Raw genomic sequence first — 72,089 nt, forward strand, 5'->3', positions numbered from 1 at the left:
TTTATTAGCCCTCGAAGTAAAGTACTACTACACATATATTCCAAAGTAATTCTCCGTTAATTTTTATCGCGTTTGGACTTCCTTTGATATGGATTTTCTGCGAAACAAAAAACATGCAAAAAACAGGAACTCGCACTAGGCAATGAATCAATAGGTTAGTCCAATAAATCAAAATGTTGCCAAAAATATGTATTATTGGCATGAAACAATCAAAAATTATAGATACGACAGAGACGTATCAGCATCCCCAAGCTTAATTCATGCTCGTCCTCGGGTAGGTAAATGATAAAAAAGATATTTTTTGATGTGGAATGCTACCTAGCATAATCTTGATCATATATCTAATCGTGGCATGAATGTTAAGACATGAGTGATTCAAACCAATAGTCTATAATTTGACATAAAGACATCAATACTCAAGCATCCCAACAAACAATCGTGTCTTCCAAATATCAACGCTAAAGAAAGCTATCCCTACAAAATCATATAGTCTTGTCATGCTCTATCTTCTTAACACAAAGTATCTATTATGCACAACCCCGATGACAAGTCGAGCAATTGGTTCATACTTTTTAACGCGCTTCAGCTTTTTCAACCCTCACGCAATACATGAGCACGAGCCATGGATATAGCACTACGGGTGGAATAGAGTATGATGATAGCGGTAAATATAGAGAAGACAAAAATTAAGGAAGTCTCACATCGACGCGGCTAACCAACGAGCTATGGAGATGCCCATCAATTGATATCAACGTGAGGAGTAAGGATTGCAATGCAACGGATGCACTGAGAGCTATAAGTGTATGATAGCTCAATATGAAAACTAAATGGGTGTGCATCCAACTTGATTGCTCATGATGACCTCGGGTATTTGAGGAAGCCCGTCATCGGTATGTATAAGCCAAGTTCTATAATGGAAAATTCACACTAGTATATGAAAGTGACTAAATAGGAGACTCTCTATATGAAAAACATGGTGCTACTTTGAAGCACAAGTGTGGTAAAGGATAGTAACAATTCCCCTTCAATCTTTGTTTTTTTTCACTTTTTTTTCTTTTTTTTCTTTTTTCTTTCTTCTTTTTTTTCTCTTTTTTCTCTCATTGTCTGGAGTCTCATCCCGACTTGTGGGGGAATCATAGTCTACATCATCCTTTCCTCACTGGGGCAATGCTATAAAAATGAATAATGATGATTATCACACTTCTATTTACTAATAACTCAAAAGAAATAAAAATTACAACTCGATACCTATGACAAAATATGACTCTATATTAATGCCCCTGGTACTGTACCAGGATGTGCAATGATCTAGCATAACAATGATATGAAAATAGGACAAGCCATGGAAATATCATGCTAGCTATCTTACAATAATGCAAAGCAATATGACAATGAATGCTCAAGTCATCAAAACGGAAGCAGTGGAAGTTGCATCGCAATATATCTCAGAATGGCTATGGAAGGGCCCTAATAGGTAGGTATGGTGGCTGTTTTGAGGAAGATATAATAAGGCTTATGTGTGATAGAGTGTATCATATCACGGGGTTTGGATGCACTTGCGAAGTTTGCACCACATCTCGAGGTGAGAAAGGGCAATGCGCGGTAACGTAGAGGCTAGCAAATTGCGGAAAGGTAAGAGTGCGTATAATCCATGGACTCACATTAGTCATAAAGAACTCATATACTTATTACAAAATTTTATTATCCCTCGAAGCAAAGTACTACTACACATATATTCCAAAATAATTCTCCGTTAATTTTTATTGCGTTTGGACTTCGTTTGATATGGATTTTCTGCGAAACAAAAAACATGCAAAAAAACAGGAACTCGCACTATGCACTGAATCAATAGGTTAGTCCAATAAATCATATAAAATGTTGCCAAAAATATGTGATATTGGCATGAAAAAATCAAAAATTATAGATACGATAGAGACGTATCAGCATCCCCAAGCTTAATTCGTGCTCGTCCTCGGGTAGGTAAATGATAAAAAAGATAATTTTTGATGTGGAATGCTATACCTACCATAATCTTGATCATATATCTAATCATGGCATGAATGTTAAGACATGAGTGATTCAAACCAATAGTCTATAATTTGACATAAAGACATCAATACTCAAGCATCCCAACAAGTCTTCCAAATATCAACGCTAAAGAAAGCTATCCCTACGAGATCATATAGTCTTGTCATGCTCTATCTTCTTAACACAAAGTATCTATCATGCATAACCCCGATGACAAGTTCAGCAATTGGTTCATACTTTTTAACGCGCTTCAGCTTTTTCAACCCTCACGCAATACATGAGCGCAAGCCCTGGATATAGCACTATGGGTGGAATAGAGTATGATGATAGCGGTAAATATAGAGAAGACAAAAATTAATAAAGTCTCACATCAACGCGGCTAACCAACAAGCTATGGAGATGCCCATCAATTGATATCAATGTGAGGAGTAGGGATTGCAATGCAACGGATGCACTGAGAGCTATAAGTGTATGATAGCTCAATATGAAAACTAAATGGGTGTGCATCCAACTTGATTGCTCATGAAGACCTCGGGCATTTGAGGAAGCCCGTCATCGGTATGTACAAGCCAAGTTCTATAATGGAAAATTCCCACTAGTATATGAAAGTGACTAAATAGGAGACTCTCTATATGAAAAACATGGTGCTACTTTGAAGCACAAGTGTGGTAAAGGATAGTAACAATTCCCCTTCTCTCTCTTTTTTCTCTTTTTTTATTTTTTTTATTTTTTCTTTCTTCTTTTTTTTATTTTTCTCTTTTTTTCTCTCATTGTCTGGAGTCTCATCCCGACTTGTGGGGAATCATAGTCTCCATCATCCTTTCCTCACTAGGGAAATGCTCTAAAAATGAATAATGATGATTATCACACTTCTATTTACTAATAACTCAAAAGAAATAAAAATTACAACTCGATACCTATGACAACATATGACTCTATATTAATGCCCCTGGTAGTGTACCAGGATGTGCAATGATCTAGCATAACAATGATATGAAAAAAGGACAAGCCATGGAAATATCATGCTAGCTATCTTACAATCATGCAAAGCAATATGACAATGAATGCTCAAGTCATCAAAACTGCAGCGGTGGAAGTTGCATGGCAATATATCTCAGAATGGCTACGGAAGGGCCGTAATAGGTAGGTATGGTGGTTGTTTTGAGGAAGATATAATAAGGCTTATGTGTTATAGAGTGTATCATATCACGGGGTTTGGATGCACCTGCGAAGTTTGCACCACATCTCGTGGTGAGAAAGGGCAATGCACGGTACCGTAGAGGCTAGCAAATTGCGGAAAGGTAAGAGTGCGTATAATCCATGGACTCACATTAGTCATAAAGAACTCATATACTTATTGCAAAAGTTTATTAGCCCTCGAAGCAAAGTACTACTACACATGCCCCTAGGGGGGTAGATTGGTAGGAAAAGACCATCGCTCGTCCCCGACCGCCACTCATAAGGAAGACAATCAGTAATAAATCATGCTCCCAGTTCATAGCATAACGAGAGCCTATACGTGCATGCTTCGGGAATCACAAACCTTAACACCAATATTCTTCCTAACCACAACCGTTTACTAGTACCTCCCACATATTCCATCTCTATATCGCAAAACTACAGCAAGGAATCAAACATATCATATTCAATGATCCACAAGTTTTATGTAGGATTTTATCACTAACCATGCAAATGACCAATTCCTATTGACTCTATAAATAGATATAAGTGATGCACGAGAGTTTAATTCTTTCTACAAAAGATCATGCTCTAATAAGTATAAGTGAAGAAAAGGAGCACTCTACAAATAACGGTTTTCTATGTGAAGAGAAATAGGCAATCCAAACATCAAATGATATAAGTGAAGCCCATGAAGCATTCTATAAAGCCATACTCAAAATATATAAGTTAAGTGCAATGAGAATTCTATAAATCAACCATGGACTATCTCATACCAGCATGGTGCATAAATAAAAATGAAAACTAAACACAAAAGACGCTCCAAGATTTGCACATATCACATGAACGAGACAAAAATGAAAACATACCGATACTTGTTGAAGAAAGATGGGATGCCTTCTGGGTAATCCCCAAGCTTAGACACTTGGGTATCCTTGGATATTTACTTGGGGTACCTTGGTCATCCCCAAGCTTGAGCTCTTGACTCTCCTCCTTCTCCTCATATTGATACCTCCTCGATCTTTGATCACTTCATCCACACAAAACTCAACAGAAACCTCGTGGGATTCATTAGTATAATAAAGCAAATCACTACTTTAAGTACTATTGAAAACCCATTCATATTTTTTTGCATTGTATCTACTTTATTATAACTTTTCCATGGCTCATACCACTTATAGAATCGATAGTTTCATCAAAACAAGCAAAACAATGCATCAAAAATAGAATATGTCTTAAACAGGACAGTTTGTACCAATCTGAACATCTACCATACTTATGTAACTCCAAAAATTCTGAAAAATTAGGAAACAATAAAAAATTTGCATAGCAATAATGTGTAAACAATCCAGAAACTTTTGATGTTCTAGTAAAAAATGTAAATTCACGCACTACAGCCAAAGTTTTTGTTTTTACACCACACTTACCAACAAGCAATCTAATCATCCTAAAGGAAAATCTTGGCACATTATTTTTATAATACAATGGATTTGTACAAGGGGATAATTATTTTTGTGGTAATCTTCATGAAAAACTCTACATTGTTTGCATGAGCATGAACACAAGTGTTCAAGGTTGACCCTCACTTCTCCAATGCATCACCTTTCAATCGCTTCTCTTTTGAAAAAGTTTTTAGGTTCCCCTCTATATTTTTTGTTTTTAAAATTTATAAAAGCACTCAACATAAATAAATTACTCTCTAAAACTTCTGGGTTGTCTCCCTGGCAGCCCTTTCTTTAAAGCCATTAAGCTAGGCATAAAGTGCTCAAGTAATTGATCCACCCGGATCCCAAGGTATATCAAAGCCAATTTTAATTAGCAATGATGTAGCATTTAGTAGTGAGCACAAAGAAACATATATCATGCCATGACTAAGTCTAACTCTCTTCCTATGTATTGGCATGTCATACAAGAACAATTCATGCACATCTAGTAAAGGCCAATACATAGCATAAGCAGTTTCTTGCAATTTTATCGTGTTGGAAACATAGAGATGTGGAGATATAGTTCCTCTCTCATAATAATTGTAAGTAGGAGTAGCAAGCACATGAATATTATATTCATCAAAATCATCATGTGTAATGGTAAAAGGCAACCCATCAACATAATCCTGAATAAGTGCAAACTTCTCCGATATAGTGTAGTTGGGAGAATTCAAAAGGATAATAGGACTATCATGTGTGGGTGCAATAGCAAAAATTTCATTCTTAACATAAGGAATTATAGAAAGTTCATCTCCATAAGCATAATTCATATTGGCATCTTTGCCACAAGCATAGCAAGCATCAAGTTCATCAAAAGGGATATTTCAAATGAATCAACGGGATCATAGCAATTATCGTAGCATTCATCCTTCGGTAAGCATGAAGGGAAATTAAACAATGTATGAGTGGAAGAGTTAATCTCATTAGAAGGTGGGCGCGGGTGATCAATCCGCTCTTCATCCTTTTGTTCTTCGCTCTCCTCATCATCCTTTTCATCCAATGAGCTCACAGTTTCATCAATTCCTTCTTCCATAGACTCCTGCAAAATATTAGTCTCTTCTTGGACAGCGGAGACTTTCTCAATAAACGCATCAATGTCGGAATTGTATTTATAATTCTCATAGCAATATTTAAGTATAGAAAAATTTACGGGTCTATAAACATCATCAGCAAAAGCTTCATACTTTTCAAACAAAGATTCAATTTCATAAGCACCCTTAAAAGCAACAAATTCTTCTATTCGTTCCACATCATAGTAATCATCTCTACATTAGCATAAGAAGCTAAGGTTTCACAATCATTAAATTTTCATGAAAAGGGAAGGTTTGGAGCATTCATCCTAGAGCAACAAGTAAAATCATATCTCTCTGACATAAATTCCAAGCATACCAATGCAACATATCAATTTGATCCCATAACAGTTTCCTTTTTTGTGTCAAGCGATAATCCCTAAAGTATTCACGTTGATCCAACGTGTCTCCCATTATCATGTTGAATGGGGTTTTCTCCGGATTATCAAAGTATTGATTAATATTTTTCACATAACAAGCATCGAGGGTATTATGAGGTTCCCCATCTCCATGAGTAGCAAGTACAACTAATTTTTTTGGTGTTTCGTGTTCCATATCCATAACTAAAGATAGAGAACAACTTAGAACACGAAATAAAATCTAAGTAGTGATAAAGCACACAAGCACACACGAGAATATTCACCCCACGCTATTGCTCCCCGGCAACTGTGTTAGAAAAAGGTCTTGATGACCCACAAGTATGGGGGATCGTTTGTAGCCTTCTTCGATAAATAAGAGTGTCAAACCCAACGAGGAGCTAAAGGTATAACAAATATTCCCTCAAGTTCTATCAACCACTGATACAACTCTATGCACACTTACCATTTGCTTTACCTAAAACAAGTATGAAACTATTTTGCAAGAATAAAACGATGAGTAGTTTGCGAGAATAAACTAGACCTCTAGCAAGTATCTGCAACTACTAAAGATCATTAAGGTCATGAAACCCAACCATAGCATGAAGTATCAAGTCCTCTTTACTCCCATATGCAACAACCCACTTAATCGGGTATGCGCTTCTGTCACTCACGCCACCCACCATAAGCGAATCATGAACATATTGCAACACCCTACAGCGGGGATCCCTCCATTTGCGCGACAAGGAGGGCAGCATAGGACACACCATAAATAAAATATACACTCATACCAACCAAGATCACGATTAACCCATAGGACAAAACGGATCTACTTAAACATTATAGGATAGCCAAATATCATTGGGAAATAATATATGGAGTTGAGCACCATGTTTAAGTAGATATTACAGTAGGGGGAGAGGTGTTACAGGCTGCATAGAGGGGGAGAAAGTTGGTGTTGACGGTAGAAAGTTTGTTGATGTAGGTCGCCATCACGATCCTTGCCCCAGTGGCGTTTTGGCGCCACTGGGAGAGAGGGGGAGAGACCCCCCCCCCTCCTTCTTATTCCTTGGCCTCCCCCTAGATGGGAGGAGAGTTCCCCCTATGGTCCGTGGCCTCCATGGTGGTGGAGGGGCGGGAGCCCCTTTGAGATTGGATCTCCCTTTCTGTTCTCTTTTGTTTCGCGTTCCCCGGATCTGGACAAAAACCGTTTCTTATATTCCAGGAGATCCGTAACTCCGATTGCGGTGAAATTTTAACACGATTTATTTCCGGATATACGCTTCCTTGCTCCCGAACTAGAGACCCAACCAACATCTGAGGAGGGCACAACCCACCAGGGCCCACCCTAGTGTCTTGTGGGTGATGTGGTCCACTGTTTGTGTTGATTCCAAGTCCCAAAAATCACATATTTCCAAAATAATTCTCCGTAAATTATGTCGTGTTTGGAATTCGTTTGATATGGATTTTCTACGACACAAAAAGCATGCAAAAAACAGGAACTGGCACTGGGCACTAGATCAATAGGTTATTCCAATAAATCATATAAAATGTTACCAAAAATATGTGAAAGTTGTATAATATTGGCTTGAAACAATCAAAAATTATGGATACGACAGAGACGTATCACCCACGCCTAGGGTCAGCGCTACGCACGGCCTCCAACACATATCCTACAAACACCAGAAACTAGTTGCACTTCCTGGACAGAGATCAAGGCGATTAATAAGTCGAGAGGGTCCAGGTGTTTCGGGCCCAATGTATGGTAGTAGTTGTTCTTTGATCACAAACACAGAACTCGGTTCTTGAGGACGATTTCAATGAGACAACCCACCATGTACTCCTACATGGCCTCTTAGTGCTACCTTTACCAAAGCGTGTTCACACACTTAGCTCTCAATAGTAGGACATGTTCACCACCATCCCAATCCATCCCAGATGAATGAGGCCCGACACAACTCTAAGCATAGCAGGCATAACAAGCAAGCATGAATGAGTAGGCACATCATGGCTCAAACAACTCCTACTCATACTAGTGGGATTTTATGAATTATTGTGGCAAAGACAAGTCATGCAGAGGAATGGGTTCAACTACCGCGACATGTAACGGCTGAATTGTTGTTGTCCTAATGCGGTAAAAGAGAGCAAGAGCGAGAGAGTGGGATTGTATCGGAATGCTCAAAGGGGTTTTCTTACCTGGTGAGGGAGTCCTAGATTATGGGGTCCTCTGGTGTCCGGGCTACGTGACGTGGGCTGGACAGATGGGTCGTGAAGATACAAGATAGAAGGCCCTCCCTCGTGTCTGGATGGGACTCTCCTTGGCGTGGAAGGCAAGCTTAGCGTGCGGATATGAATATTCCTTTCTCTGTAAACCGACTTTGTACAACCCCCTCCGGTGTCTATATAAACCAGAGGGTTTAGTTCGTAAAGACAATCATAATCATACAGGCTAGACATCTAGGGTTTAGCCATTACAATCTCGTGGTAGATCAACTCTTGTAACCCCTATATTCATCAAAGCCAATCAAGCAGAACCTGGGTAAACATCGTGTCCCTTTTCTCCTGTTACCTTAGACGCACAGTTCGGGACCCCCTACCCGAGATCTGCCGGTTTTGACACCGACATTGGTGCTTTCATTGAGAGTTCCACTGTTCCGTCATCTAAAGGCTCGATGGCTCCATCAATCATCTACAACAACGCTGCCACGGAGGAGATTTTCCTCCCCGGCCAGATCTTTGTATTCGGCGCCTTCGCACTGTGGGCTAACTCGGTTGGCCATCTGGAGCAGATCGACAGCTGCACCCCTGGTCACCAGATCAGTTTTGGAAATCTGAACTATGTCGCTGATATCCGAGGAGACTTGATCTTCCAAGGGTTCGTGGCCTCAACCACCGCTCCGGCCGTAGATCCGGAGCACGTCGTCAGGTCCGAAGACGGGAGTCTAGAGCCCGTCGGACTCTCTACATCCTTAGAGCTCAACACTGAGAGAATCGCGTCTCCGGCAATCATTGCAAGGCCGGACTCTTCTCCGGATACTACTTACAAACACTGGAGGCCTGCGTCATGCGAGCTCGGTTCAGAAACTTCCGACCCTGTCCAAACCCCGCTCTTAAATGAGCTCGGTTCAGGAACCGCTTCTGAATCACGCCCAGCCCGGACTAGGGGATGGAAATAGGGAATTTTACTTCCCACCCACCACCCACTTCATAGCCACTATCGAGGACCTAACCGACATGCTTGATTACGCCTCCAAAGACATCGACGGTATGGACGACGATGCCGGAGAGGAGCAGGCCCAAAACTCACCGGTCACCGGATGTTGGACGGCCACCTCCTAGTATGACATATACATGGTGGATACACCTAAAAACGGCGATGGCGATGATGAGAAAACCCCAATCGAGGACGAACCTCCTGAGATACCGCCGAAACATCGACGTCAGCACCACCGCTCTAAATCGCGTCACGGCAAAAACAACAATACCGGCACCGAATACCATGATACTCCAAAGAACGTCGAAGACCAAGAAGACCCCATCGAACCAACATCCGAACCAGATGATCGGGAGGACGGGCAAGTTGACCCTGACGAACAAACAGGGAACAACGACTCGGAGGACAGCAACTATCTGCCACTCTCCGAAGACGACGTAAGCCTCGGCGACGAAGATTTTATCGTGCCAGAGGAACCCCTCGAACAAGAGCGCTTCAAGCGCCGGCTAATAGCCACGGCTAGAAGCCTAAAAAGAAACAACAGAAGCTTCAAGCTGACCAAGACCTGCTCAACGACAGATGGACTAATGTCCTGGGAGCCGAAGAATACGGCCTCGAGCGACCAAAAAAGAGTTACCCGAAGCGCAAGCTGCTACCCCAATTCGACGATGAGGCATTGGAGCCCATACCACCCGTGCGTAATGCGGATGGCGGACCTGATAGACCACCACATGGCCGGGACAGAGCGGCAACTCAAGCCGAACACCAGCCCGCACCACCTCGCCGTAAAAGTAGAGAAACAATAGCTTGGGGATACACATACGACCTACGATAGGACCTGGAAAATAGAGCAGGTCAGACCAGGTCAATCTATGGATCGCGGGGGCATGCTCCGGCATGAGAGGCGGGCTATCAAGCCTGGTGCGATAAACACAATCAACCCCGGGCTGAAAACCGTATACGGACTCCATCCAAACTGTGTCGTCACATGGCCCGATACAGAGGCACCGCACACCCCCTATGCTTCACCGATGAGGTAATGGAGCACGTGTTCCCTGAAGGGTTTAAACCCATGAACATCGAATCATACGACGACACAACAGATCCCGCGGTGTGGATTGAAGATTTTCTTCTCCACATTCACATGGCTCATTGTGATGATCTACACGCCATCAAATACCTTCCCCTAAAACTTAGGGGGTCAGCTAGGCACTGGTTAAACAGCCTCCCAGAAAACTCTATTGGAAGCTAGGATTACTTGGAAGATGCCTTTAGAGACAACTTCGAAGGCACTTATGTCCTGCCGATGACCTCAGTCATATAGTCCAATAGCCCGGAGAGCCAGCCAGGAAATTCTGGACCAGGTTCCTAATTAAAAAGAACCAGATTGTCGACTGTCCGGACACCGAAGCCCTAGCGGCTTTCAAACGTAGCATCCGCGATGAATGGCTCGCCCGACACCTCGGCCAAGAAAAGCCGAAGTCCATGGAAGCCCTTATAGCACTAATGACCCGCTTCTGTACGGGCTAGGATAGCTGGCTAGACCGTAGCGGTAACAGTACCAGCGACCCTGGCACTTTCGAAGCCCGAAACGGCAACGGAAGGCCCCACCGCAACAAACATCAGCGTCAGAACAACAATGACACTGAAGCCCTAGTCCGGACTCGTTTGACAGTGTCCGAGGACTTTGCCGCTGACGCAACAGTTGGCTTGATGAGGCCACCCTCTACTTTCGCTGCCAGGGCCACGGTGTGCTCCTCAGTGCGGAGGGAGCGTTCCATGTTTCCATTCACTTTTATGACTCCACGTGGTCTGGGCATCTTGAGTTTGAGATAGGCATAGTGCGGGACTGCGTTGAAGCGAGCGAACGTGGTTCGTCCGAACAGTGCATGGTAGCCACTGCGGAAGGGGACGATATCGAAGATCAAGTCTTCAATGCGGAAGTTGCATACACATCGTCATTGAAGACTAGTTCAGGGGCTACTGAGGGAGTCCTAGATTATGGGGTCCTCGAGTGTCCAGGCTACGTGACATGGGCCGGACAGATGGGCCGTGAAGATACAAGATAGAAGGCCTTCCCTCGTGTCCGGATGGGACTCTCCTTGGCGTGGAAGGCAAGCTTAGCATGCGGATATGAATATTCCTTTCTCTGTAAAACTGACTCTGTACAACCCCCTCCGGTGTCTATATGAACCGGAGGGTTTAGTCCGTAGAGACAATCATAATCATATAGGCTAGACATCTAGGGTTTAGCCATTATGATATCGTGGTAGATCAACTCTTGTAACCCCTATATTCATCAAAGTCAATCAAGAAGGACGTAGGGTATTACGTCCATCAAGAGGTCCCAAACCTGGGTAAACATCGTGTCCCTTGTCTCATGTTGCCTTCGATCCTTAGACGCATAGTTCGGGACCCCCTACCCGAGATCTGCCGATTTTAACACTGTAAGTGCATCTAGTGCCCCTTAGTGATTTTGGTGTATTGAAGACTTATAGGTTAAGGGACAAATACATTTGTGAGTGTACACGGTTCTATAACTCTATGAGGAGTTTGATATTTACAGAGAAAGTCGACCCCTAAAAATGAATGTCTTCAACTGAAGACTTTGGATTTCTGAAGACTTTCTGAAGACGTCGAAAGTGAAGAAATTGGTGTGACCATGAAGACTTGATATTCATGCGAGGAACATGAAGCGTGAAGACTTTTGTTTTCATAGTTTCATTTTCTCTTTCTTGAGTCATAGGAAACACCGTATTGTTAAAGGGGGTCGAGGTAAAACTAAGGAAAAGTTTCCAAGTGATGCTCAACTCAAAATCCCACACCTACTAATAACTTCAACTGAAGCCATTGGAAATCTCATACAGTTCAGTCAATTTCTTCAGTGACAGAGACGAAGTTCTTCTGATCTCTGAGGAATTTGTCCTAACTGAGGAGTTAGGAGTTCACCGGTGCGGATTGCCTACAAGTGAGAAACGTGATAGCCCTGAGGAATTTGAACCTCAAATTTCCGACCGTTGATGTGCTATATGCCAGCTTTCCTAAAATATCTACCCACCTAATGGTCATATCATTGAAGTGCATTTATGTCTTATCATGTCGGGCTGCTCCCTAGGCTATAAATAGTCGTCCCCTACAACCACTAGCTGGTTGGCTACTCCGCGAGAAACTGACACTTGTCATTGAGAGCATCCCATCCTCCGAGGACTTTGAGCGAAAATCATCAAGTGAGGAAAAACCCAAAACCCCAAACCAAACACCTACAAACCCAAAGTGATTGAGCATCACTGAAGAGATTGTTCCTGTGTGGAACCGACGCTTGTTACCATTGAGGATTGTGCATCCTCCAGACGGTTAGGCGTCATGGTCTAGAGCATCCAAGAGGAAATTGTGGATCGCCGGGTGACCGAGTTTGTGAAGGTTTGGAAGTCACCTAAAGACTTACCATGAGTGATTGGGCGAAGTCTGTGTGACCTTAGCTCAAGGAGAATACTGTGAGGACTGTGTGTCCTCAGGTTTAAATACCTAGCCGCTCCAACCAGACGTACAACTGTCACAGCAGTTGGAACTAGTCTACCAAATCATTGTCTTCATCGAGCTAACTGGTTCTATTTCCTCAACCCCTTCATTTACTCATTACTATGTTGTGTACCTGATCGTTAATGTTTGAAGACTTTGACTGAAGATTTTCTCAATTTGCTCGGTTCAATTTCTTCAGTCAGTTTTTCTTTAGCCTGCTTATCATGTGTTTACACTTTCGGTACTCTGTGCTTTATTTCATACCATCATGATGATTGTGTTTTTATTCTGTTATGTTTGCATCTGAGTACTTATTCCGCTGCAAGTACTTCTTCGCTTAGGAATTTCCTCACCCTGAAATTTTGCAGTGAAGATTTCATAAAAAATCGCCTATTCACCCCCCCCCTCTAGTCGACTTAACGCACTTTCAATTGGTATCAAAGCAAGGTACTCCCTTGTTCTGCGTGATTTTGGTTTAACCACCTGGAGTTTTAGTTATGTTGACTGGAGGAATGAAGACAGTGACATGCCCCATCTTTGACGGCCATGATTATCCCAAGTGGAAGGCCATGATGAAGAAGCGCCTCATGGCGATGAACAGCGAACTGTGGACCGTCACTGAGGTTGGTCTCACCGATCTCAGCAAGATGGTGGAGGTTGATGATATTCGCAAGTACACTCTACTTAACCTCACGGTGAAGGACATCATCTGCTCCGGCTTGTCTCAAAATCAGTTCAGGAACATTATGCATCTCAGCCATGTGAAGCTCATCTAGGACCGACTATCTGAGGTCTATGAAGGTCATCGAACTCATCATGATCCCTGGTTAGGGGATTTCATGGAATTGCGCAAGGCTATGACCTTCAATTCAGAATCATCATCCTCTTCACTATGCCTTATGGCAAAAGGTGCCAAGGTAACTGAATGCTACCTATCTGAGTCCAGTGATGATGAATCTGGTGATCAATTTGGACTCAGCTATACCAAACTTGCTTCCCTTGCCACTAAACAACAAAGAGCTTTGGAAAAGGTTCAAAACATGCTAGATGAGAGCGATGATATGTTGGGTGAAGAAATGGATCGTTCGAAAGCTTTGGCTAAGAGTCTTCAGAGACTTCAGACTAAGTTTGATAATCTTTAGAGCCATCATAACACTCTCTTATCTAATCATGAGAGGCTTTCTTATGAATTCCTTCAAAGAAAGCAAGATCTTGAGAAGCTAAGGGTCAGTTATCAAGATCTTCACAAGGAGTGTGATTCATTACTTGCTCAACAAATCAGCGCTGCTCAGGAAGAATTTATTACTCCATGTTTGAAATGCATTGAACATGAATCTGCTAATTCTTCACCTGAAAGTTCAAATGCTTCTATTACTGTGAATCTTCAACTGTCTCTGCTATCACTAATTCCTCATTTGAGGATGTTGCTAGTATCACTGACCATGCAGGGCTGAAGGAATTGTATGTGACAGGAATGTACAAAAGCCTCAAAGGGCATCAGACACTTTGTGATGTGCTTAAAAAGTAGATTCTCAATAGGAACCCTAGGAAAGAGGGTATTGCCTTTGAGAGGAAACTCAATGCTGATGGAACAACTGGAAACCTGAGCAGTATCCCAAAACCTCATGGGTTGCTGCAAAGGGACCTTCAGTGGATCCATCTACTTTATCTGGCTTTACATGTGAATCTTCATATTCTTCTGATGAGTCATTTGACTCCAACTATAAGTTGTTCAAAAATCAGAATGGTGAAGTATTTGCTAGATATGTTGGCACTAACTATAGGAACGATCCTCCTATGAAGAAAATCTGGGTTCCCAAAAGGTGCCTTGAAAGTCTTCAGGTGAATGTCATCATTACACCACCTGTGAAGAATAGGAACCCCAAATCAAATTCTTCATATGGACCAAAGTCTTCATATGGATCCAAGTCCTCATATGAACATCATCGTGCTAACACTTCTGTTTCGCGGGGAAAGACTAAGGGTTATGGATATGTGTATTATTCTTCAAATCATTATGTTCATAAATCCTCGAAGAATTTCTCTGCTTATTCATATGCTTATCCTAAACCCTCTTATGTGAAATGAAGTGGATTGGCATCTATGCCACCTTTCTCTTATGGAGCTCGCAGAATGATGAACTCTTTGCCACCCCTTCAGATGTGGGTGGTGAAGAAAAAGAACTAATCTCTTATGCAGGGTCAGGTCTCTAGACGAACTTAAACATCTGAAGAATTTGCTGGAGACCTGAATATGCTTGAAAGGACACAAGCTAATCATGAAGAAATGAACTTTCATTTATCACGTTCTCATACCGTTTTACCTGTTCTATCCCTTGATGAAATTGATCTGATGAATTTGATGTCATATTCTTCACTGATGAAGTATATGAGATCGTAAGATGCACTAATTCATCTACAGGATGATCAACCCAAAGCCACTGAGTGGGTCCTTGACTATGGATGTACAAATCACATGACTGGTGACAGGAGCTTATTAATGGACACTGCTTTATCTCCATCACATCTGAAGCATATCACCTACACTGACAAAGGCAAAATCAAGGTATTGGGTCTAGGTAAGGTTGCAATCTCAAAGGATCGACACATGGACAAAGTCATGCTTGTTGAGACCTTAGGGTTCAACCTCATGTCTGTCTTAATGCTTTGTGATCTTGATATGGTTGTTGTCTTTGGCAAGTATCGTTGTGTTGTGATCATGGAAGCTGACAATTACAAAGTCTTCGAAGGCTTTAGGAGAGGATATTTGTATATTGTTGATTTCTCTACAGGACCTCAACCTGCTACATGTCTACTTGCAAAAACTTTAGAAGGCTGGCTATGGCATCGATGACTTGGTCATGCTGGCATGAGGAACTTGCACACGCTCGCGAAGAAGAAGCATGTCATCGGCATCGAGAGTGTCAAATTGCTCAAGGACAATTTGTGTGGAGCTTGTGAAGATGGAAAGATGACCAAGGCCAAGCATTCCTCAAAGACCATCATGACTACCACTCGTCCATTTGAATTGCTTCACATGGATCTCCTTAGCCCTACTCATTATGCCACATTTACCAATATTGCATCTCTATATGGCTTTGTCATTGTTGATGACTATTCTTGTTATACATGGGTGCATATCATCACTTACAAAACTAAAGTGCAGGAAGTCTTCAAACGATTTTCCTCGAGGGCTTCAACCAACTTTGGTGTGAAGATCAAGCACATCAGAAGTGACAATGGAACTGAGTTCAAGAACACTAGTCTTGATGACTACCTTGATGAACTTGGTATTACTCATGAGTTATCTGCTCCTTATACTCCTCAGCAGAATGGTGTCGTGGAGCGCAAGAACAAGACTCTTGTTGAGATGGCTCGCACTATGCTTGATGAGTACAAGACGCGTCCTCGCTTCTGGCCTAAGGCAGTTGATACTACATGCCACATCATCAACAGGGTATATCTTCACAAATTCTTCAGAAATACCTCATACGAACTCCTCACTGACAAGAAACCCAATGTGAGTTATTTCAAAGTCTTTGGTGCTAAATGTTGGATTAGAGATCCTCATCACAATTCTAAATTTGCACCGAAAGCACATTCAGATTCTAAATTTGCACCGAAAGCACATTCAGATTCTTCATCATTTTCTTCGTGATCATGTGTTGAAGGGCGATATCTCTATCGAGCATGTGAAGACTGAAGAACAGCTAGCCGATATCTTCACAAAGCCCTTGGATGAGAAGAGATTTAGCAAGTTGCAGCTAAATATCTTAGAATCTTCGAATGTCCTTTGAAAAGGACACACATCCTAACACTTATGCACAATTGATGACTTAGATGTACAACACACAAAGTAACATTTTTCTCCAATCAATGAAGAGTAACCCTCTAAGTGTGAAGAAATCAATGAAGAAGTTGATTCTCAGAGCCCTAAGACAATTGTACGCGGCGTCTGAAATCATCATTCTTATACGGTGGGTTAAGCCACCAACAAAAGTTGAAAATCTTCATTTTGAGTAGTTCTTCATCTTGAATTTCCTCAGTTGTTCGATTTCTTCAACTCTGCAATGTCTTCACTCTCTCCGTCGTTTTTCTTCATTGACTATATATTATATATGAGTTTATGTCCTCTACAGCATTCACTTATTGCTATTTCTTCAAGTTGTTTTTTCTGCTAAGTGAATGTGATCAGACCCTTCCCCCTCTATGCTATACTCAACCCAGTCTGTTCACAAATTCTTCATGTGCGTTCTATTTGAAACTCGTTCAAAATCTTCACTGTGTCCTTGTCAGCTGAAGAATTTGCGAACGAAACATTAAAAAAATTCTAAATTTTCGGTTGTTGCCACCTAAACCGTTCCACATCCCTCGATAATACTTATCTATTCACCCACGATCTCACACGATCTCCACCTCTCTGTACGTGGGTGACACATGTCACAAGGATGAGAAAGGTCAGGGGCATGTTCGTCCATTTTCCTCGGGTGAGCAGTTTTTCACCGTGGATATATATACCCCTTCCCTTCCTTAGTCTGTTTTTACTCCGCTCGACCTCACACCCTCGCTCGAACTCTCAAAACCTAGCGCCACCGCTTCTTCCATCGTCGCCGGTGAGGAAGAGCTTCGCTGCCTCGACCTCAACGCCGTCATACTTGCGTCGGGCGCGGATTTCTTCACTCCGCCGCCGCCATAGTTGTCTTCCTCAGCCAAGTTAGGGCGTGGAATATCTGAACCGATGAGCTTCAAATCTAATATTCTCAGTTCGTCATGTTCTTCGTCAAGGGTAATTAAAAGTCACTTTTACTACCCTTATTGATTCCAGTGATTTCTTCAAAATCTTCAAAAGGTGTTTATTCTTCAATCTTCACACTCTAAACACCTCACACAAACATCTGTTCTTGATCTGTTTCCCTAAGCAATGTTTTTATTCAAGATTCCTCAATTGTGTGGATTTTCAATCTATACAACTCTGGAACCTAAGACAAAGAACGCTTAGTGAAATTCCTCAAGACACATCTGGTCAAATTCCTCAAACTTGTTCTTTTTGCAAAAACTTCTGAGAACGCATATGACCTCTCCAAATTATTTGCACCTATACTCTGTTCACAGGTACTCATGTCCGCTGCTGAATCACTAGGTTCTCATCAACTTAACTCATTTGCAACGTTCCTCGAAGAAAAGTTGCATACCTCTTCAGAGAACTCTGTTGTTCAGATTCCTCAGCTGAAGAAAATGGTTGACGGCAAGAAACCTCAGAAGGGAGGCAAGAGACTGGAAGTCAACACTACATTTGAAATCCCTGAAGACATCTATGTTGGGTACTGCACACCCCCTGAGGAAACCAAGAATGAGCACGAAGTGCGCATTCAGAAAATTGAGAGGAGATGGGCACATGAATGGAGGGATTACAAGTATGTAACTCCAAAGTATATGAAGAAATTCACTCTTCACCCTCCTTGCCCAAGACCTCCATTGGCACCTGGCCAAGAAGCGGATCCCACCAGCCTCGAGCGCGGTGAGGACTATCCTGATGAATGGGCCAAGTGTCAAGCTAAACTGGCCAAAATGGCAAAAGAGGCGGTGAAGAAATTCAATTAAGACTTTGCTGCTGCTGCTGCCACTGATGGGGCCTCTGCTAGCAAGCCCAAGAAGGCTATGCCTAAGAATCCCGCACATAAGCCCAGTGCTTCTTCTTCAATGCCCTCACGGCCAAGCACCTCTTCAATGCCCTCACAGCCAATTCCTCAAGCTGCCCAGTTCCTCAAGTTCCAGAGTCCTCAGCTCCTCCGAAAAAGTCCTCGGCACCTGCGCATCTCGCCACGTGTCAAAGGACCAAAGGCATCTCAATAGCCTCAGGAGCCTCAGCAAGTTATTCAGCGTTGCCGCAATCCTCAACAGGCCCCACCTTGCTGAAGACCAAGGCCACTGCTAGACGAGGTACTAGACCAAGTCCTCACAAGAAGCAGGTCGCCTTCCAAGTACCATCCACTGATGATGAAGCTGATGATGATAAACTCACTGAAATCATCAGAGACAAACAACAGAGGGCCGCTAGAGCCAAAGGCACAAATGTGCCATTGATGTTGGATCCCAAGCTGATCCTTGAGTATATTGATCTCTCGCACAAGGATCCTAACACACCTTTGACTGACTTCAATCTCACTCCTGGACAAAGTCACATGCTGATCACCTTCATTGGTGAAGAAAAGTGGAAATTTGAGAAGGCCAGGCAGTTGAAGAAAGCGCAGTACAAGAAGGAGTGTTTTTTGAAGAAAAATGTTGTCAACATGACAGCTGATGAACTTGTGGCTATCCAAACTAAGATCAAAGGACTTAGTGATGAATTCAACGTCTACCGCATAGACTGGCTTGGAGCCAAAGTCAGATTTGTGAACTTGGCTGAGAAATTCACTTCAAAAGCTGAATCTCCACAAGGTGAAGCATCTACTCAGCCCACTGAAGAACATGCCAGCACCGCTGATGAAAATCAGGTTGCTGATGGAACTGCTAGTACTAGGGCTGATGACTCCATTTCAGCCGCTGATGAAATTGCTAGGGCAACCACTAGTGTTGCACCTGAGGAACAAGCCACGCCAACTGAAGCATCTGTTGTTGTGCCTGAAGAAACTGAAAATGCCATGGCAACTGCATCAGTTGTGCCTGAGGTTACTGAATCAATTTCCTCTGCTCCTCCTGCACCAACACCAAGTCCAGTTCTTCCTTCTGCATCAAAAGCGAAGAAAACCAAGGCTGTGGAGCGAGCAGCAGTGAAGAAAATGAAAGCATCTGCTTCATCAGATTCTTCAGCCCCGAAGAAGATGAAGACATTAACCAGCTCATTTGAGAATCCTATTGATGTTGTTCCTGTCTCTAGTATGCCATCAAAGGAACTCGTTCCCTTTGGTGAAGATTATGAGATCTCAAGTGGATCTGATGAAGATGTTCCTTATGCTGCTTCTTCAGAGCAGTTGGACGAAGAAATTGAAGCGGATAATATCCTTCAACCCCAGTCATCTCATCGCCTATGCCTCAGTTCACAGCAGAAGAGGCAGGCATTGAAGAATTGAATGAAGAAGATGAAGACGTGGACATTGGGTTCTCCACTCCAGTGCTGAATGATGATTATTGGAATAGTCAACACCCCAACTCTCCCATGTTCACGCCACTGCAACAAATTCCTCAGTCCCCAGTGCACACTAAAGTTCAAATGGGTTCTGAAGATCATCACTCCACTCCTTCCATTCCTGAAGAAATTCCAGCCACTAGTGCTGATGTTAATATTGATGAAGAATTGAAGATCCGGGTTGCTACTGAAGCAGAAACTGAAATTCCTCAGCCTGTGGTTCCTAAGAATGTGATTCCTGAGGTTGTGATGACTTTGACTGATAGTCCTCAGCCCAAGCCGAAGAATCCCTTCTCCAAGAAGTAAAAATTCAAGGCCGATGACTTCTTCCATGAGCATGTATTCTTCACAGATTACAATCCTTATGACTCTGCTCGTCTGTGAAGGAAGCGTTTCTGGACCGCAAGCCAAGCAAACATCTATTCTTCACTGTTTTTCGATAAGGATAAAGTATTTGATCATGAGCATATTCCTCATGTGTACATGGAATCACTTCCTTGCTTCACACTAGTCCTCAGTGTTCTTCATGACGCTGGGCTGCTGAACTTCTGCATCGACATCGTAGACTAGAATGAAGAACTAATTCTTCAGTTCTACGCGATGCTGCACATCACAGGAAATGCTGAAGATGTGAATTCTTGGGTGTTGGACTGGATGACCGATAACACTCACTTCAAAGCACCAGCCTCTGAATTGCTTCATGCCCTGCCTGTCAGTCCTCCCCTTGAAGGCGTGTAGCTCATATACCATGAACCTGGGCTATCTGACCATTACATGCAAGTTTTGATGAAACTTCTGAAGCCTGGTCAAGCCCCAAGGACCAAATTCCTCGTGAAGGAATTGTTGTATGTGCCTCGGACAATCTATCACATTCTGACCAAGACATTGAGTCCAATGAAAGGCCATGACTCTAATGAAGAAGAAGTCGTTGGCATCATGAAGAATTTGCTATTCAACATCATTCATGGCGTTCCAATCAACTACCATGATTTCTTCATGAGGACTCCGGCAAACATTGCACTGTCACCTTTTGAGTTGAAGCCTTATGCTCCCTGGATTATGAGATTCCTCAGATCAAGGTCTTCAATCAATTACAAGGCTGACTTTCAGAATCATCTCGGTTACTTGTCGCCCATTGAAGTCTTCAAATGACCTGTTTCCTCATCTGATGAGAAGGGCAAGGAAACTGCTATTATCGATGAAGGCTTTCATCCATTGGATGGTCAGTTCCGCAAAGCTGCATCTTATTCCACCAATGATGACTCTGCCACTCATGACTCTGCCGCCAATGCTTCAAAGCAAAATCCTCAAGGCACGACTCCAAGGGTGTTGACTAATCGTGAGCTTCTCCTCAGTCTTCATCAGAAGGTCGATCGCAACCATAAATGGGTCAAGCATCAGTTTGGTTCAATTCTTCAGAATATGACCATCACTCAGAATTCAGTGAAGAAGAACCATTACTACCTCCATGAAGTATTTGATCGCACATGGGCTGTTCTGACTCATCTCTACGGTGAAGATGACCTCAAGAAGATGGGCTGCAAGCAGGACTTTGACTGGTCTCAGCCACCTTCGAAGAAATTCAAGAAGGTTAAAGTTCCTCACTTGGTGGCCAGCTCTTATTCTCATCGCGCGAGACTGATGAAAATGAAGATTTGGACGACACTACGGCAGGCCCTACTTCAACAACCGACCCCAACAATGTTGGCGCTCCTCCATCAACTCAGTGATGATATTCTTTAGGGGCGTTAGTCCTCATTTTTGTTCCTTTTGGTCATTCGATGACAAAGGGGGAGAAATTTGAGTTAGTCTTCAAGCGGTTCTGTTTATATGGGCATTTTTTTTGCTAAGTTACAACTCTCGTTCTTCTAAAGATTTATTGGATCGAGTTGTAAACTTAAGTCTGATGGTGGTCTGATACTTTTTGCTATGTTCTTCTGCATGCTATTTCCTCATGTATGATAATGAACGCATGCTGAATTACATCAGTCACCATGTTTCATCATGCATTTCAAGTTCTTCATATCATATGTTAAATGCGTGTATGAATTACAAGATACAGCGGGAGATCTCCATGATTCTACTCTTCAAATGTGCATTTATTCAACAGCAAATTCCTCACTATGCACATCTTCAGGGGGAGTTCTTCTATATCTTGCAATCAAATTCATCACTATCAGTATTTACACTTCATATGTTTATCCCCGTTGAAAACTTAACCTATATTGTCATCAATCACCAAAAAGGGGGAGATTGTAAGTGCATCTAGTGCCCCTTAGTGATTTTGGTGTATTGAAGACTTATAGGTTAAGGGACTAATGCGTTTGTGAGTGTACACAGGTCTATAAGTCTATGAGGAGTTTGATATTTACAGAGAAAGTCGACCCCTAAAAGTGAATGTCTTCAACTGAAGACTTTGGATTTCTGAAGACTTTCTGGAGACTTTGAAAGTGAAGAAATTGGTGTGACCATGAAGACATGATATTCATTCGAGGAACATGAAGCGTGAAGACTTTTGTTTTCGTAGTTTCATTTTCTCTTTCTTGAGTCATAGGAAACACCGTACTGTTAAAGGGGGTCGAGGTAAAAGTAAGGAAAAGTTTCCAAGTGATGCTCAACTCAAAATCCTACACCTACCAATCCCTTCGAGTGAAGCCATTGGAAATCTCATACAGTTTAGTCAATTTCTTCAATGACAGAGACAAAGTTCTTCTCGTCTCTGAGGAATTTGTCCTGACTGAGGAGTTAGGAGTTCGCTAGTGCAGATTACCTACAAGTGAGAAACATGATAGCCCTGAGGAATTTGAACCTCAAATTTCCTACCGTTGTTGTGCTATGCGTCAGCTGTCCTAAAATATCTACCCACCTAACGGTCATATCATTGAAGGGCATTTATGTCTTATCATGTCGGGCTGCTCCCTAGGCTATAAATAGCCGCCCCCTACAACCACTAGATGGTTGCCTGCTCCGCGAGAAACTGACACTTGTCATTGAGAGCATCCCATCCTCCGAGGACTTTGAGCGAAAATCATCAAGTGAGGAAAAACCCAAAACCCCAAACCAAACACCTACAAACCCAAAGATTGAGCATCACTGAAGAGATTGTTCATGTGTGGAACCGACGCTTGTTACCTTTGAGGACTGTGCATCCTCCAGACGGTTAGGCATCATGGTCTAGAGCATCCAAGAGGAATTTGTGGATCGTCGGGTGACCGAGTTTGTGAAGGTTTGGAAGTCACCTGAAGACTTACCATGAGTGATTGGGTGAGGTCTGTGTGACCTTAGCTCAAGGAGAATACGGTGAGGACTGTGTGTCCGGGACTATGTGTCCTCAGGTTTAAATACCTAGCTGCTCCAACCAGACGTACAACTCTCACAGCAGTTGGAACTGGTCTACCAAATCATTGTCTTCACCGAGCTAACTGGTTCTATTTCCTCAGCCCCTTAATTTACTCATTACTATGTTGTGTACCTGATCGTTACTGTTTGAAGACTTTGACTGAAGATTTTCTCAATTTCCTCAGTTTAAACCTGTTTATCATGTGTTACGCTTTCGGTACTCTGTGCTTTATTTCATACCCATCATGATGACTGTGTTTATATTATGTTATGTTTGCATCTAAGTACTTATTCCGCTGCAAGTAGTTCTTCGCTTAGAAATTTCCTCACCCTGAAATTCCTCAGTGAAGAAATCATAAAAATCACCTATTCACCCCCCTAGTCGACTTAACGCACTTTCATACACCGACAGCTGGCACTTCTAAAGATGATATAGCTCTTCATCGGTGTCATTGATCTCAACGTCAGAACAACTTCTACCAACAGGGAACAAACACCGGCAACAGAGTAGGAACACAATCAATGCAATGCAACAATATGATGCTTGATTATGTCATGGCAATATGCTGAAGTTTGAGCTAATGCAACTAATAGCAAGATTGAAAGAAGCTCATTTGACCCAAAGGTTCAAATGCAAGGTTCATTTAAAGCATTTAAAATGCCATTTAAAGAGTTGTACAATTAGGTGAGTATAAGTTTTTCGAACATGCATGAAAATGCCATAAATGAATTCTTTGGATTTTTCTGATAATTTTTCATATATAAAGTATTTCATTCACAGTTACGGTTTAATTTCTATGATTTTTAGAAGTTTTGGGTATTTTTCTAGAAATAAATAAATCATTTAGATTTACTTAAATTCCAGAAAAGGCTTTATGACGTCAGAGTGACTTCAGCACTACGTTAGCAAGTCAAAGGGCCGGCCCAGGTCAAACCTGGCCCGTGGGACCCACATGTCAGTGTAATCTTGCAAATTAGTGACTTAAGTTTATTTTAAACTAGTTCATTAGGGCGCATGGGCCCACTTGTCAGTGTCACTAGTTAACTAATTAGCTCATTAGGCGCTAATTAAGTCGACGCCACATCGGCAACATAGGGAGTTAACACCGGCGATAACCGGAGCACGATGGCGTTCACCGTCCGACTGACTCCGGCGTCGGGAGCGCGCGCGACCACGCGCGTTAGAACGCCCGCAACAAGGCGAGCCGGGTGGTGGCCTTGGCTTGTGTTGGGGTGACCGGACTTGGCAACGACGGCAAGCGAGGTGGTGGCCGGAGCCATGGGCTTGAGCGGGACGAGGCTACAGGGCACGGGTTAGCGGGCCAAGGGGCTCAATAAGCTCCTGGCAATGCGAGGAGCACGTTTACGTGCCCAGCATCGATGAACGCGGGCTGCAACGGCAGTGCACAACACTGCGGGTGCAATGGCGGTGCACAACACTGCGGGCGGCGGCGAAGTTCAGCCATGGTGGAGGTCGGGACTAGCGGCGCAAACAAGAGATGAAGGGTATGGGTTCGATGCGGAGGCTCACAGCAAGGCAAACGGAGAGTTAGTCGGGGTCGGGGAAGCACGGGAGTCGACGAATCGGGCGACGACATCTAGTGGCCGTGGGCAGGGAAGAAGGTCACGGCGTTGTCTTCGAGTCATCCCAGCTTGCGTGGTCGGCGGAGAGCTTCAACGCATCGAGGCGGACCATGGGAACATGGTGGGGCAACGAACTAGTGGTTGTGGCCGTGGCAGGCGGCGATGGTGGTGACGGGCGCGTTCAGTGGTGCTGCGGGAGGGAGCTAGAGGAGAGGGAGAGAGCTCCAGAGTGAGGGGAGAGGCAGAGGGGGTCGAGGCTGTTCCTGTGGCGCGAGGACAGGGCGAGGGAGAAGTAGGAGTTGGAGCTCGATTGTGCGCGTGTCGACACGATGTCGTCCTCCTGGCAGAAGCTAGGACATGACTGGCAGGGGAGGTGGGCTACACAGTAACGGGCCGGCTAGGTGGGTTGTAGGTAAGTTCGTTCTCTCTTTTTACTTTTTTCCATTTAGTTTCTGTTTTCTATTGTTGGCCTCTGTTTTGAACTTGGTTTGCTAACCAAATTATTTTGTTGCTTCTAAAAAATATTGTGGGAACTAAAAGAATTAAACCAAAGCCCCAGAAAATGATTCAGAATTATTGGACATATACTTATTTAATAGTAGATATAAATCCAATTCAAATAACTATTGATTTAATTCAAAGGCCCGAAATAAGTGTTTCTGAGATACCAAAAATATTGGTTTGAATTTTATCCCTTGTCAATATTTTGAGAGGATAACAGGAACATTTTCTTGGACTTATTTGAAGCAGTTTTATCTTGGTCATTTTAAAAAGATTTTGAGACTCTTAAAATTCCTTAATTCAAATTTCATTTGAATTTAACAAGATGCATGCTCACTGATGCAACTATTACACTCAGATATTCTAGGGCTGTGACAACTCACCCCCACTAAACAAGAATCTCGTCCCGAGATTCAAGACGTGAGGTAAGAAGACAGAGGGGGCATGGAACTGGCACAGTCTTCATGACCCATTGCATTTCTCGAGGACGTTAATACATTCCATCGTGTTGATCTTGACGTCTTTGCCTTCGAAAACTTTACCCAACACGATGAGGATAGAAGGAACTCTACAGGATTTGATCTTCTCGAAGATCAAACAACTCATGATCAACTCATGGAATGAGACGTAAGAACATCTCCTGAGCTGAGACACAAAACACACATCAAGAACGAGGAAAGGAAGAAGATGACGAAGGTTCAATTTGATAGGCAACAACTCCACGCTTGGGCAAGATGGTGCACGGTCTCAACGTAGCGACGAGTTACTGCCATGATTCCATAACAGGGCACCTTAGGGAAGGTAGCTCATAGGAATATTCCCTTGAGTTGCAAAAAGAATTACTTTTGATACATAGATCATTGAAACTCTCTATACCATCCTGAGGAAAATCACAATCGATCGTTTGAAGGAGTTGGGAAGAATGGCATACTCTGACTTGAATGGATGATGTGGGCTATCTTGTTGAAGACAACACAATGGATGATTTCTTTTCTTTTGCTTAACAACGGAAATGGATGGGACCCATGGCAAGCCCACTTTTGAAGATGATCATGAACATCAATTAGTGAGAAGAGCAGACCATGGTAAAATGGCACAATGGCGGGTGCAAGCTGGGAACAAAATGCAAATGCTGGGAATGTAGAGAGTGATTCCACTATTTGAATGGTTATAGCATAATCGAAGGAAGTGAGAGCACATTCCAATTAATGTCGACGTTAAACCTAGTGTCTGCGCATGCTCTCAAGAACTTGAGCATTTCCATCATCAGGGTTTGCCAACATATGTGCCAAGATCTTGGTGACACCTCGTACTACCATGATGAATAAGGGTGGAGGATGCAGATGCAAAGGAAGACAACACCTTCTCAGATTTCACCTTAGATATGCCAAGGAACAAAACCTGGATGATCGACCAAGGGACATTTAACACTCTACTTCTAATGTTCTCCTTGATGTTCTAATTACCACGGTCATGCTTAATAACATGAACATTGCCATCAGGTGAAGGTCGGACTTCAGGAGCGCAAAGAACCCATAAGGAACAACTTGTAGAGTACGTCATACCAACCCTTCATAGAAAAATGGCCAAATTGCCGACTCAAGATACTACAATAATAGATCTTCCATCTAGATGTGTCTGCCGACATCAACCTTGTCGGAACCTACACCATAGATCTTGGGAGAATTCCAACCATCATATATGTCTGAGATTCAGATCTGGTTGGTAACCGGATATTTCAGACAGCATGTCTGAAAAGGAAAGGTTGCAACACAAATCGACGAGATGATGTTGCGAGATTCTCGGGAAATGGACTATGGTAGTAAGCTCCAAAACATGAGCGGGTTCTGCTACACACATATGAACACGCTGTCCCAGACAAGCATGACCACATAGTAGTCTTATAATAAAACACCACCAAGTTCAGGTGGGGAATCATCATCGAGGATATCGAAGTTCGGGCATGTACCTTTGGGTCCTTAAGGATTAGCACTTAAGAACTTTTTTTCCTTGAACAAATCAACCAGTGGCTTTATGTGCTAGGGAATACATGTGGAATGAAGGTTGCAAATCTACCAAGCCATAAATACTTCGCACGTGCATGACTGACTTGGGACGGCTCTAGAGGAAGCAAAATCAAACTCTCTCGAATTCACGGAAGCTCAAGACCAACACCGGCTGCACACCTGGAGGGTGACGGTCCGGGCCAGCGTCACCCTTGATCAGAGTTAGGCCCCCTTCGCCTTTGTTCACCGAATCAGGACCGACTACCTAGTCACGTTCAAATTGTTGACTCACAGCACCCTGAAGGTGATCGTCTTCAACGATGACAACATTATGGTGGTGACGGAGTGCAAGAAGCACGATGATGCCTTTGCAATGAATGCCTAGAAAGTTCTCTCTTGCCTGGATTTGCTTTTGTTTAGCGACGAGCGATTTGTTTAAGATTGTTTATTTATGTCATGTTGCTTGTTTAAGATTGGTTGTTACGATTGGTGTCATCATGTTATGCTATTTACGTCATCCTTGTCAGTGTGCTCGTAACCTCACCATCTCAATTAAGATACTGGAATTGGATTAGTCAATCGATTCATAACTGCCTTTCAAGCACAACCAATATATATTAGAACCCCCTTTACTTGCCGAAGCACTTCTTGGATCTGTCAATTATGCTATGGTCGGAGTCCTACTCATAGTGATCTGGTCGAATTGGGAGAAGCCGTAGGTATTATTGCAGGTCAATCAATTGGGGAGCCAGGGACTCAACTAACATTAAGAACTTTTCATACTGGCGGAGTATTCTCAGGGGTACTGCCAACCTTGTATGATCCCCTTCGAATGGAAAAATCAAATTCAATGAGAATTTGGTTCACCCCACACGTACCCGTCATGGACAGCCTGCTTTTCTATGTTATATAGACTTGCATGTAACTATTCAGAGTCAAGATATTCTACCAGACAACATGCATTGCATCTAACCAAACAACCTGACTTGCATTTCTGCCTAAACAAGCCCATGACCAAATGCAAGCAACCAAACGATGTGTAGATGATGGTTTTTTAGGTTGCATTTGCTCAACCCGACTCAACTAAGACAAGTATGCAAAGTGACAAAAAACGATGTAGGCAACCAAACATGCCCTTAAAATCAGCGTAGGCCCAATGGAAAGGTAAAGTTCCTTGCCTATGAATCAAATGACATCTATTTTCCTATACGAATTGAGATAAATGTCATCTCACTTTTTATAGTTTTCCTATTCCATGGTATTCCTATCCTATGAATAAAATGACATCTATTTTCCTATAGGAATTGAGATGCATGTTATCTTACTTTCTATAGTTTTCCTAGAGATTTAATGTAGCAATCAAAAAATAAAGACCCAAAACTGATTGAAAAAAAAATGGATACGAATAAGTTGCATCCATTTGAGATCCAGGAATGTGGCAAGATTGTACAAATTCAGTTCCAACAAGAAAAGGAATAACCAAGAGCAAGCCAAATTTGTTGCATCCCAAAAAGAATTGCTTCCAGTTGCTCAAGGTGCTATTATAATACAGCTTGCAAGGAAAACACTGACAATATGGTAGTGAGCTAATGGTTCCTTTTATTTAGAATGTGTCCTCTTATTACAGATTAACTTTGTATAACATTCCTCATTTAGCTCACGTTACATTCTTCAGGAAGGTGACTAGATAGAAATTCTTGCAGCGCATCGGATTATTTGCCATATCAATCACCATGACAATGCCAAGAATGATAGGAACAACGCAGCAAAGCGCACCTTTGCTTCTAGTTGCAACGAAAACTGGGCCAAGAAAAGCATCAATCAGGTGAACCTTGACATTCTTCTCAATCGATTGAGGCCATGCCACAGCTAGCACGTGCAAATGAACATCTTTGCGCAAACCATCTTGTCAGAATGTAGTTCAGCCAAACATGAACAGGATACCGCAATTTCAGCAAATTAGTCTAGTCGCATCAAGTCTCACCAAACATGGTAGATATAGCAAACATTCTAATGGTGAAAAAGAGCAGGTCTTTTGCTTGTGGCCAGATTTGAACAAGAAAACACGAATCCAGCCAGCATTTATGAGCACCAGAAAAACATAGCCCAGAAACTTCTCAAGTGCATAATTAAACAGAGGTAGTGATGACAACAGTATGAGCACTAGAACCAAGACCGACTTCCATTGCCCCCAACAATGCACAGACTGTTATTTTCATTCACCTCACTGTCCGTCTCCAGATTCTTTTGGAGCTGGGGCTTCCTTAATCTCATCAACGTCATCCTCCTGCAAAGTTGGATAAAAAACACCGGTTGGCATGAGAAATATGAAGACAGAAAGGAAAGCTGTTAAAACAGATCCAAGGAAACTCACATTGGTGTCGGATGTCCATAGAGTCAAATTGTCACGCAGGAGCTGCATGATTAAAGTGCTGTCCTTGTAGGATTCCTCGCCTAAACTGTCCAGCTCTGATATAGCCTCGTCAAAGGCCTGTAATATCCAGGAAAGTTCGTTTGAGCAAATTCATATCACAGGCATATCAAAAGCAGAACTGAAACAGTATTAAATTACATGGACAAGTATAATTATCGCATTTTAAGTCTATATATTTCTGACAGGCCATGTGATTCTTAGTCTACATTCTTATTGAGAAACCACTACAAGTTCCGCGGTTCACACTATCATGGTAGACATTAGGATAAATCACTTTACCTACAACATCAAAATATAATGCAGCAGAGCATGAGACTAATTACATGGACAAGTATAATTTATGTACTTTAAATCTATGTTTCTGACAGGCCATGCAAATCTTAGTCTACATGCACACTGAGAAACCACTAAAAGTTTCACAGTTCACTCAATATCATGGTAGATATAGGGATAAATCACTTTACCTAAAACATCAAGATATAATTCAGCAGACTATGAGGGACCAAAGGAACAACAAGTGCATATCACATATTTAATGCAAAGTAGACAGCACAGATTTTTTTTAAATGATCAAATAATCGACTATATAGAATACCAGAGATTATAAGAAAGTTCTTCAACACTACTTCCTAAAGATGACATACTTCTAATACTAATAACTTGAAGTACATATATGCATGCAGCACAAGCACGAACAGAAATGTTGCCAGCAGACAAACAACTCCTCACAAATACTATATTGACAATGTTAAAGAGTGCTTGCAAGATATGCCAGGGGATGCAGGTAGTGCAGTTTAGTGGTCATCACAAAACATAATTCCATAATAGCATGCTAGTATGTATTCCTTATATCATGTACCTTAAGATTGAGCAGTTCAGAAGTTAGAATAAAAAATGAACAAAATCCTAGCATAGTAACTTCCATGGTGATGACAAATTGGAAAAAATTGTGGGAGTTTTACGAAAGCTTTATCAACTTTCCCCACACAAGCATAGATGCTAGAAGTTGGATTGATTTCCTGCAGCTTCATTTTCTAAGGGGGTTGCCGCAGAACCTATCAACAAACATGTTAGCTCGCAATCTGCCTCTAGTAAATCAGAGAAGAGGTAGTACACTGCCCCAGTTGGCCATGGATATAATCACGACAACTGACACCGACTGGAATCAAACACTGGGTTGACAATCATGATAACTGAAACAAATGGAGAAGAAAGGAGAAGCAGCAAACTTGTTTTGCAAGGTTGCAGGCACGGTCAGGGGAGTTCAAGATCTCATAGTAGAACACAGAAAAGTTGAGTGCAAGCCCAAGCCTGATGGGGTGTGTTGGAGCCAAATCTACTAGGGCGATATCCTGCAAGCAATTCGCAAAACTCAGCCTGAAGGATCTACTGGTCATATCTATATGTACACATAAAAATTGCCTTATCAGTAACCTGAGCAGCTTTGTACGCGTTCATGGTGCTCTCGGCGGCTTCCTTCCTCTCCCCACCAGACTTAAACTCTGCAAGGTACCTGCATAAATATCACAAAGGAGAAATCAGATGTCGATCGCGGGGCAACAGAAGCTCATGTCTCCCAGTCACCGCATTGTGTGATCATATACAAATCACATATTAAACTGAAACCAATAGAATGGCCACCTTGAAAATTATAAGCTAACGACTACCTCCGCTAGCACTAACAAATATCACAATCATTTGTTTTTACTTTCCATCACCATTGAGAAAATAAACTATGATTCCATATACAAATACCACAAGTTAACTTACCAACAGACAACCAGAAATTAAACTCGCATCCGCATCATCTCATACAAGAGATTTAGTAAACCTATATATACATAAATCATACAGAAAAGCCACAACTCAAATCCTGGCCTACACAGCACCAAACCCTCATAAATTTCTAAACTACTGCAGAAAATAAATCAAAGAACTATATCATATCACATCCCGTTACTCCATTCTTCCTTCCATCAAAAGAAGGGCGCCGGCACATCTAAGTGAGTGAATCAAGCATAAAAAGAAAAAGAAAATATTCACACGAATCTCAATGTAAGATCAATGACATATGACTTAGATGTGCAATACTTATGGCATATCTAGATGTGCTTTAGCAAAACTGTTGAAATATCTGTGTCGCAAATAAGGAGGCGAGAACTACCTGTGGTAGTCGCCCTTCATCTTGAGATAGAAGACTTTGGACTCGGCAGCTCCGGCGGATGGCACGAGGTGGGAATCAAGCAGGGCGAGGATGCCGTCACAGATCTTTGCGAGCTCGGCCTCGATCTTGCTGCGGTAGGAGCGGATGGTAGCGGCGTGCGCGTCGTTGCCCCGACCTTCCTCCTTCTGCTCGATGGAGGAGATGATCCTCCAGGACGCGCGCCGGGCCCCGATGACATTCTTGTAAGCCACAGAGAGCAGGTTGCGCTCCTCGACGGATAGCTCCTCCCCGGGCCCTGCCCCGCCGGTGGCCTTCGCGACGCGCTCCATGAACTCCACCATCTCCTCGTAGCGCTCGGCCTGCTCCGCAAGCTTGGCCATGTAGACGCTCTCGTCTCGCGTCTGCTCCGCCGGCGACATGGTTGCTCGCTCGCTTGTGCAAGGGCGTGTGGCAACGGAGTTGGGGGGTGGAGCAGCGGATCCGGGGGCGTAGGAGGCAATACGCGTTTGTGAGGAGGTGCGGGGTGGAGCGGGGTGGGGATGGGCCGATGGGGATTTGAGGAGGTACCCGGGGCGGGGCGGGCGAGTCACCGGAGAGCCACGTAGCGGTCAAAGGGGAGCGCCCGCGCGGAGCGGTCTGCCTGGGAGGGCGTGAGTATCTTCAGCAGCGGGCTAAAATCACTGTTCTGACCTTATCAATAATCTTTGTCGCAAATTAAACTTGACATGAAAATATTTCATGATCTGATCTTTTTAGCAGCGCCACAATTCGTGACGTTTCTGTCCAACTTAAAAACGCCGAGCTAGCCAGCGTTGCTGCTCGCTGACGTGGCATGTTGGAAACGCCGAGCCAGATTACGTTTCTAGAAACGCCAGGGGCTTTGGCGTTTATGACACGCTATGAAACACCAAGAGCTATGGCGTTTCTGCCCTAATCAATGATTTTGGTTGAATGGACATACCATATGCAGTGCTGCTAGACTAAATCAGAGTTCCTATGTACAAGTCAATTCGATGAGACAATGCTAGCAGCGAGCAGCAAGGGCCACGACTCCCTGACATGCAGTAATTTTTTGCCACGAGCCTCAGATTATTTATGTAAAGCCCTATGTGGCCCCTCCTATATCTCTTTTCCGAACAACATTTTTGTGAAATGGAGTACATGCATCGCTCACATAAGATCCCACTAAGTAATAAAAAGTAGGAAACCTTTTTTACTTTGCACCTGCTGCTTCAGACAAGCATGCACTCTAGCGGTCAGCCACCCCTTGTTTTTTTTCTTTTGATAGCAGCCCGACATGTCAATTCGGATGACTGGGCGGTTATAGCCGAGCTGGATTCTCCCCTACGATGGAACAGTGGGATGCTAGGCTAGACTCGTTTGAAAAATTTTGGAAGTAAAAAAGAGAACTAGGAGCATCTGGCAGAACCGCCAGCCGCTGCCGTATTCCGACGTGACGCTGCCACACGACTGGCATCTGGATCCAGATAGGATCCCAGTGCCGCCGGCGCCGTGGTCGGTTCGTGCTCACGCAGAGGAGGTGCGGCGCCGGCGGGCGCTGCTGACGGCGGAGCAGCGTCGCGACAACGCCTACGCAACCGACTTGTCCAACTAGGCAAAGTGGTTCACCTTCGAGCACGAGGAGGCGAGGCGCCGGGGCGTGCGCGAGGTCGACCGGAGGCCAACGCCGCTGGTCGTCCGCGAGGAGGAGCAGGCGGCGGAGGACGCCTACCAGGCGGCCCTTGCAGCCGTCTACCGTGAGAGCGAAGAGGACGAACGGTGCAGAGCGGAGGCGGCGGAGGCGGAAGAGGAGGCCCGCTACGAGGTGACAATGGCGCAGGCCCTTGCTGTAACGCCCTCGATGCGGCTATAGCTCCCACGTGTCGAGGCACGACTTAGAGACATAACCGCATTGAAAGCAATGTCGCAAGTTAGGCAATCATCACAACATCCCATGTAATACAAATAATAAAGGGGAAGTACATAGTTGGCTTACACTCGCCACGTCAATCAAGTACATAAATAGCATTACAACATCCAAACACTCATGGCCCGACTACGACGCCAAAATAAAAGATAACCCAACATGCGACACGGTCCCGATCACTCCCAACTGGGCACCACTACTGATCATCAGGGGAAGACACGTAGTATCGTTGAGAGTCCTCGTCGAACTCCCACTTAAGCTCAAGCGCGTCACCTGGAGCGGAAACATCAGGCCCTGCATCTGGTTTGGAAGTAATCTGTGAGCCACAGGGACCCAGCAATCTCACACCCTCGCGATCAAGACTATTTAAGCTTATAGGTAAGGCAAGGAAAAATATGTGGAGCTGCAGCAAGCGACTATCATATATGGTGGCTATCCTGTTCGCAAAAGAGAGCGAGAAGAGGAGGAAAAGCGCGAACGAGTAACTAGAGGGCATCCTGCGGCAAGCATTACTCCAACACCGTGTTCACTTCCCGGACTCAGCCGAGAAGAGACCATCACGGTAACTCACACTGTTGATTCATTTTATTTAAGTTAAGGTTCAAGTTATCTACAACCGGACATTAACAAATTCCCATCTGCCCATAACCGCGGGCACGACTTTCGAAAGTTCAAATCCCTGCAGGGGAGTCCCAACTTAGCCCATGACAAGCTCTCACGGTCAACGAAGGAATAGACCTCCTCCCGAGACGTTCCGATCAGACTCGGTATCTCGGTTCTTCAAGACACTTCGACAGGTTAAAACAAATCCAGCAACACCGCCCGAATGTGCCGAAAAATCCCGATAGGAGCTGCACATATCTCGTTCTCAGGGCACACTCAGATGAACACTACGTACAACTAAAACCAACCCTAGAGTTGCCCCGAGGTGGCGCTGCAAGTGGCTCTATTTGGACCAACACTCAGAGGAGCACTGGCCCGGGGGGGTTTAAAATAAGATGACCCTCGGGCTCCGGAAACCCAAGGGAAAAAAGGCTAGGTGGCAAATGGTAAAACCAAGGTTGGGCATTGCTGGAAAAGCTTTAATCAAGGCGAACTATCAAGGGGTTCCCATTATAACCCAACCGCGTAAGGAACGCAAAATCCGAGAACATAACACTGATATGACGGAAACTAGGGCGGCAAGAGTGGAACAAAACACTAGGCGAGAGGCCGAGCCTTCCACGCTTTACCAAGTATATAGATGCATTAAGATAACAAGGCAATATAATGATATCCCAACAAGTAAATAATGTTCCAACAAGGAACGGTCTCCAATCTTCACCTGCAACTAGCAACGCTATAAAAGGGGCTGAGCAAAGCGGTAACATAGCCAAATAACGGTTTGCTAGGACATGGTGGGTTAGAGGTTTGACATGGCAATTTGGGAGGCATGATAAGCAAGTGGTAGGCATCGTAGCATAGGCATAGCAAAAGAGCGAGCATCTAGCAAAGCAAAGATAGTAGTGATTTCGAGGGTATGATCATCTTGCCTGCAAAGTTGTCAGAGTTGACTGGATCCTCGAAAGCAAACTCAACGGGCTCCTCGTTAGCGAACTCGTCTCCTGGCTCTACCCAAACAAGACAAACAAGCAAACGGAAAACAATCAACCACGCGTAAAGCTCAAACAATATGATGCAAGGATGGTATGCTATGCGGGATGCGATGCGGGATGCATATGCAAGATGTGACAAGGAATGCATGAATCTGGCCTCAACTTGGAAATCCAAGTGTGCCACTGGAAAGATGAGATGAAATCGCTTGAAAACGATATAAAGAACGCCGGAATCGGAGTTACGATTTGGAAATGGCAAGCAATTTAAATATGACCATGTTCTGCGATTTACAGCAAGTAGCCATCTAAAAGCAACAAGATGAACATGCTACAGCACCTAAATATGGCATCAAGATACATGGCAGGGATCCATTCATGAAGCTTAACAAAAGTCTGGCACTGAGCTACGGCCATATCATCCATTAACAGGTTCAAACAAGCATGGAAAAAATGCATTTGACAAATAGATTTCAGACTTAGTGAAATTAACACTTGTCTGGAATTTCAGATCAGATAGCACTCTTCGGAGCATGAAAACTATATGTTACAGGACCTGAACATGGCAAAGTAAAGCATGGCATGGAGCTACTCAAAGAGCTTAACAAAAGTCCCTTAGTGACCTTGAGCCATAAGGGAGCATAAAATACATTTGCAAGCATGTGAACATGGCAAAAACATAATCAGATCACAGACTTAGTGAAAACTGGAGCATGCTGAAAACAGATATCAAGTAGGCATGTTTACGAGCTCGATGCACTCACTACATAGCATGTTATGACAATCTAAGCATACACCCATTAAGAATACACAAAATGCAAGCTAGACATGGCAAGAACAATAGCATAGCATGCACGGATCAACTACAACATCCTTGACAAAATCGCTAACAAGTAGACAATCTGCCCAGATTCACGAAATGACAAAAGTAGAGCTCGATTGACTCAAGCTAGGGGGCTCCATAATTGCAAACAAAGACATGGATGGATAGAGCACTACAATATTAACAAAACATCCTTACTGATCATCTTCAAAAGAGGCACGGATCACTAGGAAACAACATGAACATATGGCCATATGAGATAAACAGCTCAAGGACTTAGTGGAAATGCTAATTCCCTGAAATCAGCATTAACAAATGCCTCACTTTACAAGTTTGTGCTAGTCACCACACACATCACAAAAATACATGGGTTGCATCTCTGGAAAGATGACAAAACCCTTAACAAAACATATGTAGAGCTCAAAGACATATCATGCACACAATAATCATGGCAAAAATGACAAATATCTAAATGGAGCAGCAAATCTGAGAATTATCTCAAGTAGCACTCTTCCACCAGCATTTCGGGCATCAAGATGAACTCAAATGAAAATGATGCAATGAGATGAAATGATTACTCTCTGAGATGAACATTTTGATATGCTATATGCCCAAAACGGAGTTACGGATGAGGAGTTATATCACGATGAACAGGAGCAAATAAACTAGGGTTTCAGGAGCAAATAAACTAGAGTTATAGCACGATCCTAAACGCGGGACAGGTGGCGGGCCCGGATTCGCCCGGGGCGGCGGCGCTATTCTGTCCGGCCGGGGACGGACGTGTCCGGCGCGGCGAAGGGCAATTTTTAGGGTTTGGGAGAGGGGATCCGCGAATTTAGAGGAGGGGGTCTTTATATAGGCATAGAGGGAGCTAGGAGAGTCCAAATGCGGTGCGGTTTGCTGCCACGCGATCGTGATCGAACGCTCTAGATGATGGAGAGGGTTTAGGTGGGTTTTGGGCCAAAATGGAGGGGTGTTGGGCTGCAACACACACGAGGCCTTTTCGGTCCCTCGGTTAACCGTTGGAGCATCAAACGAAGTCCAAATGATACGAAACTTGACAGGCGGTCTACCGGTAGTAAACCAAGGCCGCTTGGCAAGTCTCGGTCCAATCCGGAAATGTTTAATCCCCACACACGAAAGAAAGGTAGAAATGATCACCGGAGGAGAACGAAGTGCCAGAATGCAAAACGGACAACGGGGAAAATGCTCGAATGCATGAGATGAACACGTATGCAAATGCAATGCACATGATGACATGATATGAGATGCATGACAATGACAACAACACACGGAGACAAAAACCCGAACCCGAGAAAATAAAATAACTTAAGGCCGGAAACGGCAAGAGTTGAATTACATATTGGGTCAATTACATCCGGGGTGTTACACTTGCCCTCTCCGCGGGGGCGATAGCATGGTGCCGCCGGTGGCCCCGCCGTCCCCCATCAAGCCACAGCCGGAGCCGGAGCTGGAGCCTGAGCCCATCGCGCGCCTCTCCTGGAATGGAGTGGTGCGCGAGTGGGTGTCCGCCCCACCTGGCTGGGTGCGACGCCGACGCAGGAGCAGGCCTACCTCGAGATGTGGCGCAAGCGCCGGCTGGCAGAGGAGCGTCGGCAAGGCGAGTACGAGGAGATGCTCGAGCGCGACCTCGAGGAGGAGGCGTGCGAGGCCGAGGAGGAGGCGCGCCAGGCCGCGGCTGCACAGGCGGCCGTAGAGCCCCCCACTCCGGCACTGCCTGCGCCGGCACAGCCCGACATGGCAGCGCTCTGGAACACGGCGTGCGCCTAGGCCGGGCCGGCGCCGACGCTCATCGACCTCACGGACCCCGAGGACGACGACGACGACGCCTAGGGCAGCGCGCCGCCTCGTAGTTTAGGCTGTTTTTATTTTTTTTAAATGCAAATGTGGATGCGTGGACTCTCGCCGGCCTTCGTGGCCGGCTTTAATGTTTAATTAATGTAGTTTCTCTTTTTTTAAATATGCATGCGTTTATTTTTTTGGCATCGTCTAAAATGGGTCGCAGGCCAGTGTTGGGCGCAGGTGCCAACCCAAATGCAGAAGCGGGCATCCGTGTCCGTCTGGCCGACCCAAACAAACAAAAATTGGACAAAATTGACATCCATTTAGGTCGGCCCGTTGGAGTTGCTCTAATAGTCGATACATTATTGTGGGTAAGAATCTTTGTTTTTGTGAGTAAAAAATTACTTGATGTTGGGGAGTCGTGGCCCTTGCTGCTCGCTGTTTGCCTTGTCTTATCGAAATTACCTGTACATAGGCTTGTACCTGTTGCGAACTCTGATTCAGTCTAGCAGCACCTCATACGGTATGTCCATTCAATCAAAATCGGCAGAAACGCCATGGCCCTTGGCGTTTCATAGCGGGCCAGAAACGTCAAAGCCCCTGGCGTTTCCTGGAACGCAATCTGGCTCGACGTTTGTAGCCTGCCACATCAGCGAGCAGCAATGCGAGCTAGCTCGGCGTTTCTAAGTTGGGTAGAAACGCCACGGGCTGTGACATTGCTAAAAAGGGTCAGATCGTGAAATACTTTCATGTCGAGTTCAATTTGTGACAAAGATTATGGATAAGGTTAGAACAGTGATTTTGGCCTCAACAGCGTCCCCATGAAAATTTTCTACTTAGAGCAAGTCTAGTAAAGCTCTCAAACCCTCAAACCTCTAAAAATAACTGTTTTTTTTATAGTTTTCGTTGAAAAAAGCCATAGACTAGAACCCCTTAACCCTCAAACCCTCAAATTTTTTTAAAGGTGCAACCCTCAAACCCTCTCCCAATCCTCAAAAGTAAGGGTTGGGGAGCAAAACCTACCCCAACCCTCATTTGACGGTTATCCTCGCGCGGGAGGGAAAATCCTCCCAACTCCCGCGCCCACGCCCGCGACCGCCGCTGCTAGTAGCCCCCGTCGTCGGCGGCCGCCCCGTCGACCTCCCGCGCGCAACGACAGCGTCGTTCATGGGGAATATTCTGTTATAAGGATTGAGTTTGAGGGTTCTAATCTTTGCCCCTGTTTTTCAACCCGTAAAAGTGCACAAAAGGATCATTTTTGGATCCTTAAAACGCTAGTGAGGGTTTTGGGGGTTCTACTAGTAATGCTCTTAGGCCTTCTTTGGTTTGTAAGAATTTTAGGCCTCCTTTAGTTTGTAGAAATTTCATATGGTTTCTATAGAATAGGATTTGCAAAGGAAAATTTTCTTTGAAGCCCTTTGGTTTATAGGAATGGATTCCTATTCCTACGTAGGATAGGAATCAATACTTCACATTTTGGAGGAAAAAAACATTAGCTAAGACTCAATGGAAAAAATTCCTATCCTATGCATCAAATGACATCTCTTTTTTATAGGAATTGAGATGCATGTCATCTCACTTCCTATGATTTTCCTATTCATGTAACATTCATATCCTATGAACCAAAAAAGATGTTATAGAAATTCTATAGGATAGGATTTGCAAAGGAAAAATTCCTTTGAAGCCGTTTGGTTTGTATGAATGGATTCCTATTCCCATATAGGATAGGAATCAATCCTTCACATTTTGGAGGGAAAAAACATTAGCCTAGACTCAATGGAAAAATTCCTATCCTATGTACCAAATGACATCTCTTCCTCTATAGGAATTGAGATGCATGTCATCCCACTTCCTATGATTTTCCTATTCCTATAAAATTTCTATCCTATGAACCAAAGAATGCCTTACTAAAGCCTTCTTACGTCATAAGATAAGAATTTTATAAGAATAGAAAAATCATAGGAAGTGAGATGACATGCATGTCAATTTCTATAGAGAAAGAGATGTCATTTGGTGCATAGGATATGATTTTTTTCCATTGAGTCTAGGCTAATGTTTTTCCCCTCCAAAACGTGAAGAATTGAATACTATCCTACATAGGAATAGGAATTCATTCCTAGAAACCAAAGGGCTTAAAAAAAATTCATTTGCAAATCCTATCCTATAGAATTCCTACAAAAATCCTATAAACCAAAGGAGGCGTAAGTAAGCATGCACGTACAACACACATCTCAAACAAAAAAAGTTCATATGATATAATACTAAAATAATTTTACTAAAAAATTCATATGACTATAAAATGTTGTCATGTCACTCAAATCGTATTGTCAAAAGTGTGACATATTTGTGGTCGAAGGCACGTGTCATAATCTACAATAAAAACATATATTCTAAATCTAATTTTTATTTTATCAATTTTCATATTTTCACGACGACTATCTGTGCCTAGTGGCACATCGACTAAAATAAGAATAGAGGAAACATTACTGATACGACGCAAAATGTACTACGTGATAATGGTTATACATAAGTTTAGATCCATATAGTGAGATGAAATGTTTCTTAAAAGTTGAACTTCGTGGCGTGCTAGTATCCCTACAGACATATTAAATCAATCTACATCCATTCATTCATCATTGTTTCATATGTTTTTTATTTGTCTCAAATTTAAACTAATGGGGAGAGGATTAGAGCTTTTGACCCATTTGTTCCTGTAAAATCAGAATTCTCTCCATTATAATGACATCAGAGTAATTTATTAGAATAAAAAATGAACTAAAAAAATATGTCTTACTCTAGTAGAGCGACATCATCAACCATACGATGAATAAACAAAGTTCATCTATTAAGTCATTATTTGTTGGTCTGAGAGACGTTGAAAGGGTAAATGATTGCGAGATGAGCTTAACTTATGATAATGTATTTGATGTTTTGAGTCTCTTAGAGGGCCTGTACAAGAATCATACAATCCATGTACTTTGTGTTGTTTTGGTCATCTTCCATGTCTCAATTTCTTCTATTATCATCTTTCAGTTCCGAGTCCACTAAAATGACAGCTAGTTTTGTTCTAAAATCTGTCATATGATCCTATTAAAATAATAATCAGAGTTAAATAGAGATACAACAAAGAATAAATATAATGATGCACAACGAACCTGTAAAGTATTTCATAAAATTTACCATCCACAGACCACAAGATGACCTACATGATTACAAAACTTAAATATACTCAATATTTTTTTATCACTTTTATAGATATATTTATATAAAAAACTTTTAAAATCATTAAATGATCTTGACTGTAACAAGTTGTCATGATAAAAACAAAATCTCACCCACGCAGGTGAATTGGACATGCCCTATAAAAATAATCGAATTTTTAGAAGATAATTTTTTGTATGGACAATGCCGCACTCACTCACAATCCCTCGCTGGTCATCGCCTAAGAAGTATCAGTAATAAGTAGTAGTAGAATAAACTCAGTTAGTCAAAAAGGAAAAAATCTCAGTCAACTTCCACTGCCCCTTCACATTTCTCCTCTTCCCCATCCTTCCCTCCCTCCCTCCTTCGTTGCCACACCCTAGATCCCCAAACCACAGCTGGCAGTCCCTCATGGCTGCCCCTCCCCTTCGTCACCATCACTGGCGGACATGCATACCCCTGCTCTGCCCCGCCCCGGCCCTTCATCCGATACCCGAAGTGCTTGAGAAAGTGCTCGAGCTCGGCATGCCAACTCGCAGGCGGCTATTTTTTGATAAGTCAAAAAAGATTAAGCTTTCTTCCAAGCCTGTGATTTTCCTTCCATCCTCTTAGTTGGTGCCTGTGTTGATGATGCGACCCTGCATGGTTTATATTTTCTGAAGGAGAAGGAGCCGCCGAAAGGGGATGAGAGCAACAAGTCTGAATCGAAGAGTATGTTTTGATTCTGAGATGCATTGCAATGTATTTTTTATTGTTCTAAGAAATCCATGTAGTTGTCTACAGAGCATTTCCTTGATGTGATTGTCGGGTATATTTGTTTACTAATTCAAACTTCCAGATTACCTTAGTCGGCAACTCTAAATATTTCTTATATGTCTTACGACAAGCAGTATACTGCAAAAACATAATTCTGAGCCAGTTCATTATAGATCAACCAAATCTTGTTGATGCTCTCACCTATTAGGATATGTACATGAAAAGAAGGATATGCCGAAATTGCATAGTCCCAACAATCATCCATTGAAATGCACCATTTTACACTCTGGAAGTAGAAAGTACAACTTCTTTAGTCTTTAGAATTAGAATGGATTAGGTGTAGTCCAGATGTTTTCAGTTTTAAATAATTATGCACATTATCAAGCATCGTGCGTGCAAAAAGTGGCTTTATACAAATTTATACTATTCATTGTAACATCCTGGAGCTGGATAGATGCTATATTACTTTGTAGAATGGTTGTGTTGGTGGTCATTTGATGGTACTTGATATAGTAAAGTTACTTTCCTGTCTTCACTTGATATAGTAAAGGCATTTTGCAACACAAATCCAGTTTCATTATCCTCATATAGTCAACATGTATACTTTCACATGTACTAATGGTCAAAGTCAAGATTGACAGCTTGGATCACATATAGTCATCATGTATACTTCCACATATGCATACTTTATTCTTAATTGTGGAGAAACTTATTTTGTAATGCAACTACTGGGGACATACAAAAAATACATGATGTCGATTGCTTTGAGTTAGGAGGTATACCCATCTGTCTGCAGTCTGCTCTTAATACAGTCTTCCCTTGGTGTTGTGATGCATATTGGAATACATTTTCCGCTCCTTCCAGATGTTGCATGAATAAATGACAAAGTATTAGCATCACAAGCGAAGAATAACAGAAATCATCTTATCAAAAGCTGGTGGAGTGAGACTAATAACTAACCAGAGCGTTGAGGTCTTTACGGCGAGTCGAGCACCTGGACCCAGCGAGTCGAGCACCTGGATACATTGCACCTTGGTATTTATAATTGCTAGGTACCAATGAAAGTCGTCAATGTTTGCTGGAACGAATATCTGAAAATAGGCTTTTCTTAGTCTAGGTCCCATCTATACAAACATTCGTCCTCGATTGAATTCATAGTAATAGTTTGGAGGTGAGACTCAATATATCATGTTCAAAATAAGTTGTAGCTCTCTTTAATACCCATCTTGGTTGTTGCCCACTATGGAATGGAAAATCATAAGATCAGTAGAGCATAACAATGTAGGTATAGTAGTAGAGGTAGGATCAACAGAAGTAATTTGCAGATTTTTAGTGTCTTGAGTACCATGCGCGGACGGTTGAACAGGGCCTCTCTTATCATTTTCAGGCGTATTTTAAAGTTGATTGGAGCCGGTTAAAGGCTCTACACCAGAACAAAGGAAAGAGAACCCGAATGTACGGTCAAATAAACATTGTCGACACAGTTGCAACATAATTAATTCAAGGAACTAACCAACATCTTCACTTGTGCAATCTGGATCGCGTATTCTGCCAAGTTGGGGTATCTTAACCCTAGAAATTTGGATGTTAGGCCCTGCATTCACCATTTTTCAACATAGAAAACCATTAATTAGAGATGTAAAACAAACGGCTTATAGCATTCTGTTGTGCAACTATTTATTTTTTAGAAACTCTGTTCTCAAAATTCTAATCCTGAGTAATTTGCAACAAGTCAAAGGAAGAAGTCTAACCTGAAGAAATGCAGGGACGAATTACAGCTGCGTGTGGCCGGCTGGTTCAGGGGACGTTCAGGGTGGGCGTGACGGCTCGTGTGCTGGGGCAGGCTCCTGGGCACTGCCGATCTCGCGGACGAATATTAGAAAAAAAGGTGAGTTTTTTTGCTGGTAAAAAAAGAAGAAGGTGAGGTTGTATCTTGTTAGGTGGGTTTCCATTGGCCGTGGAAATCATACCTGGCCGATCTGATGGGGCTGCCTGCAGCTTCAAACTCGAGCATATTGCTGCATAATAATCTTGTTGTAGCCTGGCCAATTTGTGAATATTTGATTGTAGGTGAAGGAGGGATGGCCGCCCACTCGATGATGCTGATCAGGGCGGCGAGGGAGCTCGGCACGGAGGCGTCAATGCAGTGCAGGGCGGCGACAATCCAATGCATGGATCAAGGTCGCCGTGCAGGGCTGGCGAGGAAAGGCAAGGAGAGGGGTGAAGGACACGATTAGGTTCAGTTTCCTTATTTACGAGTTGGTTAGATGGTTATTATAAAACTATTTTGTTTTTTAATTAAAAGAAAACATAAAAGTTAAAAAATGAAAAAGGGGGAGGTGAGAGAGAGAGAGAGTGCCCCCCTTGCATTCCCTGGGCCTTGGCCCATCCAAGTCGGCCCGACCTTCTTCCCCCTATAGCCCCGACCCGAGCCGCGTCGGGCGTGCTCCCATCGCACCACCTCGTCGCCGTCTTCGCGAGAGCATAAGGCCTGGGACGCCTCGGTCCTCTCCCCCGTGCCTCACTCTTTCCTCTGTCGCTCTGCTTCCCTCTGGGCTCGCCCCAGATCCCCTCCTCCTCATGCTCACTTGCTTCCTCTCCCGCCATGGCTGCCTCGACCGACGCCGTCGCGAGCTCGCCCACGTAGCGGCTATTGCTTCCTCGCCTCGTCTCTGTGCCGGAGCGATCCACCGACGTCCTCTACTTCATCCGCGCCCACGAACGCGAGACCGGAAGCGCCACAGCGACGCCTACACCATCTCCTCCCTCCTCGGACGCCACCGCCCTTGTCGTCGACTTCGGCCACCCCGACCCCCGTCGAGCCTGCTGCCAACCCCCCTACGACTCTCGGTGAGCCACACCCTCCCCTTATTTCCCCTCCGTTGCAGTCCTCGACGCCCGCCGCCGCGCTCGCGCTCGTCCCCTGGACGCAGCCCCGTGACCCAGCCCCCGTGCTCGCATCTGGCCAAGCCGCAGCCGCCGCACCTGGCGCCCGTCCGCACACAGCTGTTGCTGCTTGCACCACGTCGTGGTCGCCCCTCCCCCTGCTTGGCCGCGCTCGCCTCCTCTCTTGCTAGCCGCCAGCCCGCGCTTGCCTTCGCTCGGCCGCGCCGATGTCGTCCCCCTGTGCTCCCCTGCCTCCCACCGGCCGCCCCTGCCCTGCGCCCGCCTCCAACCGCCGTCACCGCAGGGCCATCGTCGCGCCTTCTCCCGCCGCTGCCGCCTCTTCCTGCCGCCTGCTGCTGCCCACTTCGCCGAGCCCCGTGCTGCTCGCTGCCCCTGCTATAGTCGCCGGCGCCCACCGCTGCTGCCGTGCCTGTCGCTCACCGGCTCCCGCCCGAAAGGCCGCGGCGCCTGGAGCTCGGCTCCCTGGCCCCACCTGCGGCCCCGTGCACGCTGCTCCTGCTGCGCCGCCTGCAGCCGCCCCGACGCGCCAGGCGCCCGCTGAACCGCGCCCAGCCATGCCCTGCATCGCCCGCGGCTGATGCCCTCGTGCGCGCCGCTCGTCGCCGTTCTAGCCCCGTCGAAGTCCGCCGCTGCCTCCTCGAACGGCGACGCCGTCGTCCACCTGCTGGCCACCCGGCGGCCTCCCGTTCGCCCCTACAGACGCGCGCGAGCGCCGGCCACCCTTGTGACCAAGTAGTGCACCCAGCCGCCTCCTACGGCGCCGTCGCCGGTGTGCTCTGCCGCGCCGTGTATTGCCGCTGACGTGGCATCATTAGCCACGTGATTAACCCCCTGCTAACCCCCACTGACAGCTGGCCCCAGGCCACTAATTAAATCTGTTAGTTTTAATTAAAAACTGTTCTTAGGCCCAGAGTCACTAACATGCGGGTCCGGCTGGACCTGCTGACCGATCAAAGGTTGACCAGTCAACTGCTGCGTCAGCAGTTGATTGGCCCCACCTGTCGGCCACTGGTGCATCTCTGGGTGCACCGCACCGGGTGCACCCAGCGCCTTTTAGTTTTATTGAATTAAAAATAATTCCAGGACTTTTCAAAAATGTTTAAATCTTTAGAAAATCATAGAAATTAAACCGTAACTCGGATGAAAATGTTTTCTACATGAAAGTTGCTCAGAAAAATCCAATGAATCCAAATGCGCGGTCCATTCAGCTGTCACATGCCCCTATCATGCTGAACATGGAACCGTCCCCTCTCTTTCATCTGTCCGGAATTTGTCTAACGCTAGGGATTCATCCTCGGATGTTTATCCCCTCCGTCTGCAACGTGTAGTACTACATTAGGGCAACCCTAGCTCTGCCTATCGTCATGTTATGCCTTGTGATGCATTGTTTGCTCTGTATTTACTGTTTCTTCCCCCTCTTCTCTCCTGTAGACCCCAAGGCCCCTGCTGATGCCCCTGTGATTGACTACATCGACGACAACACTTCTTCCTTTTCAACAGAGCTTCCAGGCAAGCAAACCCCCCTTGAGCATTCCGTTATCGCCCATTTCTTTCCCTCTCATGCTTGCATTAGAACTACTACTGCTTTCTGTATGATCCTACTCTGATGCATGGCCTGTTGTTGTTACCTGCTTTCATACCTTACCTGCTTATCCTAAACTGCTTAGTATAGGTTGGTTAGTGATCCATCAGTGACCCCCACCTTGTCCTTGTTGCCCATGCTTCATCATCGACGACTCGATCAACGTGATCGACGTCCAGGCCCCGACACCGCACATCACCCCCCTAGTTGTACGACTCTACAGAGTTACCATCGAGTGCTGAGGGTGGAACCTCTTACATCACTCCTGATGAGACCTCTATAGTGTAGCTATACGGTCGAGGTCATCGAGGGTGATTTCCTCCTTAACCACTTCCGTTACGGCTCTGTCGTGCAACCCCTCAAGTGTGAACCTCGAGGGTGGATCCTCTTACGTTCACCTTGATGACAACATCGAGTGGAATTCATCGGGGGTGATTCCTCGGGTTTTCCCCTTGGTGTTAGACACACAGTTACTATGGTTACTATGACTTTACACTGAACCATGTTACTAAAGACGGGTTGGCCCTGAGGGGTACCCGCGCGAGCTTAATTGCGAGTGATGTGGAGTCGGGTTGACCCGGAAGGTGCCCGCGAGATACTTACGAGGCATGGCCGGGCTTTCTTGGCCCTTGCCGCAAGTACTCGAGACGGGGCGACGGGGTCACATCGATCATGAGTCTCTGCTTGTTACCGCGTGCTCCTAATCCACTACGATTTGGATATTTGATCTGAGGGGCCTCTGGCCTGATAGCACTAACCATCACGTGGGCATAGTATGGGTGTTCTGCGTCGTATGCATCAGCCGAAGCTTAATATACGTCAGCGACTGAGCGGTGCGCGCCAGGTTGGACCGCGTAAGGACCTGCCTTTTTGAAGGAGGTAGCTAGGTCTGCTCATCGGCCACCCACACAACGTGCAGGAGTTCCTGGGGCGATGGCCCATGACCCCTGGGGGCATAGGTTTAGTCCGGCGTGCTGGCCTCTCTATTAAGCCTAGGTCGGGTTGCGGCGTATTGTTTGGCCGAGGCCGGGCATGACCCAGGAAAGTGTGTCCGGCCGGAGTTAATCAAGCGTGGTGGGTAAGTTGGTGCACCTCTGCAGGGAAGAAAACATCTATCGATAGCCTCTCCTACGGTAACGGACACTTGGAGTTGTATCCCGATCGATACAACTAGAACTGGATACTTGTGCTGATAACTGGATGGTGATGATAATTGGAATGTGTTGACACTTGGATAGTATGGCTCTGGGATTGCTTTCTCGCAGGGAGTCGAGAAAGGATCTCTGGCCAAGGTTGATAACACTTCTACTACTTTGCTTTATGCTACTCTACTCCCTCCTGCTGCTGCAAGATGGTGGTTTCCAGAAGATGCTAGTCTTTGATAGGCTAGGCTTTCCCCTTCCCTTCTAGCATTCTGCAGTTTAGTCCACAGATACAACCCATTCCTTTGATACAGATGCATACTTAGTTTAGATCTGATATAAGTCTTGCGAGTACTTTGGATGAGTACTCACGGCTGCTTTGCTACCTCTTTTCCCCCATACCCGATTGTTGTGACTAGATGACGGATCCCAGGAGCCAGACGACACCACTGAAGACTACCTCTTTGCCCTAACCCTAGCCTGCCGCCGCTGCGTGCCACCGCAGCCGCCGGACCCCGCTGCCCGCGTCGCCGCAGCCGCCCCGCGCCGCCCGCCTCCACCGCCCCGCGCCGCCGCACGCCGGAGCCGCCGCCGGACCCCGCTGCCGCCGCCTGTTTTCCCTAGAAAACCGTTCGGTTTTCCGCCGGTTTTTTGTTCGGTTTGTTTAGATCCGTTTTTTATTTAGATCAGTTTATTTCCGGTTTAGTTTATTTAGCGAGCGTTCGCTCGTTCATTCGTTTTAACGGACGCGTTCACCATTTAGTTCCAGAAAACGAACGTTCGTTCGTTAATCTATTCGTCGTTTTTCTTTTTCTTGGATTTTCCGCGATTATTTCTGATCGCGATTTCTGATCCGATTTTCATTCTAGTATAACTTTTCGCTCGTTTATCGGAATCAGGCGATTCAAGCGCCTGGAGTTTCGTCTCGAAACCCTCTTTCCGTTTAACCAACTCAAACAAGTTTTTGCTTCTGTAAAATTTGACTTAGATCTAGATTAGTAAACGAAGCTTATTTCTTTCGCCGTTTGACTTTCGTTGCTTCGTTCGATTTGATTCTTTTTGCAAACCGGAGTTCTTAATTTGAACTTTCTGGTTAGATCTCTTATTTGAGTTTTACCTGTGCATTAGATGAGTGCTTATTGTATGCTTGTTTGTTTGCGATAGAGTACCTGGAGTGCGCCGCTTGCTACTTCGAATCGCTAGGTTTCACGGATCATCAGCAAGGCAAGTAACACTTTGATAATCACTCCTACTACCCAGTTTTATTGCATTAGATCAATCCTCAAACAATTGCATGATTAGGATCTAATTAAATTGTGGGTTTTTGGAAGTAGATGAGGTAGTACCTATTACCTGTTTTATTATCAAACCTTTGGGAGTTACTTCTACGTTTGCTTATATTGACATGCTATGCTAGTAGACGTGGATTGGGTGAGTGTATCCATGACAGATGTGAGATTGTTAAATTAATGGTTTATTTAAGGTGGCAACTTAAACACACATATGGGTGGATTGAGGCACCTGGGTATTCCAGCGATTGCCTGTTTTTCTTTATGGACCGCCACCCAGGCTCAAAGGGATCATGAGATTATTCATATTAGAAACTTCCGTGTGCAGCCACAAGCTACTATGGGCTTTAGCATAGTTGAGTAAGTCGTGTGAACTCTTACAGTGGTAGACTAGCAGATGTAGGGGAAAGTAGGTGTAACGGTCTACCCGTTCGTAAGGTGCTAGCGCTTCTGAAAGACTATGTCTCGGTCATCCGTTTCTCAAACACCATGTAGTGCGAGAATCCCAACGGAGGAGATCGAGTCTTGTGGGGAAAAGTGCGCAAACCTTTGGAGAGTGTATAAACTAATCATGGTTAGCCGTGTCCCTGGTTATGGACAACTTGAGTATCTAGTACTTGGATTATCATGTGAATCTCATCATGTTACTCTAATTAATATTGTTGGGTTTTAAAGATGATGCTTAATTGGGATTGAGAGGGTGTCTACACTCTCAATGTTTAAGAACTACCATGATAGTTAAATAAAATTTATTCCTTTGCAGTAGGGAAAAATTGGCTTTATGCAAAACTGTAACCATAGAGCTTTCCACCAGCCAAATATGCATGCAGTATAGTCTTATTCTTCCATTACTCTCTGTGTGTTACTTTGCCAGCATATTCCATGTGCTGACCCGTTTCGGGCTGCAACGTTCATGTTGCAGATTTTCAGACAACGAGTAAGGTGCTTTTAGGTCGTGGTTCTATACTCAGTGATGCCCTTGGAGTTGATGGACTCACTTATCTTCCAAGCCTTCCGCTGTTATCATTATTAGATGGCCTTAAGCCATATTTATTGTAATAAGTTCTCTTTTGAGACATTCGATGTACTAAGTGTGTGCTTGCTACTCTGTTATAAATCCTTCAAGTACTGTGCGTGTCAGCATTATTGATCCAAGGATGACACTGAAGCACAGAGATCAGACTGTTTGAGGTCTGGTCGCTACAGAGGGCGCCTACTACTACGTGACAGCCGCTGACGACTTGGAGTAGTTAGGAGGTTCCCAGGCAGGAGGCCTTGCCTTTTTGATCGATGTTGTTTTTGTGCTAGCCTTCTTAAGGCAAACTTGTTTAACTCATGTCTGTACTCAGATATTGTTGCTTCCACTGACTCTTGTGTATTCGAGATTATGTATTCGAGCCCTCGAGGCCCCTGGCTTGTAATATAAAGCTTGTATTATTTTAATTTGTGTCTAGAGTTGTGTTGTGATATCTTCCCGTGAGTCCTTGATCATGATCGTACACATTTGCGTGTATGATTAGTGTATGGTCAAATCGGGGGTGTAACAGCCTCCGGTTAATAGGTTAGTCCCAAAAATAATATAAAAGTGGATAATAAAGCCCAATAATGTCCAAAACAGTAGATAATATAGCATGGAGCAATCAAAAATTATAGGTACGTTGGAGACGTATCAAGCATCCCCAAGCTTAATTCCTGCTCGTCCTCGAGTAGGTAAATGATAAAAAAAGAATTTTTGATGCGGAGTGCTACTTGGCATAATTTTAATGTAATTCTTCTTAATTGTGGTATGAATATTCAAATCCGAAAGATTCAAGACAAAAGTTCATATTGACATAAAGATAATAATACTTCAAGCATACTAACTAAGCAATTATGTCTTCTCAAAATAACATGGCCAAAGAAAGTTCATCCCTACAAAATCATATAGTTTAGTCATGTTTCATTTTCGTCACACAAGAATGCTCTCATCATGCACAACCCCGATGACAAGGCAAGCAATTGTTTCATACTTAGTAATCTCAAACCTATAAACTTTCACGCAATATATGAGCGCGAGCCATGGACATAGCACTATGGGTGGAATAGAATATAGTGAGGGGGTTGTGTGGAGAAGACAAAAAGGAGAAAGTCTCACATCAACGAGGCTAATCAATGGGCTATGGAGATGCCCACCGATTGATGTTAATGCAAGGAGTAGGGATTGCCATGCAACAGATGCACTAGAGCTATAAATGTATGAAAGCTCAACAAAAGAAACTAAGTGGGTGTGCATCCAACTTGCTTGCTCACGAAGACCTAGGGCACTTGAGGAGGCCCATTGTTGGAATATACAAGCAAAGTTCTATAATGAAAATTCTCACTATTATATGAAAATGACAAAACAAGAGACTCTCTATCATGAAGATTACGGTGCTACTTTGAAGCACAAGTGTGGCAAAGGATAGTAACATTGTCCCTTCTCTCTTTTTCTCTCATTTTTTGGGCCTTCTCTTTTTTTATGGCCTTTCTCTTTTTTATGGCCTTTCTTTTTTTATAATTCCTCACTTGGGACAATGTTCTAAAAAATGATGATCATCACACTTCTATTTATTTACAACTCAATGATTACAACTTGATACTAGAACAAAAGATGACTCTATATGAATGCCTCCGGCGGTGTACCGGGATATGCAATGGACCATGAGTGACATGTATGAAAGAATTATGAATGGTGGCTTTGCCACAAATACTATGTCAACTACATGATCATGCTAAGCAATATGACAATGATGAATGTGTCATGATAAACGGAATGGTGGAAAGTTGCATGACAATATATCTCGGAATGGCTATGGAAATGCCATAATAGGTAGGTATGGTGGCTGTTTTGAGGAAGATATAAGGAGGTTTATGTGTGAAAGAGCGTATCATATCACAGGGTTTGGATGCACCGGCAAAGTTTGCGCCAACTCTCAATGTGAGAAAGGGCAATGCACGGTACCGAAGAGGCTAGCAAGGATGGAAGGGTGAGAGTGCGTATAATCCATGGACTCAACATTAGTAATAAAGAACTCACATACTTATTGCAAAAATCTACAAGTCATCAAAAACCTTGGCACTACGCGCATGCTCCTAGGGGGATAGATTGGTAGGAAAAGACCATCGCTCGTCCCCGACCGCCACTCATAAGGAGGACAATCAAATAACACCTCATGTTTCAAATTTGTTACATAAAGTTTACCGTACGTGCATGCTACGGGACTTGAAAACTTCAACACAAGAATTTATCAATTTCACAACTACTCAACTAGCACGACTTTGATATTATTACCTCCATATCTCAAAACAATCATCAAGCATCAAACTTCTCTTAGTATTCAAAACACTCATAAGAAAATTTTACTAATCTTGAATACCTAGCATATTAGGATTTTAAGCAAATTACCATGCTATTTAAGACTCTCAAAATAATCTAAGTGAAGCATGAGAGATCAATAGTTTCTATAAAATAAATCCACCACCGTGCTCTAAAAGATATAAGAGAAGTACTAGAGCAAAACTATATAACTCAAAAGATATAAGCGAATCACATAGAGTATTCTAACAAATTCCAAATCATGTATGGATCTCTAAAAAGGTGTGTACAGCAAGGATGATTGTGGTAAACTAAAAATTAAAGACTCAAATCATACAAGACGCTCCAAGCAAAACACATATCATGTGGCGAATAAAAATATAGCTCCAAGTAAAGTTACCGATAGAAGTAGACAAAAGAGGGGATGCCTTCCGGGGCATCCCCAAGCTTTGGCTTTTAGGTGTCCTTAGATTATCTTGGGGGTGACATGTGCATACCCAAGCTTAGGCTCTTGCCACTCCTTGTTCCATAATCCATCAAATCTTTACCCAAAACTTGAAAACTTCACAACACAAAACTTAAAGTAGAAAATCTCGTGAGCTCCGTTAGCGAAAGAAAACAAAAGACCACTTCAAGGTACTGTAATGAACTCATTATTTATTTATATTGGTGTTATAACTACTATATTCCAACTTCTCTATGGTTTGTAAACTATTTTACTAGCCATAGATTCATCAAAATAAGCAAACAACACACGAAAAGCAGTATCTGTCAAAAACAGAACAGTCTGTAGTAATCTGTAGCTAGCGCAAGATATGGAACCCCAAAAATTCTAAAATAAATTTCTGGACGTGAGTAATTTATCTATTAATCATCTGCAAAAAGAATTAAATAAATATCACTTTCCAAATAAAAGTGGAAGCAGTTATCGTGAGTGCTAAAGTTTCTGTTTTTTACAGCAAGTGTAACAAGACTTTCCCCAAGTCTTCCCAACGGTTCTACTTGGCACAAACACTAATTAAACACAAAAAAACACAACCAAAACACAGGCTAGATAAATTATTTATTACTAAACAGGAACAAAAAGCAAGGAATAAAAATAAAATTGGGTTGCCTCCCAACAAGCGCTATCGTTTAACGCCCCTAGCTAGGCATAATATTTCAATGATGCTCACATGAAAGACAAGAATTGAAGCACAAAGAGAGCATCATAAAACACGTGACAAACACATCTAAGTCTGACATACTTCCTATGCATAGGCATCTTATAGGCAAACAAATTATCAAGGCAAGCAAAAACTAGCATATGCAAGGAAGCAGAAAGAAACAATAGCAATCTCAACATAACGAGAAATAATTTAGTAACATGAAAATTTCTACCACCATATTTTCCTCTCTCATAATAACTATATGTAGGATCATAAGCAAATTCAACAAAATAGCTATCACATAAAACATGATCTACATGCATGCAAAGTTGACACTCTTCCAAAATAGTGGGATTAACAATAACTAAAGTCATGACCTCTCCAAACCCACTTTTATCAAAAAATTCATAAGATTGAACATTCTCCAAATATGTGGGATCTAAAGTTGACATTCTTCCAAACCCACTTTCAATAATATTTCAAACACTATTATCAATCTCATATTCATCATGGGGCTTAAATAAATTTTCAAGATCATAAGAAGAATCACTCCAATTAGGCATAGCAAAACTAGCATCCCCAAGCTTAGGGTTTTGCATGTTATTAGCATAATTGACATCAATAGAATTTATGATAACATCATTGCAATCATGCTTTTCATCGAAGGAACTACCAAGTATGGGTGCAATAGCAACGATCTCATGTTTAACATAAGGAACTATAGCAAATTCATCTTCATAAATATTGGCATCATGGCCACAAGAATAGCAAGCATCATGTTCATCAAGGGATATTTCAATCAAATCATCGGAATCATCATTATCTATAGATTCATGCATATCATTATTTTCTTCCAAAGCAACGGTCATTCTCTCAATAAATTCTTTGACATAGACATTATGAGCATAGTTTTCATAGCAATATTTAAGTATGTCAAAATTTTCAGATTCGTAGAGAGTAGTAGCATACTTTTCAATCAAAGAAGCAAGTTCATAAGCACCCTTAGAAGCAACAAATTTTCAATTTGTTCGATATCACAGTAACTATAAACACCCTTTGCATAAGAAGATAAGATTTCATTATCATTAAGCTCACATAGGTAGGGGAGGTGCTTTTAGGGTTCTTAGAGCAACAAGTAAAATCATGAATTTCACAAAGATTCCAGGCATAACACAACAATTTGTTTATTTGATTCCATAAGAGTTTCCCTTTTTCAGACAAACAGTGACGCACAAAATGAGCATGCTCATCTAAAGATTTCCCATCAACTAGGCTAGTTGGGGTTTCAACACGAGCACATAAGGATCGAAGATGATCTAAGTAGAACACTTTAAGTGGATCCATGTCAATAGATTTTTAGCAAGCAAAGATGCAAGCAAATAGAAGGCACATGGAAACACAAACAAGGATACATACAAGAAAAAGGCAAATAAGGAAAGAGAGGAAGGATGGAGAGAGAGAGGGCAAATAAAAAGGCAAGGGTGAAGTGGGGGAGAGGAAAACGAGAGGCAAATGGCAAATAATGTAATGCGGGAGATAAGGGTATGTGATGGATACTTGGTATGTTGACTTTTGCGTAGACCTCCCCGACAACGGCGCCAGAAATCCTTCTTGCTACCTCTTGAGCACTGCGTTGGTTTTCCCCGAAGAGGAAGGGATGATGCAACAAAGTAGCGTAAGTATTTCCCTCAGTTTTTGAGAACCAAGGTATCAATCCAGTAGGAGGCTATGCGCGAGTCCCTCATACCTGCACAAAACAAATAAATCCTCGCAACCAACGCGAATAGGGGTTGTCAATCCCTACACGACCACTTACGAGAGTGAGATCTGATAGATATGATAAGATAATATTTTTGGTATTTTTGTGATAAAGATGCAAAGTAAAATAAAGGCAAAGTAAAAAACAAAGGAAATAACTAAGTAGTAGGAGATTAATATGATGAAGATAGACCCGGGGGCCATAGGTTTCACTAGTGGCTTCTCTCGAGAGCATAAGTATTCTACGGTGGGTGAACAAATTACTGTTGAGCACTTGACAGAATTGAGCATAGTTATGAGTATATCTAGGTATGATCATGTATATAGGCATCACGTCCGAGACAAGTAGACCGACTCCTGCCTGCATCTACTACTATTACTCCACTCATCGACCGCTATCCAACATGCATCTAGAGTATTAAGTTAAAAACAGAGTAACGCGTTAAGCAAGATGACATGATGTAGAGGGATAAACTCATGCAATATGATGAAAACCCCATCTTGTTGTCCTCGATGGCAACAATACAATACATGCCTTGCTGCCCCTACTTTCACTGGGAAGGGACACCGCAAGATTGAACCCAAAGCTAAGCACTTCGCCCATTGCAAGAAAGATCAATCTAGTAGGCCAAACCAAACTGATAATTCGAAGAGACTTGCAAAGATAACCAATCATACATAAAAGAATTCAGAGAAGATTCAAATATTGTTCATAGATAGACTTGATCATAAACCCACAATTCATCGGTCTCAACAAACACACCGCAAAAAGAAGATTACATCGAATAGTTCTCCACAAGAGAGGGGGAGAACATTGTATTGAGATCCAAAAAGAGAGAAGAAGCCATCTAGCTAATAACTATGGACCCGTAGGTCTGAGGTAAACTACTCACACTTGATCGGAGGGGCTATGGTGTTGATGTAGAAGCCCTCCGTGGTCGATGCCCCCTCCGGCAGAGCTCCGGAACAGGCCCCAAGATGGGATCTCGTGGATACAGAAAGTTGTGGCGGTGGAATTAGGTTTTTGGCTCCGTATCTGATTGTTTGGGGGTACGTAGGTATATATAGGAGGAAGGAGTACGTCGGTGGAGCAACAGGGGGCCCACGAGAGTGGAGGGCGCGCCTGGGGGGGTAGGAAGAACCGCTTCTGCTCTGTAGACGAGGAAGAATGGGGTTTCGCCCGTTGGCTTGGTGGCAGTGGTGCGTATCGACCACAACACGGACTGGAGCTCGTTGTGCCAGCCCCTGCCGCAGGCTTTGAGCTTCTTCTTGAAGGTCCTGGTCTTCGGCCTGGCCATTGCTCCTGGGGTGTGCTACCGAGGTGTAGCAGATCTGCGTTCCAAGGTTAGCACAATATGACTTGAAGAGATTACTAGTGAACTGCGAGCCGTTATCGGTGATGATGCAGTTGGGGACCCCAAAATGGCTCACGAGGACCTTGATGAACTTGACTGCAGAGCCAGCTGGGATGGCGCGGACGGCTTCAACCTCCAGCCACTTAGTGAACTTGTCGATGGTGACGTAGAGGTATCGATAGCTCCCAGGCGCCCGAGGAAACGGGCCCAGAATATCCAGCCCCCAGACTACGAACGGCCACGAGAGTGGAATGGTCTGGAGGCCTTGAGCTGGCTGATGGATCTGCTTGGCATGGAATTGGCAGGCCTCGCAGGACTTCATGTAACGCCCCGGATGCAACTTTCCATATTTGTAACTCTGACTCTTGCCTTTTCCGGAGAGGTGTTGTGAGATTTCCCCGTGGTTGGGTTTTGTCTTCGTTTTGCTTTTGTTCTTGTCATGCATTTCTATCATGTCATCATGTGCATCTCATTTGCATACGCGTTCGTCTCATGCATCCGAGCATTTTCCCCGTTGTCCGTTTTGCAATCCGACACTCCTATGTCATCCGACGCCCCTTTTGTCTCTTTTCGTGTGCTGGTGTTAAACTTTCTCGGAATGGACCGAGATTTGCCAAGCGGTCTTGGTACACCACCGGTAGACCGCTTGTCAAGTTTCGTGTCATTTGGAGTCCGTTTGATACTCCAACCGTTAACCGGGGAACTGTAAAGGCCTCGTGTGTGTTGCAGCTCAACATCCCTCCAAAGTGGCCCAAAACCCATCCAAACCCCCTCCATCCTCTCGGCCGTTCGATCACGATCGCGTGGCCGAAAACCGCACTCCAATTGGACTCTCCTAGCTCCCTCTACCAATATATTTGCACCTCCCCCAAAAATTCGCGGTCAAAAATCCTACCCTAACCTCTCCCTCCGCGCCGGACACGTCCGGATGGCGCCAGATGCGTCCGCCGCCGCACCCCAGCCACTCCGGAGCCGCCACATGGCGCGCCCGCCTCGCCCGTGGTCGGCCCCCGAGGCCCGGTAGCCCCGCCGCCGCCTCTCCTCCCGGGCCGCACGGTCGCCGACCCCGCGCCCGAAGCTCTGCACCCGCCGGCCGCCAAGCTCCACCTCCCCTCCTCACCGATGTCTCCCCGCCTCCTCGAGCTCGCCGCGAGCCACGTCGCCTCCGCTCCCGAAGCTCCGCGGGTGCCACCTGAGACCGCCGCCCGGATTCGGCCCGTCCCCACCCAGATCCGGCGGCCCCGACCCCATCTCCCTCCACTCCGGCCTCTCCCTCCACTCCGGCGAAGATCCAGCGAAGTTCCGGTGCCACCTCAGTTCGCGTGCAAAATTCAACCCTAGATCTGGAGGTTAAAATTTTGCCCAAGTCCTTTTCTGTTATATTTTCTAGCCCTGTTCTACATGTTATAACTCTGTCATCGTAGCTTCGTTTCGTGTGCATAATATATCAAAATGTTCATCTGGATGTGCTCTTCATTTTGTTCCATTGCACCATGCTTGTTTGAGTCCATCTTGATGCTCAAATTGTTGATGCAAGAGTGCTATAAAATGTTAGGTGTTGTTTTTTATCAGATTATGAGCATTTGTCATTTTTGCCATGATTATTGTGTGCTGCATATGGGCATGAGCTCTACATGTGTTTTGGGCTATGCCATGCCATGTTTACAGGGGTGTATGCCATGTATTTTTGTGATCAATGTGGTGACTAGCACAAGCATGCAAAGTAGCTCTCGTGATATTGCTGATTTCAGGGACTTAGAATTCCACTAAGTCTTTGCTCTGCTGTTATATTTATGCCATGTATTCATGTTGCTACAGAGTGATCCGTGCTTCTTTTGAGTATGTTCAGTAAGGATGATTTTGACATATGGTTGTGATATATCCATCAATGCTCATGTTTGCATTTATGGAGTGCCCTAGCATGACTCAATCTTTCTCTACTTTTGCTATAAAATGTTCCTGGCAGATTATTTACGTGTTAATCAATTTTGCCAAGGTTGTTGTAGTTGATCCATGCATGCTATGAGATTGTTCTTGCTTTGTTTAGCTTCTTGAACATGTCTTCTTGCTGTTAGTATGCTTAGCTTTTCATGCAATGCCTTGTGTTGAGTGCATCGAGCTCGCAAACATGCCTTCATATTCTGTTTATGCCATGTCCAGTTTTCTGCTAAGTCTAAACCTGTGAACAAAACTTGCTATGTTTACATCAGTGCCATCATATTTTCTGTGCCCTTTTGGCTTATGGTCAGTAAGGGACTTATGTTATAAGCTTTGAGTAGATTCATTCAATTCCTTGTATTGCTATGTTCTGTTCCTATAGCATGTTGTTATCTTGCTCTAAAATTGCTTCCTGATATTAAATCCTGACATGTTATTTTCACTAAGTGTGTGAAGCTGATATCTTTTGCACTTTTGCCATGCTTGTTTGAGCCTGCTATTGTGTGATTTAGCCGTAGCTCAGTGTTCATCTTTTGTCAATCATCTTGAGTAGATCACTTCCATGTGCTTTATTGTTATGTTGGAGTGGAGTAGCTTAGTCTCTTGTTGCATTCTAGATGGCATCATGCTGTTAATCGCAGAATTGTGCCACTATTGTTTTGCTTGCCATTTGCATACCGTGCATCCGATTCCGGTGATCTTTATATCGATTTCGACCGAAATCAACTCATCTTTCCAGCGGCACTCTTGGTTTGCCAAGTTGATGCCTAGTTCAATCTTTCCTTTCCGAAGCACGCATATGCATTGCATATCACATCCCGCATATCATGCCATGTTTTGCATCATGTTGCTTGCGCATTGCACCGTGGTTGATTGTGGTTTCCTTTGCTTGTGTTCTTGCTTTGGGTAGAGCCGGGAGACGAGTTCGTGATTGAGCAACCCGTTGAGTACGCTTACGAGGATCAAGCTTTCGTCAACTCTAAGAACTTTGCAGGCAAGATGACCATACCCTCGAAATCACTTCTATCTTTGTTTGCTAGTTGCTCGCTCTTTTGCTATGCCACGATACCTACCACTTGCTATATCGTGCCTCCCGTATTTCCATGCCAAGCCTCTAACCCAGCTTGTCCTAGCAAACCGTTGTTTGGCTATGTTACCGCATTGCTCAGCCCCTCTTATAGTGTTGTTAGTTGCAGGTGAAGATGAAGTTTGTTCCATGTTGGAACATGGATATGTTGGGATATCACAATATCTCTTATTTAATTAATGCATCTATATACTTGGTAAAGGGTGGAAGGCTCGGCCTTATGCCTGGTGTTTTGTTCCACTCTTGTCGCCCTAGTTTCCGTCATACCGGTGTTATGCTCCTTGATTTTGCGTTCCTTACGCGGTTAGGTGTTATGGGAACCCCTTGACAGTTCGCTTTGAATAAAACTCCTCCAGCAAGGCCCAACCTTGGTCTTACATTTGCACTAACAACCTATCACCTTACCTTGGGTTCTGTAGACTCAAGGGTCATCTTTATTTTAACCCCCCGGGACAGTGCTTCTCTAAGTGTTGGTCCAACTCGAGCGATGTCCGGCGCCCCCTGGGCAACCAGGGTCTATGCCAACCCGACGTCTTGCTCATCCAGTGTGCCCTGAGAACGAGATATGTGTAGCTCCTACCGGGATTTGTCGGCACATTCGGGTGGCTTTGCTGGTCTTGTTTTACCATTGTCGAAATGTCTTGTAACCGGGATTCCGAGTCTGATCAGGTCGTCCTGGGAGAAGGAATATCCTTCGTTGACTGTGAGAGCTTGTGATGAGCTAAGTTTTGATACCCCTGCAGGGTTTTGAACTTTCGAAAGCCGTGCCCGCGGTTATGGGCAGATGGGAATTTGTTAATATCCGGTTGTAGAGAACTTGACACTTAACTTAATTAAAATGCATCAACCGCGTGTGTAGCCGTGATGGTCTCTTTCCGGTGAAGTCTGGGAAGTGAACATGGTTTTGGAGTTATGTTTGACCGTAAGTAGTTTCAGGATCACTTCTTGATCACTTCTAGTTCACGACCGTGCTTTGCTTCTCTTCTCACTCTCATTTGCGTAAGTTAGCCACCATATATGCTAGTGCTTGCTGCAGCTCCACCTCACTACCTTTTCCTACCCATAAGCTTAAATAGTCTTGATCGCGAGGGTGTGAGATTGCTGAGTCCCCATGACTCACAGATTACTTCCAAAACAGTTGCAGGTGCCGATGATACCAGTGCAGGTGACGCAACCCAGCTCGAGTGGGAGCTTGATGAAGATCTTGTTCGTTGTGTTTTTTCGTTTCCTTTCGATCAGTAGTGGAGCCCAGTTGGGGCGATCGGGGATCTAGCATTAGGGGTAGTCTTCTTTTATTTTGGTTTCGTAGTCGGACCTTGATTGTATTCTGGATGATGTAATGCTATATTTATGTATTGTGTGAAGTGGCAATTGTGTGCCAACTCTTTATCCCTTTCATATTCAGTACATGGGATGTGTAAAGATTACCCCTCTTGCGACATGCCTACTATGCGGTTATGCCTCTAAGTCGTGCTCCGACATGTGGGAGATATAGGCGCATCATGGGTGTTACAAGTTGGTATCAGAGCCGACCCTCGCGGTTACACAGATGTTTGCGGACAGGTGCGCGGTCATGTTGTTCATGACGTTTGTGACCCGTCGTGGCACACGACATGGTATATGTACCGGACTGGATGCACAGACATTTGTGCCAAGAGGGAACGTTCCTGTGGCCTCACGAGGACGTCGGTTCCTCTGAGTGGGGGTGTATATGATAGCCTGGCTTATTAGGGATGATAGACTACTCATATCAATAAGGAATTCCTTCTTTTCTAGGAGCCCATTCGGACATAACTCCAAAGTTAAGCATGCTCAGCTTGGAGTAGTTTCAGGATGGGTGACCGACCGGGAAGTTGCTCTTGGATGCGCACGAGTGAGGACAAAGTGAGCAGAAAAGACTAGTATTGATCTGTGGGGCCAGTCTAGATCCCTCTAGGAGTAACGACCACCGGTGGGTGTGTCCGGGGCGTTACAAGTTGGTAACCAGAGCCTTCCCCGACTTAGGAGGCCCCTGCTTGATCGAATCGTTGGCATTGTTGAGTATAGAAAAATGTTTTGAGTCTTATAGGATTATATATATCGGAGAGTAGGATTCTTTTTACTCCTCAGTCCCTTCATCGCTCTTGTGAGGCCTCCTGACGTATAGTTTTGACTCTTCTCTTCTCAAATTTCATGAACTTTTTTAGGATCACACGGGTATCATGGAATTGTTCCGATGGTTTTGTGATGAGAACATTGTTCTTGGTGCCTCCTGACATTTAGGGGTTGTGGCAGTGTCCCGGGGAGTTGAGCTCTGTGGTGTTGTCGTCACAATTTTATCGTTGTAGTTCTGGAATACCTGAGTTCGCCGACATTGAAAATCTCTTTTATGCAGTTGTTGGTGAGATAAGCTCGACGTCACCCAGTACTGGGGCAAGAGTTCGGGCGTATTGTCATCACTCGTATAACGGATGCTTTTCGAAGGTTGAGGTAAATGATTTCCGAAGGTTTCTTGGTTATGTGTTGAAGGATGGATACAGCTGGATGTAGGATTTGCTAGTTTTGGGTGAGATATTATGCTTCCCCTGTATCCCCAACACCTGATTGCATAGCCGGAAAGTTTCGGGAGTTTATAAGTGGGAATTCGAGTAGCTCGTAGGATATCCTTCCAACAGACACATGATACGACATGGGGTCAATCTTATGTTTGTTTCCAACTTATTTTGCAAGCCAATCCTTTGTTTTGTTTCGATTGTGGTATTCGAGTTGCTTCAACGTCAAGTGTTGATTTCATACCTTTCCTAAGCGGTGTTCTCATACTTCTATGTGAATACTAATCCTTCTTGTTCATCGAGATTTTCATGTCAATCCTTTTCAACCGGCGTGTTTCTCTTCAAGTGGATCCGGTCTTTTTCAACATCCGCAAGATCAACTCAAGTCTTCTCAACGTTGTTTGTTTCATTCGTCCCAAATTGTCTTTGTTTTCCCACCCTCCCACCCTTTTTCTTCAAGGACTCGGATTTCTTAATCAAGTACCCTTTTATGGATGTGAAGTCTCTTCATTCTTTTCAATCAATGTTCTTACCCGGTGGTTCTCTTGAAGATACTAACAGAGCTTAAGTTCATCATTCTTTGTTCTTTTCCTTCTCCGGTGGTTTCAATGCAAGCTTTCTGTGTCGATCATATCTTTTTCTTTGGTTCACTTGCTTTCCATGTTGGAAGTCCTTACCGAAGACTCTCTTATTTATTCACCTCTCGCTATTCAATTGTTCCGGAGTGCTGAAGATATCTCGAAATATTTGCGTTGCCATTCTCAATCGTTCAAGATATCTCGAGGTTGTTATCTCATTCAAGCCATTTAACTCAACCGGTGCAATCTCTCTTTCAAGCAATCGTTCAACGGTGTTTCTTTTGAGTGGGCCCTAACCCACATGTCTTTTCCCAGGATCTTACCCGACTCTTCTAATTTTCCCGGAGCTTCTCAAATTCATGTCCAAGTTTGACGTAAGAATGAATTATCATCAGTAATATGTCTCTCTCCAAGATCTTCAATTTTTTCATCATTGGTTAAAACTTTCTAATTTCCATTCCAGAGTGCCTCAACAACTCAAGGTGGTGTTTCTCGTCGTCATTCTCGAATTTTGAAGACCGAAGAAGAGTTCCTCTTAAATCCTTACCCATTCTCTGAAAGATTCATGATTCTAGCTTGATGCCATCCTCTCATAATTGTTTTCAATTGTGAGAATTCTTTGCACCCATCCGGAGCAATTCAGGAGTCTTTTCAGTTTGATTCTCTGAAGCCCATTATCTCAAAATCATTCATTCCAGCTTTCAGCTCTCGTTCTCCAAATCTTACCGGTGCATCGCTAAAGTATTCTCTATTCAACTCATGATCTCTTTATTCTCGTGTATCTATATTCCCTCAAGTATATTCTTTCAATTTTAATTCTTCCCGATGATTTGTGTCTTTGCCACTTTCTTTTTCAATTCTTATGGTGGTTCGTCCAACATTCCTCTTCCTAAGTTCTCATATCAATTCATTCGTTCTTTCCAAATCCTATCGGTGGTTCGTTGAAGTCCTTCTCAAGTCTGCGCTATATCTCACTTATCCTTTCTATGAGAATAAGTAGTTTGCCAAATCCGTTACTTGTCATCAATTTAAATTGGTAAAGGATACACATAACATAATTCTTATTCTTGCTTCATCCAAATGATGGACTCATTCTTCCGGAGTTTGTTCATGATGAATAAATTCTCGTTTTCAATTGTTTCATCTTTTCTTTTCCCGGAGTTCCAAGCTCTCATCATCACAAAGGTCCATCTAATCATTGCAAGGTTTCAACCTTATTCTTTTTATCCTTCATTTCGTTTTATCATTCTTTCTTTCCGAAGTTCTTCATGGAGGTTACATGGTGGTTCATCAAGGATTCCTCTCATTATTCAATTGTTCATCAAGAATTCTCTCGAAGCGATGATCCGCCAAGCTATACTCTCAAATAAACATGGTGCTCAACACATGTTTTGTTTTGAGGAGTTCAAGCCTTCTTCATCTTGCCTTCCAAAGTGCAATTCCTTCTATCTTATCTTTTGAGGTGGTGTTATGTCATTCGTGACAATTTGAGTTCGTGTTTCATGATTCAACATTTGTCAAGAATGGGATAGTTAAACCCATCAATTTCTTCAAGCATGAGCTCTTCTCAATCCATCATTCTCCTCGTTGGAGCTATCTTGGGTTATATTTCACCTAAAGCTTTCCCTAAGGATTGCTGCTATTTATGGTGCTTATAAATGATCCAAGTTCTTCATCTATCCTCCCGATGAAATAAGTTGCTCGTCTTCTTGTTCATATCAATCCAATCTATTGTTTTCGTTAGTGGCAGAATTTCACCTCAAGATTTTGAGCTGTTTTCAATAAGCCCACAACAAGCTTAATCTTTTCGTTGTTGGTTTTCCAACAACTCCGTTCGACCCTTTGCCTAAGGATGCCTTTGCAAGCTCATTTGAGGTAGAAGATGTTGTTTTCTCCATTGTTCTTTTAATTCCTTTCTTACATTTCTTCTGGGGCTTTTTGTTGTTGCTCTTTTCTCTCATCATCTCAAATGGCGAGGTTTGTGTTCTTTTCGTGCTTATCCATTTAACCAGAGTGTTGTCTCCTCTGCTCAAGTTCTTTTCACCTTATCAAGTCTTGCATCTCTTTTCAACCGGAGTGCTGTCCGAATTTGTTCTCCTTTATTCCACTTTTTCTAACGGGGTGTTTTCAACTTTGCTCATCTCCGTTGTATTCTTCCTTTCAAATTATTTAACATCTCAAGGTTCGTGGTTTCACTCGTTTCTCAAAGAAGCAACTTTGTTTTACCTCTTATCTTCCTCTTCCTTTTCCCTCCGGTGCCATCCTAGATCTCGGGACGAGATCCTCTCGTAGTGGTGGAGTGTGGTAACGCCCCGGATGCAACTTTCCACATTTGTAACTCTGACTCTTGCCTTTTCCGAAGAGGTGTTGTGAGATTTCCCCATGGTTGGGTTTTTTCTTCGTTTTGCTTTGGTTCTTGTCATGCATTTCTATCATGTCATCATGTGCATCTCATTTGCATATGCGTTCGTCTCATGCATCTGACCATTTTCCCCGTTGTCCGTTTTGCAATCCGACACTCCTATGTCCTCCGGCGCCCCTTTTGTCTCTTTTCGTGTGCGGGTGTTAAACTTTCTCGGAATGGACCGAGATTTGCCAAGCGGCCTTGGTACACCACCGGTAGACCGCCTGTCAAGTTTCGTGTCATTTGGAGTCCGTTTGATACTCCAACGGTTAACCGGGAAACCGTAAAGGCCTCGTGTGTGTTGCAGCCCAACACCCCTCCAAAGTGGCCCAAACCCATCCAAACCCGCTCCATCCTCTCAGTCGTTCGATCACAATCGCGTGGCTGAAAACTGCACTCCAATTGGACTCTCCTAGCTCCCTCCCCCGAAAATTCACGGTCAAAAACCCTACCCTAACCTCTCCCTCCGTGCCGGACACGTCCGGACGGTGCCGGACGCGTCCGCCGCCGCACCCAGCCACTCCGGAGCCACCACGTGGCGCGCCTGCCGCCCCGCCTGGCCCGTGGCCGTCCCCCGAGGTCCGATCGCCCCCCCCCGCCTCTCCTCCAAGGCCGCACAGTCGCCGACCCCGCGCCCGAAGCTCCGCGCCCGCCGGCCGCCAAGCTCCGCCGTCCCTCCTCGCCGCCGTCGCCCTGCCTCCCCGAGCTCGCCGCGAGCTGCGCCTCCTTCGCTCCTGAAGCTCCGCGGGCGCCACTGCAGACCGCCGCCCGGATCCGGCCCGTCCCCGCCCAGATCCGGCGGCCCTGACCCCATCTCCCTCCACTCCGGCCTCTCCCTCCACTCCAACGAAGATCCGGCGAAGTTCCGGCACCACCTCGGTTCGTGTGCAAAAGTCAACCCTAGATCTGGAGGTTGAAATTTTGCCTAAGTCCCTTTCTGTTATATTTTCTAGCCCTGTTCTACATGTTATAACTCTGTCATCGTAGCTCCGTTTCATGCGCATAATATATCAAAATGTTCATCTAGATGTGCTCTTCATTTTGTTCCATTGCACCATTCTTGTTTGAGTCCATCTTGATGCTCAAATTGTTGATGCAAGAGTGCTATAAAATGTTAGGTGTTGTTTTTTATCAGATTATGAGCATTTGTCATTTTTGCCATGATTATTGTGTGCTGCATATGGGCATGAGCTCTACATGTGTTTTGGTCTATGCCATGCCATGTTTACAGGGGTGTATGCCATGTATTTTTGTGATCAATGTGGTGACTAGCACAAGCATGCAAAGTAGCTCTCGTGATATTGCTGATTTCAGGGACTTAGAATTCCACTAAGTCTTTGCTCTGCTGTTATATTTATGCCATGTATTCATGTTGCTACAGAGTGATCCGTGCTTCTTTTGAGTATGTTCAGTAAGGATGATTTTGACATATGGTTGTGATATATCCATCAATGCTCATGTTTGCATTTATGGAGTGCCCTAGCATGACTCAATCTTTCTCTACTTCTGCTATAAAATGTTCCTGGCAAATTATTTACGTGTTAATCAATTTTGCCAAGGTTGTTGTAGTTGATCCATGCATGCTATGATATTGTTCTTGCTTTGTTTAGCTTCTTGAACATGTCTTCTTGCTGGTAGTATGCTTAGCTTGTCATGCAATGCCTTGTGTTGAGTGCATCAAGCTCGCAAACATGCCTTTATTCTGTTTATGCCATGTCCAGTTTTCTGCCAAGTCTGAATCTGTTAACGAAACTTGCTATGTTTACGTGGGTGCCATCATATTTTCTATGCCCTTTTGGCTTATGGTCAGTAAGGTACTTTTGTTACAAGCTTTGAGTAGATTCATGCAATTCCTTGTATTGCTATGTTCTGTTCCTGTAACATGTTGTTATCTTGCTGTAAACATTGCTTCCTGATGTTAAATCCTGACATGTTATTTTCACTAAGTCTGTGAAGCTGATATCTTTTGCACTTTTGCCATGCTTGTTTGAGCCTGCTATTGTGTGATTTAGCCGTAGCTCAGTGTTCATCTTTTGTCAATCATCTTGAGTAGATCACTGCCATATGCTTTGTTGTTATGTTGGAGTGCAGTAGCTTAGTTTCTTGTTGCATTCTAGATGGCATCGTGCTGTTAATCGCAGAATTGTGCCATTATTGTTTTGCTTGCCATTTGCAAACCATGCATCTGATTCCGGTGATCTTTATATCGATTTCGACCAAAATCAACTCATCTTTCTAGCGGCACTCTTGGTTTTCCATGTTGATGCCTGGTTCAATCTTTCCTTTCCGAGGCACGCATATGCATTGCATATCACATCCCGCATATCATGCCATGTTTTGCATCATGTTGCTTACGCATTGCACCGTGGTTGATTGTGGTTCCTTTGCTTGTGTTCTTGCTTTGGGTAGAGCCGGGAGACGAGTTCATGATCGAGGAACCCGTTGAGTATGCTTACGAGGATCAAGCTTTCGTCAACTCTGAGAACTTTGTAGGCAAGATGAACATACCCTCGAAATCACTTATATCTTTGCTTGCTAGTTGCTCGCTCTTTTGCTATGCCACGATACCTACCACTTGCTATATCGTGCCTCCCGTATTTCCATGCCAAGCCTCTAACCCAGCTTGTCCTAGCAAACCATTGTTTGGCTATGTTACCGCATTGCTCAGCCCCTCTTATAGTGTTGTTAGTTGCAGGTGAAGATGAAGTTTGTTCCATGTTGGAACATGGATATGTTGGGATATCACAATATCTCTTATTTAATTAATGCATCTATATACTTGGTAATGGGTGGAAGGCTCGGCCTTATGCCTGGTGTTTTGTTCCACTCTTGCCGCCCTAGTTTCTGTCATACCGGTGTTATGTTCCTTGATTTTGCGTTCCTTACGCGGTTGGGTGTTATGGGAACCCCTTGACAGTTTGCTTTGAATAAAACTCCTCCAGCAAGGCCCAACCTTGGTTTTACATTTGCACTAACAACCTATCACCTTACCTTGGGTTCTGCAGACTCAAGGGTCATCTTTATTTTAACCCCCCGAGACAGTGCTTCTCTAAGTGTTGGTTCAACCTGAGCGATGTCCGGCGCCCCCTGGGCAACCAGGGTCTATGCCAACCCGACGTCTTGATCATCCGATGTGCCCTGAGAATGAGATATGTGCAGCTCCTATCGGGATTTGTCGGCACATTCGGGTGGCTTTGCCGGTCTTGTTTTACCATAATCGAAATGTCTTGTAACCGGGATTCTGAGTCTGATCGGGTCGTCCTGGGAGAAGGAATATCCTTCATTGACTGTGGGAGCTTGTGATGAGCTAAGTTGGGACACCCCTGCAGGGTTTTGAACTTTCGAAAGCCGTGCTCGCGGTTATGGGCAGATGGGAATTTGTTAATATCCGGTTGTAGAGAACTTGACACTTAACTTAAATAAAATGCATCAACCGCGTGTGTAGCCGTGATGGTCTCTTTCCGGCGAAGTCTGGGAAGTGAACACGGTTTTGGAGTTATGTTTGACCGTAAGTAGTTTCAGGATCACTTCTTGATCACTTCTAGTTCACGACCGTGCTTTGCTTCTCTTCTCGCTCTCATTTGCGTAAGTTAGCCACCATATATGCTAGTGCTTGCTGCAGCTCCACCTCACTACCTTTTCCTACCCATAAGCTTAAATAGTCTTGATTGCGAGGGTGTGAGATTGCTGAGTCCCCGTGACTCACAGATTACTTCCAAAACAGTTGCAGGTGCCGATGATACCAGTGCAGGTGACGCAACCCAGCTCGAGTGGGAGCTCGATGAAGATCTTGTTCGTTGTGTTGTTTCGTTTCCTTTCGATCAGTAGTGGAGCCCAGTTGGGGCGATCGGGGATCTAGCATTAGGGGTGGCCTTCTTTTATTTTGGTTCCGTAGTCAGACCTTGATTGTATTCTAGATGATGTAATGCTATATTTATCTATTGTGTGAAGTGGCGATTGTAAGCCAACCCTTTATCCCTTTCATATTCAGTACATGGGATGTGTAAAGGTTACCCCTCTTGCGACATGCCTACTATGCTGTTATGCCTCTAAGTCGTGCTCCGACACGTGGGAGATATAGCCGCATCGTGGATGTTACACTTCACCAGCTCAGCCGCGTCGTTGAGCGCTGTAGACCAGTAGAATCCACTTCGGAATGCCTTGCCGACGAGGGTTCGCGACGATGAGTGGTCCCGCAGTCTCCGTCGTGAATGTCGGTTATCAGCTCTTTCCCTGTTCCCTGGAGATACAACACAGTGAAATGCCATTTGATCGCTTCCTGTATAACTCATCGTCCTGGATGCAGTATGCTGTGGCCTGACGGGCCACGCGCTCCGCATCCTCCTCCTTCTCTGAAAACGTCCCTTGCATCAGGTATTCCTTGAATTCCTTGGTCCAGCATCCCTCCTGGGGCTCGAGTTCCAGGAGTAGGTGCGCTCCCGAGGTCAGGCCACAGGCCGGGGCTCCTGTGGAAGGCGGCTGCGGGAGTTCCTCCCGAGGCTGAGCTGTTCTTGAAAGCGGTGGCGTTGCTGATGGCTTGAAGAGCCGTTCCTCGAAGATGCCAGGCTCCTGGGGCTGTCGCTTGGATGCCCTTCTGGCGATGTCGTCAGCTTCCTTGTTGGTGCCACGGGGCACGTGCTGCAACTCCAGGCCCAGAAATTGCTTCTCCATCATGCGCACCTCCGCGAGGTATGCTTCCATGTTCTCTTCCTTCGGCTCGTATACCTTGTTGGAGAAGTTGAGGAGGAGCTATGAGTCACCCCTGATAGTGAGACGCTTCACCCCCAGCGCCGCCGCAGCCTTCAGGCCGGCTATGAGGCCTTCGTATTCTGCAATGTTGTTGGAGACCTTCTCGCCCTGCTGGAAGCAGAGCTGCACGACGTAGTAGAGCTTGTCCCGAGTGGGTGAGATGAGTACTGCTCCAGACCCCGCGCCCTGGCGCACGAAGTGTAACGCCCCGAGACCGCTGCGTCACGTGTCTTCCAGTTATTCGCTGCTGTTGCCTTGTCTTTTGTTTGCGTGTCATGCATTTCATATCATGTCATCATGTGCATCGCTTTTGCATACGTGTTCGTCTCATGCATCTGGGCATTTTCCCCGTTGTCCGTTTCGCGATCCGACACTCCTATGTCCTCCGGCGCCTCCTTTTGCCTCTTTTCGTGAGCGGGTGTTAAACATTCTCGGATTGGACCGAGATTTGCCAAGCGCCTTGGTTCACCACCGGTAGACCGCATGTCAAGTTTCGTGCCATTTGGACTTCGTTTGATACTCCAACGGTTAACCGGGGAACCGTAAAGGCCTCGTGTGTGTTGCAGCCCAACACCCCCCAAAGTGGCCCAATAACCCATCCAAACCCCTCCATCCTTTCGGTCGTTCGATCACGATCGCATGGCCGAAAACCGCTCCTCATTTGGACTCAACTAGCTCCCTCTACCTATATATATATATATATATGTGTGTGTGTGTGTGTGTGTGTGTGTGTGTGTGCCCCTCTCCGAAATTCGCGGTCTAACCCTAGGCTTTTCCCTCCTCGCGCCACCGGACATGTCCATCTGCGCCGGACATGTCCACCGGACACGTCGCTCCGACCAATGAGGTCGTGCCATGTCACCCCGCCGCCTCCCTCCTCCACTCACAGCGTGCCACGCGTCTTCCCCGGCCTCCCCACCGCGCCGCGGCCCACCGAGCCCGTCCGAGGCCCTCCCGCCCCGGAGCCGCCGCTGCCTCCCGCGCGGGCCCGTTCACCGGCGCCACCATCTCTGCCGCCTTGACTCCTTGCTACCCTTCGCCCCGGCACTGCATGCCTCTTCTCGCCGGCCGCCGCCTTCGTCGTTCCCCGCCGGCGTCCCGCGCCCATCCGGCCGCCGCCTCCGCCGCTCACCGCACCGCGTCGCCGACCGCCCGAGCCGCCACCTCGCCGTCGCCTGCCACGTCGCGCCGCACCCCGCCACCGAGCCGCCCGCCGCCTCCTCGCTGCTGCGCCGCTCGCCGGTGTCGCCTCGCTCCGGCGAGCCGCCGGACGCCGCCCGCCTCGGATCCGAACAGGTGGGATGAGATCCACCCGTTCCGCGTACCAAACGCCTCCCCGCCGTCCTGGATCTCCTCGTCCTTGGTCGTCTTCGTCCCGTTGACTTTTCCCGCGATGTCTAAATTTCTCTGAGTCCCCGAAGTTTCCAATATTTTGTGGCTACCTTCATCATGCCATAACTTTGTGCTCGCTGCTCCATTTTGCATGCATGATATATCAAAATGTTCATCTGATTGTACTCTTCATTTCATTCCATTGCACCATGCTTGTTTGAGTCCATCTTGATTCCTAAATGGTTGATGCAAGAGTGCTTCATAATGTTAGTTCCCGATTCTTATCAGTTTATGAGCATTTGTCATTTTTTCCATGATTATTATGTGCTGCATATGAGCATGAGTTCTACATGTGTTTTGTTATATGACATGCCATCTTTACAGGGGTGTATGCCATGTATTTTTGTGATCAATGTGGTAACTAGCACAAACATGAAAAGTAGCTCTCATGCTGTTGCTGATTTCAGGGACTTAGAATTTCACCAAGTCCTTTCCATGCTGTTCTTTTTATGCCATGTATTCATGTTGCTACAGAGAGATCCATGCCTCTTTTGAGTATGTTCATTAAGGATGATTTTGAGATAATGTTATTCTCTATCCATCCATGTCCTTGCTTGCATTTATGGAGTGCCCTAGCATGACTCAATCTTGCTTACTTTTGCTATAAAATGTTCCTGGCAGATTGTTTACGTGTTAATCAATTTTGCCAAGGTTGTCGTAGTTGATCCATGCATGCTATGAACTTGTTCTTACTTTGGTTAGCTTCATGATCATGTCTTCTTGCTGGTAGTATGCTTAGCTTGTCATGCAATGCCTTGCGTTGAGTGCATCGAGCTCGCTAACATGCCTA

The 72,089-nt window shown here is 44.5% G+C and overlaps 1 protein-coding gene across 1 annotated transcript; it reads right to left on the reverse strand.

Moving 5' to 3' along the window:
* Nucleotides 1–29,395: 29,395 nt before the first annotated feature.
* On the reverse strand, nt 29,396–32,663 carry LOC123086014 (14-3-3-like protein GF14-D). Its single transcript, XM_044507718.1, has 5 exons — nt 32,004–32,663; nt 31,274–31,352; nt 31,069–31,191; nt 29,780–29,896; nt 29,396–29,692 (listed from the first exon to the last, which is right to left on the reverse strand). Exons 1-5 carry the CDS (start codon nt 32,420–32,422, stop codon nt 29,630–29,632), a joined length of 801 nt encoding a protein of 266 aa, XP_044363653.1. The 5' UTR covers nt 32,423–32,663; the 3' UTR covers nt 29,396–29,629.
* Nucleotides 32,664–72,089: the final 39,426 nt, after the last annotated feature.

This window comes from Triticum aestivum, chromosome 4A, assembly GCF_018294505.1.
Source record: "Triticum aestivum cultivar Chinese Spring chromosome 4A, IWGSC CS RefSeq v2.1, whole genome shotgun sequence".
Taxonomy (NCBI): Eukaryota; Viridiplantae; Streptophyta; class Magnoliopsida; order Poales; family Poaceae; genus Triticum; species Triticum aestivum.

What these genes read in the sequence shown, in the direction of transcription:
- LOC123086014 (XM_044507718.1), bottom strand. Translation starts at nt 32,422, where the DNA reads ATGTCGCCGGCGGAGCAGACGCGAGACGAGAGCGTCTACATGGCCAAG. An exon ending in CCTGCAACCTTGCAAAACAA is followed by an intron (nt 29,897 to 31,068) that starts GTTTGCTGCTTC and finishes TGGATATTACAG; the next exon opens with GCCTTTGACGAGGCTATATC. An exon ending in TATGGACATCCGACACCAAT is followed by an intron (nt 29,693 to 29,779) that starts GTGAGTTTCCTT and finishes CCAACTTTGCAG; the next exon opens with GAGGATGACGTTGATGAGAT.